We start from the raw sequence: 72,089 nt of genomic DNA on the forward strand, positions 1-72,089 counted from the left end.
AATAGGAAATTGTGAATATAGACCAGTGGTTGTCAGCCTCTTCTCTGCCATGATCCCATACTTCAAGAGAGAAAAATTTGGGACCTTATCCATGTAGCCATCAAGAAAGATGTCTGGTTGCCTGTTCCCTGGGGATGGAGAATCACAGATCCCACACAGAAGATAAAGAAGCAGAACCCCTTGGAAAGGCAGATGTAGTTGCACAGCATTTTGGAGGACTTACCTAGGTAATTTCTTAATTATTAAAAATAATCTATCATCCAAGCTACAACTATTGTTACTTAAAAATGTTAATACCAGATAATAGGCCCCTAAGTTATTTAGATATCTTGGGAAATGTTAATCTCAGATCTCAAGACCTATTTTCAAAAGAGGGCTGGAAATCAGGACTGCCTTGCTGACAAGATGATCAGCAGCTGAGAACAGCCCAACTCTTTGTGCCGTGGCTCAGATTTCAAAGTCCGTGAGAACCAGGCTGTGCCACTCCAAATCATCTCATCAGGCACCTAAAGCAATTAGGACCCTACATGCCAGTTATCACCAAAGCAACCTCATCATCCAAGTTTTGTCTCAGCAGCATCTCTTATTTCCTTGCCTTGGTGTCACCCTGCCTCAGCTGCAGAGGCAGCTGTTGACCTGCACCCTCTGGGGAACCCTCTCCTTCTATTCTGGAAGGTGGCTCTGAAAACATCTCAGGTTGGCTGTTCCTCTGTTGTTATTGGTTTGCTGATAGAGAAGGAGGCTGACTTAGCCACCTGCATAATTAAAAATACATTTATTGGAACTCATATCCTCAGTCAAGAGGAAGATGACCATGCAACCCTTCTGTAACTTAGTTCAGATTTCACTTCTGTCCTTCCCCTCTTGTTTCCTTCAGTCAGCATCAAGGAGTCCCAGTTAGAAAGTTAGAAGATGCCACAGGCTTGTTAATTTCAAAGGATTTTATGGCAGTATCTTCACCTAAAATACCAGCCAGGTTCTCCTCAGTGGTCTTACCCAACTAACTGAAGTGTCCAGTGAATATAAAAAAAACCCTGGGAAGGCACTCTTCATTCAGAGAAAGTGGATTTGCATTTTGATTTTCATGACCCAGAACTGGCAACACGGTTATCACTCAAATGTCAGAGCTGTCCTCCCGCATGGGGAATGACCATGAATATGAAATGCACCTTCTTCCCCTGTGGAGCTCTGTGATCCAGTGCCACCTTTGCTCTCTCTTTTGGTGGAAGAGCTGTTGGTGTTAGTTGTTTTAGCCAGAATGGGAATCAAATCTCAGATCCCTTGCGACCAAGAGATCTTCTGCAAAGACTTCCCTTGTGCCTTGCCATGCTGCAGGAAGTGAATGGGACTGACTCCATATGAGGCTTCTCAGAAGTGTCCCCAGCCTTTCAACAGAGCAGGGCACAGAGATGAGAACTTCAGCAAGGAAACAGAAAAGATCACCAAAATGCTGGTAGGGTCCCCCACCCCCACACACAAGACAGAAAGGACTTTCATGCACACAACGATTTTTTTTCTTGTCCCTTACTCAGATGGTCAAACACAAAGCAAATTTTCACTGTCTGGCCAAACTTGGGTGGGCTCTGTCTCCTCCCAAAGAGGGAAACGTTTATTGAGGAACAGACCTTAATGGTGTCTCTAAGTGGTGTTTGAGTGAACATGACTTAGGGACAGCTGGGGAGAGATTCAACAGCTTACCAGGTAGTGCTGGAGAGAGCCAGGGCTGCTTCTTTCTCCATAAACTGTTTCAGGGAGATGGCTTAAAAACAGGTGTTTCCACTCCTTTGCTCATCGCTGCTCCGAGGAACATTCCTGGCATTTCTGTTTCCTCTGGCAGGCTGGGTATGCAGGGAGCACCAGAGCACCCTGTCCAAACACCTGCCTGGGACGAGGCTTTCCTCCACCATTGCTCGTGACAGGTCTTCTCGGACTGTCTGTGCTCTGCCAGCAGAGGATTTGGGCCTTGACCTCTAGACCTAAAGCACCCAAGGAGCTGCCATGACTGAGATTAGCTCAGTTGGTTAGAGCATGGTGCTATTAACACCACTTAAGAGTTGGACTCCATGATCCTTGTGGGTCCCATCCAACTCAGAATATTCCGTGAAATGTGAGGGTCTTCTCCTCACTGTCTTTTCTTCCTCACTCCACTGCTCCACCATGTCCAAACCATATACGGAAGACCAAGGTGATGAAAGAGGCCACTGGAGGCTTGGGGACTACTTGACCTTGAGTGTTATCTTCTGCTACCAGGGAGGTGGTGACATCTTACACTACTTGGATGCAATTCACCAAAAGATGTCTGTTACCCTCCTGAAGGCTGTGAGGATTGCTGAAAACAAGGCACTTCTGCCATCAGTTTTTAAGGTGCACTTGTCCCTGAGATCATGATATGGTTGAACAGGTTTTCTAATTTATGTCTAGTCAGAATCAGAAGAGAAACCTAAGCAAATACGAATAAATTATGGTCAGCACACTTAGCTGGCCTGTGGACTGTTAATGATTTTCTCTTGTTCTGTTATATTCATTCATCCATGAGGTGCTTTTTGTGGTTTTACAATAGAGCCTCCCTGTTCTGCAGCCTCTCCAACGGATTTATATAATTCGTATCAGTGAAATTTTTATGTGTGCTAATACATGAGACAGCCAGAGATAAGAAAGAAAGTTTGCTCAGGGGGAGGAAAAAATACCATCGGCACCAGACTTAGATGTTTCACTTAATAGCTTTCCTGGAATATACCCATCGTGCCAACAGGAGATAGTAGCTCCAGTAAAGCCATCTCCTTCACACAACATATGGGAGCACAGAGTGTGGGGAAGATGAATTCTTAGGGCTACCTTTTGAAATGTAATAGGATCGCCTGGCTCGCTCAGCCGTGCTGCCTGTTACCGATTTAAGAGTAGAAGAATGAAATGCATCTGTGTGTATCCTTTTCCACTGTGGTAAATACTTTTTTCTGCAGCCACCACTCTAATCACACCATACACTGTGCTCTGCTCCCCACTGAGAGCTCCCAGCCACCCCATTGCTGATCCGCCACGGGGGCAAAAGCCCTGGGATCAACACTGTCCCAGCAGCAGGGTGACCCAGGGAAGGGTGAGAAGTCATAAAATCACAGAATGGTTTGGGTTGGAAGGGATCATAAAGATTATCTAGTTTTAACCCCACTGCCATGAGCAAGGACACCTTCCACTAGACCAGGTTGCTCAGAATCCTGTCCAAGTCGGCCATGAGCACTTCCAGGGATGGGGCAGTCACAGCTTCTCTGGGCAGCCTGTGCCAGGGCCTCACCACCCTCACAGGGAAGAATTTCTTCCTAACATTTAATCTAAATCTGCCCTCTGACAGTTTAAAGCCATTACCCCTTGTACAGGCTTCTAGTTCCCACCTTCCTCTCCTAGAGGACCCTGGCCAGGACACAGAACTGGGTGACCCACACACAGAAGAGCAGCAGCCATGGGGAGAGGCATCACTCTGGGCCCCTGCCACCTCCTCAGCTCTGAGACTCCAGGCTTTGCTCTCCTCACCTGCAGTGACCCTGGTTGTGGGATCCCCTCTGTCCTGCTCCTTCCTATCTGTTCAGGTCCCCCACCAACCACCACTGTCCTCTATTGTGGGGTTTTTTTCCCCCTTTTCTGATCTCTTCCCTCTCTATATAATTTTTCTCCCACTTCACACATTCCTTCTCTCCTTTCCACTATTATTTTTCCATCATTCTTCCCTCCTACCTCACTCGTAACATCCTCTTCCAAATTTCACCCCAAGGCATATGGTCTCACTGGAACTCTTAGGAAGGAAAGAATGACTGGGCTTGTAAAATACAGTTAAATCTCTGCTCAGGCACATCTTTCCTCTTTCTCTTTCCTCTCCCTCTCTTCCCTGAACACTGCAAGCTGTGGGGGCAGAGACATGATTTTCCTGCATATCTGCTGGCACACACTGCACACTGTTGTTCTACTGAGCTGTGAACCTCCCCAGTGCTGTAGTAAAATCAAGTGGCTTAGACAAGGGATACAGTGGATATATTTGCCTTGTTTCTTGGAAACCTGAAAGCCAAAAACCTGTTTAGTAGAAAATGGTTGGACATTTTTGCACTGGGAACTGGAGGAGGGAAGAACTTTCAGCCAAAAAAATATCAGTTTTCTGCTTGAAAATGGACATGTAACTAAAGCAAATACTAATAAAAATGTTCAACTGACAATACAGTTTCCATCTTGATGGAAAAATTTCCAGCAGCCTTAGCACAGTATTTTGTATAACTGAAAATCAGTTTATAGTATCATGCCTATTCTCTGTGGGTTATTTATGTACAGAAACCAAATCTTTTGTGGCTTTCTCTTGGTATGAAATGCTTTTCCAAGATTAGTCACCATAGCCAGCCTTCATGATTGAAAATATTTACCAGAAATCGGTTTAAGATCAAAACATGAAATGTGAGGTCCTAACAGTTCACTAGATTTCTAATACTGAATTCTTCCAGAATGTATGATTTTCAGTAAGTAATGAAGCTTCATATAATTGTTTTAAATTCTTTAGGTCCCACCCTCAACCCCCCAAAAATCTTGAGAAAATCTCATTTCACAGTTTCCCATAAAACCAGGTGCAAAACAGCTGCTTTGGGCATGGAAGGATTCCTGAAGCCCTTCATTGGTATCAGTAGCCAGTGAAAAACCATGAAATTGGAGGGATTTTGATAGGTACATTCCCAATCCTTCAGGAAGGTGCAATGGAGGATAGTATGGCAGAGCTAGTGTTTCCCACATTTGCAGGAAGGATGTTCACGCAGTCTAGTTTTCCAGACTCTGTGAAATGTTGCAGTAATGGCTTCACTTGCCCCTGTGTTATTGTTGAAAACACCCTCAGTTTGCTCTGCAGGGCTGATATGGGTTACTGCACTGACATCCCAAAGCTCACTGAGACCATCCACTGGAGAAAGGAACTTACCAGTCTTCCTTAATGACTGTCACTAAGATAAATGGCTTTGGCTATTTTGTGTAGCATTTATGAGTTGCTGCTGCCTTCCCCATCCACCTTCCACTGAATCCCTTGTTCATATATGTCAAGTAAGACCTTAGGTAAGGGGGGAGGGTTTTACCTATAACTGTATCCAAAGCCAATTAAAGACAAAGTCCCTCCATAATTCATCTTCTTCAGCACTACTTTGATTGATCACCAGGTTTCCTTCCACTGATTACCTGTCTTACTATAAGCCTTGCTTTAAAATTGTTCTCCCCAGACAGGTTCCATAGGAACCATAATTTAATTTAGGTGATTCAGTCCTAGAAACATTTACCACCTATGCCCCATTCTTCCTCCACCAAACTGAGTTCAGCGGTTTCATGGGAATATAATTTCAATGACCATGTTTTCATCCACCTGGAGAAAGAAAAGGGTGAGATCATGTAATGTAATAAAGCCTGTAAAATTAATCTTAAGTCACTGAGGAGGCAAAAGAAGCAGCTGTAGGTTGCAGGTTGTTAGCTTTTGGGGGTTTGGGTTGGTTTCTCTTTATTAGAACTCCATAGAACTACCTAGTCTTCAGTATTGATTTAAAAATATGCTGTTCTTAACCACAGGTTAGGCATTTCACTCACTATGTATGGCATTTGAGGAAGACATAATGATAAGTGTTTAAAGGAGTCAAAACAGTGAATCAAACATTGATACTCAGAGAATGACAGTTCTTTTTTCAAGCCCTTCTTTAGATGAATATTTTAAAGAAGAACACAGTGCAAATTACAACAGCCTTAGCAAGACAAGTCACCTACTGAGACAAACCCTGACTCCACTGTACTATAAAGGATGTTTTCCAGGGCCAGGGGGGAGATGATCATTCTGGCTACAAGACTGATACCAGTGATATTCCTACTGTGAAGAAAGTATTCAGTTTTCATCATTTGCTTAAAAAAGTACCGTTTTGTTTTAACAAATGGGAACATAAATGAAAGATATTTCTGTGCGCTCTGCTTACATGAATATTTCCCAGTGTTTTTATATCTCAGTTCTCTGAGGAATAATGTTTTCAATTTCCTTCAGAAATGTAAAATAAGACCTCTGGGCTTAAGGACTCCAGAAATGATAGTTCTTACTTGCCTTCTATTTAATTAGCATGAAACAGATCATGTAATCATTCAGGGATAAATCCTGACCTCTCTGGAGGGAGAGGAGAGAAAAGAAAAAAGGAATTTTCTTCCTTTGTCAATAGCAAACAAACAAGTGCGGAAAGTGTAAGGGGATGAACTGGTATTTACTGTACTATTGAAATGTCAACCTCTACTCAGAGAGGCAGGCTGGTGAAAGAACCTGACCAGCAGTTGGAGAAGGCATTTAAAATGCTGCTCGACCTGCTTTATACCATTAAAAACCATAGAATCATTGAATGGTTTGGGTTGGAAGGGACCTTAAAGTTCAATCTTACTCCGAGTAAACAAAAGCATTCAGCTGCTAAACAAGAGGCATTTACCTTCCACTGCCTGCATTACCTCCATATTCCAGATCAATTTTTGGTTAAGAAAAGTCCACAGACGATGAAGAACCATTATATAACTGTGTCCATAGGCAAGGCAAAACCTTGGCCCGGTGCTCTCAAAACTGTCAGTATCTATTGACACTTCTCACATTTTTCCAGTGAGAAGCCTGCCTCTGGAAAAGCAAGCTGCAATGCTAACACAGCCCATAATTGGTTAGAGACGCACAGCTGAGCTTTCAGGCTCACAGACTCTGGAGACCAGAGCACAGGGACTAAACCCCGGACGTTTTCCATGAGCAATTCTCACAGCCAAAGCCGTGCCCCCTCCTTTTCCAAGGGGACAACAGAACTGACGACACACGAGGCTTTCTTCACAGCTTGGGTTAGCTCTGAGCAGGGGAGGTTGGAAAGCAGCTTTGAGATGCTGTTGTGTGTGGAAAGGATTACTTTAAATACCACTATTACACCGCTGGGGTATCGTTTGCTTTAACATTGGGTAGCGAGACCTCTCCGGATACGGAACAGGTTTAGCGCTGACCGCAAAGAGGAGCCTGCTCCTCAGTCTGCCTTTGCAAGAGCTGCATACTGTTTCTGGCCCAGGGATTTTTTGGATGTTGTAACCCCGACCTGCTGTTCTCCTGACTCCAAATAGCTGTTTGTGCCCATGAAGTGCAAGGCAGGTACAGAGCCAGCCAGCCCGGCCTGCAGCAGGCTGCGTTTATTTTTCCCAGGAGAGGCTACCACAGACTATAGATGCAGCAATAAACATCTGAAATGCCAGGAGAGATGCTCTACTAAAATGCACGAGGGTAAGGACATAAATGAGTGGAACAAGCAGGTACTGGAGGAGCAAATTAGACACTTGGCTTCCTGTAGCTAATTTAAATGGGAAATGGGAGTTGTTCCAGGTATTCAGTAAACAGGCTTGCAAATTAGCTTCCCACAGTTTCCTTATGCTGCTGTACATGCATAAAAAAACATGTACTGCGGTTCATTGCTTTAACTCACTTCGTCTCCAAAATCAGTGAATTTTCCCATTATTTTAATTTTTTTTGGCAGAAATGTTTTCATACCTGGTTGTTAGCAAATAGGGTAGGAGATAACTGGAAGCGAGCACTGAGCTGTTAATAACCAGGTAGCCAGATTCTTTATTTGTGAAATGTTTCTTGAGCCTGGTGTTACCAGGGGATACAAAACCGCTTTTCAGTAGCTGATATCTCCCTGTATGAGAGAGAGAGAGGCTCAGAACAGCTTCATACCTTCATCCCCTTCTTTAATTCCATATGAATTAAGTGGAGGCCAGTGCAGGCTCCAGAGGAGAAGCACAGGGGGAAGGGAACTGCTTCCCAGAACCAAATCAGCTCCTGTTCATGGGGGAAAGGGGGTCTGGAAGGACACCTACTATTTAATAAGGGGGGAAAAAATGGTGTAAACCAACCAGTTACTTCAGATGCAATTTTAGCCCTAGATTAGCTTCAGTTCTTACCTCAGGAGTAATCTATATGACAACAGATCTAACTGTCTGTACTTGCCCTCAAAATATCAGTTCTCTGGCTAAAGACAGCAATGAAGTTGATGTTACTGAGCTCATGACAGTCTTTGGCAAGTACATACATGTCCCAATAGCTGTTACAAAGAGTCCCTTCCTATGTGTTCCCTGCCCTTACATGGGATGTAACACAAGAGCAGGAGAATGCTGTTTCCCTTGCTTTCAAATTGGTCAGAGACCAACATGTTTCAGGAATATAATGTCAAACTTCTGGTTCTTGGCTGTTGAAACATCAGCAAATGGGCCAACTAAGCTGGAACAGGACACAAGAACACCAGAACTACCCATAAACCATTTTTGCTGGGAATATCCAGTTTGCCACATTGTCCATTTAATTTGAATGCTAAAGGCAAAAAAGAAATCAGCATTTCCAGTTCTGCTCATTCCTTATATGGTGAAATGTTAGATAACTTGTGTTATTTATAACCTGCACATTTGGTATTTTTTTTAAAACGGGGGGAGGAGGAGGACACAGTGGGCAAAAAGACTCTGGATCTTTTCCTGTCTAACTGGAGAATTAAACTGTGTCATAAGAGCAGTCAGCTTTATACCTGTTCCTTGTAGAAGGGCAAAGCTTGAGCTGGGCAATTAAAATTGATGTAGAAAAAGGGCTTTACACACATACTGCATACAGCATGGTAAGAAGTGATAAATATCAATCCCAAAGCTTTGAGCTATAAGGTAGCTTCCAAATGTTTGCATTTCAAGACCTCCACACTTCCTAACTCAGTAACACTTCTAACAATAAGACCCTGGAAATAGCATTTTGGACATAGAGAGACAGAAGATGTCTTATATAAGTTTCTGGCCTTCTCCCTGCCACAACTGTGTTGCACTTACAGTCATGACAAGCTGCCTGACACGGCTGTGCCACTGCTCATTCCCAGGTAAAGTGCTCTCCATCCCTCTTGTCGCTGCCATCCAGCTGTGTTGTCTCATCTGGTCATTTTATTTTTCCTCAGCATCATAGTCCTGATGCTGAATCCTGCCAAACCTGACTAAAATGATGGGTTTCCCCCCCATGGTGCTTATGTCATGCACAGAGTGGAGCCTTCCCATAGCCCAGCCCCAGGTTTCACAGACATCACTCACCGACCCTTCTTCCACACCCCGAGAGGCTTTTATTTCAGATGTGAAGCGAAGGTCACACCATTACCCTGCCACTTACCCCACATAATGACACTTCTCTGCCATATCCACAAACTAGACCTTTCCTTAAAAGTGGGAAACAGGCGATTTTACTTCATGGGAATCACTTTTGGACAAATGACCTTTACCTGGATGTGTGTGGCACAGGGCTCTGTCAGGCACTGCTGCAGGGCTACGGCAGGGAGAACTCAGAGGCATATAATGCTATCTTCCCAAAATGTCAGTTATTTTCTGCCTAATGGCATTTAACTTGGGGGAAACCACTCTGCATGCAACAGTCTTTGTCCTAACTCTTCACTCAGCCACAGCAACGATATAAAGATCACAGGTTATTTCCAAACTAAGCCTAAAGCAAAGGTAAGTAAGCCACGACATATGTGAATTTAAAGGCAGCCTTTAGCTGTGGTCAAAGATTGCTTGCAGATGCTGACTGCTGACTACTGATTTCTTTTTTTTTTTTTTTTGCCTTGCTCTGCCTCTTAAAATATTGTTTTCAATGTCCTCATTGTCTTATTAGCTTTCCCTTCCCCCTGGATCCAGCGACATGCAAAAGGAATGACGGTAGATGTTACTTTTTCCTGCTCCATGGCAGAGGGGAGTGTAGGGTTTCAGAGACTGTAAACTATTCCTTCTGCACTGAGAGATTGACTGCATGGGTAGAGCCCATTAAATATAGCCATGCTGACAGTATCGCTTCGGAGAGTTCTGTGGGAAAAAATCTGTCTGCACTATGTTGGTACCTCCAGCCAGGCAGAGAGCTGTCTTGATAACTCGTTCAGATAATGAATAAAATGTGGAATGAATTCCATGCAGGATCAGCACTCTGTTGATGTGAGAACCGGTTGCAAAACGTACGACAGGATCCTCCTGTGGCTGTTGTTTTAAGCTTGGCAAAGACCGTGGATTGTATATGCTAAAGTCAGGATATTATTAAAATAAACCTCTCAAAGCTCCAGAGAGTTGAGATATGATGCGGCTTCCTTTGAGCTCAGGTCCCCTTATCACTGAGATATGTTGTGTGTGAATGCAATTTATATGAAGTTCTTTAAGGCTAGAACAGCCTGTTACTTCTGCCATGCCCAGGAAAATGAGGAAAGGTATGTAGCAGTAATAAATCAATTATTTCTTGCAAATTAGACTAAGATAGCATTGCCTAACAGCAGTCTTCCAGATGGTTGGGATGAAAGGTGGACTGGGCTGGAGGGAAAGGGAGGATTTCTAGATAACCAGAATAAATGGGATACAGTTTAGCAGTAGAACTGGAAAGACCCAGAGAAATGACACCTGTGTGCGAGGAAACAGATATCTGAGAGCTTGGGTTATGTCACTGGGTTGGCAGAGCAGGTTTAAACACAGACTTTTCCCTGACATCATCAAGGAGGCAAATCCTTCATGGTGTTGAATTAGGAGTAACTATGGGGAAAGGAAATGACAGATTTAAATAAATGTGGCGTGTTTGTACTCACCCAGTAACCTTCCTTGGAATGACACAGGACACCTTCCAGCTATGGCTAGGAGAAATCAGTCCAGTACTCTTCAGACTGGGATGTTGAAAACAATAGTAATTACAATTTAAAAAGAAAGTTTTGATCCTGCAAGACTGTATCAAACCTAACTTCCAGAAGCAGTACACTCGTCCACTGAGCAAAGAAACCTGATGCTAATTATCTAGAAATTATCATTAACTCATTAATACTTGTATCTTGATATACTAACATATTACATATATTAATACTAATATCTTAATACTAATTATTTTAAGATTCATCAGTTCCTAAGCATAGAGGTAAACTCATTAATGTTACTGAAGAATATCTATGCATTGGTTCCCAAAAAGCAGCAGGTTTTTGGGCAGTTCTGATTGTCAGCAAAATGGGCAATTACAGGAGTTCCCCAAACAGACAGAGGCTCAAACTCCAAAAAAGTCCCTGATTACCCACCCACAGATGGTCAAGTGGGAGTCCAAGTAACAGAATCCAGCCTCTGGGGCTGTTTTGTGTGGACTTGTGACAAGTCAAACAGATAAAAAGTATTTTTGCAGGTATTTGTCAGCGAAAACTCAGAGGACCTGGTGAAGCACTGCCCAGATGCTGGGCCCACCTCTGAACATCTGGCTGGGAATAAGACTGGCTCTGGGGTGTAGGAAAGCTGATGGTGATAAACCAAATAATCCCTGCTAACTCCATGTAACAGACCAACGTGTCTCTCCCTGTTAACTCCAAGAGGGAATTAGTCACTCGGATGATTTGGGATGAACCTAAAGGAACAGCTTTGCACTTTGTGGGAAGCAAGAAACACTCAACATCATTTTGTTCCTACGCCAAAAATACTGGTGAAGAAGTACATGTTTTACCAGAGGCATTTTTTCCAGTGTCTCTCAAATCACTGCCATTTTCACAGCACTCCTAAGACAATTCTTCAGCATAATTCTTCCCTCCCTCACTGAGTTTGCTCAGATCTAACTGCACTGGGGCAGCTGATGAGCGCACTGAGAGCACTTGGTCCAAAGGCTGCATAGCTCATGGGTGACGCACTCTCAAGAACAGGCCAAAGATAGACCTGTGTCCCTCCTACCTTGTGAAGATTCTGGACTGAACTTGATCCTATGGCAATGTGGAATGGCCCCATGTTCTGCTATGAATTAGTTACAGACTCCCCACAGCTGACCCCAGGACGATGTGAAGATCAAAATCAGCTGAGGGCTCTCACCAGGCGCTCAGGTCTCAGTCTGCACTTTGCATCAGTCCCACTATCTTCAGCAAAATGACTATTTTTCTCTTTTCAAAGACAGAAAACATCCACATCTGCTATATTTGGATGCTGGACATCTGAAAAAAGAATCACCCATGAAAACAACCTGAATGAACCTGGTGAATGGCAAACCACTGCCAATGAGACCAAATGATTTTTCTAGCAGAGATGTTTTTGCTGTTTTTTCCTCTGAAAAAAATAGAAAAGGATGGGGGAAGTGCTGGTTTCTTTTCTCATGCATGCACCCATCATCAACAGCTTTGTTAAGGCAGGAAAAATATTTCTGAGTTGCTTTTATTGTTCTTAAACATAGTTGTAAATTCAACAAAAGTATTTCAGATGTTATTGCAAGGTAATAAACACAAAACCTCTCTACGTCAGAGCCCAGAAATTTCAGGGACAGAAGTATTTAACCCAGACATAGTGAAAGAGAAACATGGATCTCTCTGAGAATGAGGCAAGGGAAAACCAGAGAGCAAGGGAAGAGGATGAGGGTTTGTTCTGAGGTCTCCTTTGTAAGTGAAGAGGGTGGGTGGTGCGAGATAAAATCAGGAATTTGACTTCTCAGGACAGATGGATTTGAAAAAGGGGGAAAAAAAAATACATCTACAGGCCAAACTAAAAATGGGTATCATGGTGAAGTTATGGATTGTTTCAGGCTGCCAAAACAAATAGCTTGCATCCCAAAGCAGTAAAGGTTACATGCATGGAAAATGGAGCTATCCCTGAGGACTAACTAATATACTGCAATTATTATTATAAGTTTTTCAAAGAGTTTTAAGAAAACCAGGGCATGCTGAGCTACCTAGTCTGACTGCATCTACAAGAGCCTTAAGAAGAGATGTTCCAGCCTAGGACTTATTTTCATATTCTGATCTTGGCTAAAATCAGCTAACACTGTTTGAGAAGTTACCCAAGCATTGTTACCCCAGCCATTAACCAGAACTGTTTGAGGTTACTGATACACTGAAAATGCTTTGAATTTCAATAAGTTTTAAGTTATTTCCTAATACGCCTCATGCCACTTTTGTAGGAGATACACTTGAGTAAAATGCAATCACCTCTGGAATTTCAGCTAAGTGCAGGTATTACAGGGGGAAAAAAATCCACACTTCTGACAAGCTTGCATCAATCTCCACTTATCAGCTGTTTTGGCAAAACTGCCAAGGTATTCTTAAAGGCATGGTGTCCAGCCTGGTACTTATACTGATGCAATTATACATGACTGTGTAATAATTATAGATTTCTATTAGTTATTATATAAGAATATTGCTTCTTTTTGGAGCAACCTTCATGGTTGCAAGAGAGTATAAATCCCCCCATGTCCCATATTTCTCCAAAAAGTGTAGTCTAATGGTTAGAGGAAAGGATGGGACACTGGGATGTCCCAGGCCTCTTTCCTGGCCGTGCCAACTATTAGGGTCAGCTCCTTTTCTACACAAATCAAAGAAACTCTGTACAGAACTTTCCTGGGAACATGACAAAATCCTTAATCTCTCACTGCCTTTCTACCCTATCCTGCAAGATATCAAGCACACCAGCCCAGCAAAGCCCTTCAGCAAATGCCTGAACCACTGTGGCCAAATCCAGTGCTTGCGGTGAGCTCCGGGTGTGCTGCTGCTTCCAGAGCCAGGAACGAGTGGGGGATGATTATATTCATCTACCTCCAAAGGATGTTTCAAACATTAAGTAACAGGATTCTTGGAGACTGGGCACAGGATGCAACAGAGGGAGATTATAACTTCTATCCCTATTCTTAATAGCTATTAATGGAAATGGATGATAAAGTATCTGTATCTACACATACGCAACATCTCTCTCATCCCGTCAAGGCAGAGCATTATCCTGTGAAGAAATAGGGTTTCAGGCTTGGGGAGGGGGGAAAAGAAAAAGGAAAAACTGTTTATAACATTGTAAGCACACTGTTTGGATGTTTGTACTCTAATTCTCCCCTGAGAAGCCAGAACCTACCTACAGGGTGTGTTGAGTTAGTTCCTCATTCCTTCTTTGTTGTTTTTTTTTTCAAACATCTTTTGAAATCCTGGCTGTGGAGCATACCTTGCCCTGGGGGAACATATTGCAGAGCAGTTACTCATACTATAAAAGGGTGCTAATTCTCATCCTCCCTTTCTTTGAGGCCCTGTTTTGAGGTGAGGAAAGGGCTGACTGGCCAAACCACCAGAGCCCAGGGTTAACCAGCCCTGGAGCACACAGCAGGGTGGCTTTGGGGTGCTTAGGCTTGGTCCCTGGCTCTGGGGAGCTCGTGCAGGCTGGAAGTGGGCTCACAGTGGGCTTCAAGAGTAGAGTCTGGAGGTTTGGTGTATCCCCCAAAATTGTTCTAGCCTGGAAGCTGTGATTGGCTTAAGAGTGAGCTTTCTTTGTGGGGAATAGTTTCCTATGAAAGACTAGTTTCTCTCTCCTGAATGACTGGGGATTAGGTGGGGGGGGGGGTGTGGAAAAGGGTGTCCTCTGAAATTTGAAGGTAAAATCCCTCACTCCCTGTTTCAGTGGACTCTGCCCCTTTTCTGTTTGCTTTTCCCTGGGCATGTGCCGGCAGTTGGCCCACAGCTCAGGCTGATGAGGGGTCACATCGATGTCCAAGTCTCAGCAAGCTCTGGCACTTTCCCCTTCCCCTCAGCACAGCACACAGCCAAGGCTCCTCACAGGCCTCTGGGCTGCAAGAAAAAAAGGAGAAATTCTCTGTGGTTTATAAACTTCGTTGAGTTCATACATCCCCGTGAACCTACAGCCTTCCAGCTCCCGAACGCACCACAACCCAAACTACGTGAATGAGGAGAAAATCATCAATGTAGTTAGCAATGTACCATGAAAATCACTGATTAAATTACTGGATAAATATTTGAGTGGATCTAGCTGACAGGTATGTCATGCATGCAGTCTTAAAATAGGAAGGTAAAGGGAAATGAGGGAGAAATGAGCCAAGGAATGTGATTTCTGGTAAGACAGCTCATGTTCACCAGTGCCTTTTTGGCAATACAGAGGACATGTGTGGTGAAACTGAGAGCAAGGCACCACGTTAAAATAAACTGAGAGAAATTGCAGCTATGAAGAAACAGAGCGTTAAGCAGCAGTTCCCCGGGAAATAAGGCTGGTGAATGAATTTATGGGGATTTACATCGGCTGAACCCAGCAGGTAGTTTTTAACATGCTTGCAAGAAGCAGAGGTAGCTATTTCCAGTAAAATCTTGGGAAGCTGGAGCAGGTGTGGCTCGCTGGAGAGGCATGATGCTCGCACCACTGATGGTGCTGGGCTGCGGCTCTGCGCTGGCTTCTCCACCTGCCACCTCCACAAGGGTCTGTTCCTTCTGCAGCCCGAGGATCTTGTGTTTCATTTAAAAAGATGAAAGGGAAAGGTTGTCCTGTTGTAAAAACGCATCAGGGCAGCGTGTGGCAGCCAGCAAGACTCTGCTGATGAGCTGTTGAGACACGCACAACGCGCCTCCAGGCAGCATCAGCAGGGCAGGATTAGGCATCACCACATCCATCAGGTCAGGACTGAGAAAGTCTCTAAGGACAGGCCAACCATATTTGTGTAATTCAGAGTAAACAGTCTGGAAAATAATTGCTTTAAAACACATCTAATTCATTTTTGACCGATTTTGCAAATGTTTCCCCTTTCCTCAGTGTGGCATTGATTGGCCCTGTAAATCATTTGGCAGTGGCCCGGGTGGTGTGTGCAGTCGCTTTGCTCCTTGATGTTACCTCATCAAAGAGCAGCTGAAAATGATATTTCCAGCCAGACTGTTTTCAAGAGTGGCCGGTGAACTCGCTCTGCCCTGTGCCCTCCAACTGGCGAATAGAGAGGCTTCCTGTATGCCAATTCAGCTACAGATCAATGATAAATTTAAGATTGTGACATGCTGACCAAAAAAAAAAAAAAAGTAAAATCATGACAGGCTATTTTTGGTTTCAAAAGAAACTCCTCTTGCTAGGTCTTTTTGAGCCCTCACCTCCACATACAGCTGCAGAGGAGAAGGAAAACAGGATGCAGGGTTGTAGAGCTGGAGGAATGGAGCGTAAATCAGAGGAGACAAGCTGGTCCCTGTGTGGTGCCTGGGTTAGACCCCAACCTTTGAGCAAGGTGAGCATCTGTCACTTGCTGGGGACTCTCCCAGTAACAGCATTGTCCAGCTGCCTGCGAGTTTATACTGGGCCACAGCCGCATCTCACTTTTTTCCTCCCACTGTGTCACCTCCTTCCCTTGTGCTGACAAGTGATTTAGACAGCCTGCCCTCCTGGCCCTGCATTTGAAATGTAAATCAAACACATGGGACATAAAGCTGGGTTTCAAAGTTGGCTATTAACTAGGGCGGAAGGGGTGGCGTAGCAAAAACAAACAGTTCCAAGTTCAAGTCTGAACCATAAGAACAGGCTGAAAAACCTTCCTCCTCTTCCATCACCAGCCAGTGTGAGGGTGAGTGCTCTCCCTAGGGCAGAACACACTTAGTGGTTGCCTGAGTTTCTATCCCAGGTGCCCAGGCTCCAAATCAATTCTGACAAGTGACCTCAAAGGGAGGAGGACACTGGGATGCTACAGCTGGCATTGCACATTAGCATGCAGAGACTTCAGTCATAGAATCACAGAATGATTTGGGTTGGAAGGGACCTTTAAAGGTCATCTAGTCCAGGGTTTGTTGCAGTTCTTGATGTCCTGAAAGCTTTTGATGTTGAGCTCTGTGGTGTGCTTGGTCCAATATCTAATGCCCCAGAACACTAACTTCCCCAGTCTCTGGCATGGAAAACCTGGTGTTTAAAAGCAGCATCTCCTCAGCTTCCACCAAGAGAGTTAATGACCAGCTGTACCTTGCAAGATGTGAGGGCCCCCTAAAACTGGAGGCCACATCTCCTGTTCTAATGTTTTCAAAACCAGTGAAAGTTTTGCCACAAAACTACTGTAGGCCCAAAGTAAACCAGTCTTTTATCAAGTAGGGCGTACCTCTACCATAACAGAATGTAGTTTAATGTTTCTTTACCTGTCACACCAAATAATTCCGGGGAAAAGAAACCCAGCAGTAAAACCTATTTTCTTTTAAATAATTTCTACCATGACCTGGAAATCTGTCTCTGATAATTCTAAAGTGATACCCTCACCACTAAGTGTAACTTGGAACTCAGAGACATGAGTAACTGATAATACAGAGAGGTGTGAATAAGTGCTGCTAAGTCCACCCATTCTGGTACATAGCAGTTCCCTGGGCTTAGGCTCGTCGGCATCAACTCCTGCCTGGATATGAAGCAAGATTTCCTTGCTCTCAAGGGCAATCTAACAGGAAAGAAAATCCTCACCTTTTTCTGAATTCCCTAAAGCAGTATTTTTAGCGCAAATTTTCTGCCAGTGAGAGATGGTGAGAAGAGCAGCTGTGAGAAGTGCTGTCCTCCAGTGAGTGGTGATGATCCCAGTGGTGCTGGGGATCAAGCTGGCTGAGCAGAGGACAGCTCGAGCTTTCAAACACCCTACTCTGATAGATGGATCATGGCCCCTGGTAGACAGGATGGTGTCCTGGGACTCCAGGGAACACCTGTGAGTGTCAGCCGGGGCAAACTGGGGCACATCATTGCATCTTTCTGCCCCTTAGCATCCCTATTTGTGGAGTGACAATGCTTAACCACTGTTGAAAATTGATCTGGGGGAGGGAAGCAACGCTGTGGCACTGCCAAATGATGCTTCCCCATAGACTCAGCTCTGTGTTTCTGTTCACAGCACTGGGCAGGGCTGTGCTGGCATCTGTGTGTGCACAGGCAGCTGTTCAGTCTCGGGGACCAGCTCCACCCCAGTGCTCTCTGAAGGCAGAAAGCACTGAGTGCAGCTTCACATGAGCCGCTCACCAGCATATCTGCTAATAACATTCCTTTGTTGATAGCTTGGGCTGTTTTCAAACAGGCTTTGTCATCTCCTCCAATATGGGAAAGCACTGTCTGAAACCATATAGGATCATAACTATGTCCTAGTCTTCCTGTAAATAATGTGTCATTCCAGTGAAGGGAACTGCTCTGCTCCTCATTAGGCAGCAGTGCAGAGCACGTTGAAGCCAATTTACTGGAGCAGCAGTGAGGATATCATCGCACGATCTTCATTTCCATTAAACAACTGGATCTAACTCTCTTTTATTTTTAGGCTAACCACGCTGAGCTTTCAAATTGCCTTGATGATAATGTAGCTTTTAAATGATTTGTCGTGGCTGGTCGTTTTGCACATGAAAGTTGCTACTAGCTGATTAGGAAAAAAAAAAATCCACCATTGCTTCTTCTATTGCTCAGGAAATTGCAATCCTCAATCTGCAGCTTGAAAAGCATGTTGCCATGGAAATGATGCTTATGCTGTCGTAAATAAAAGTATTCCAGGGTCACCAGGGTCTGCGGCATAAGCAGGGGCACAAATACTGCCTGGAAAAGTGCCAGAGTGGTTTAAACATATAGGAAGATAATTTTAATGGTACTTTGCTTTCACTGTTATCGTCGAAAGGACTGATGAAGGTTAACACATAACTATAACCTTGTCACGAAAGCAAAGCAGAAAAAGTCTTAGCTATTAGTAGTACTAACAGAGTAGAGAAAACCATATCATAGCCCTTCTGACCAGTATTTTCCAGCTCAGTCAGAGCAGTGTTCCTTTCCCATTGTATCTCTCTCACACATTCAGCAGTGAAATCTAATTGTATATTCATTCTGGGGCAGCTTTATTGAATTCACGAGCAGAGCACACGAGAGCTCAGGAAAACCAGTTGATGTTGTAAAATGCTGTGTCATGGGCTACCTGATGATGCAGTGAATATTCCCTGATTCTCCAGATACATTCCACCCACAGCCCAGGAGCAATCAAGGGAAATTGGCCTTTTCCTTGGAGAGGAGACACCTTTGAACAAGAGGGTGAGGGAAGGAGCCTGTGTGCCCTTCGCTGCTTCTGTCCGAGGGTGATGGAAAACAACTCCATGCAGGACCAAGAGCCAGCACAGACACTGTTTCAAAGGAGAAATCCAGAGGCCAGCAACAGAGAGGGTTTGGGATGTGTCAGTTCATGTGAGTTTTCAGGAGCAAAGCAGGCAGTTACTGTTTCTGGTGGGTTCTTAACTGTTCAATGGACTGCTCAATGGCATTAAATGGGCCATGCCGTGAAGCTGCCTTGGGCAGTATCAGATCAAGGATACACGCTTTTCTCTTTGTATTTTTAATACCCACACAAGCATTTAGAGCACAGGCAGTCACTTTAAATAAAACTACAGCGATTGTAAATGCCACAGCTTGCTTATTTACTTACTGTCTCTTAGTCTGCCCAAAATGTGGAAATAATGTTTCCAGAGATGCTGGAATTCATGTGCCTGTTGAGAATCCTGGCTCCTGTCCTGGATGATATTGCATATTCAAGGGATGATTCACTCACTCCTGAGAGGGAGGATGGACTGTACCAGCTGTACCACCTCTCCATGGCTGACTGACAGCCTGGTGATGTTTCCACAAGGAAGCCTCATGCCTCCAGGTTAAGCCAGCAATTATGGAGCAAACAAAAGAGAAGTGAAATGGAGAGATGAATCACAGAGAGACCAAACAAAAGAGAATTGGAAAGGTGATGCCAAGCCAGACTGACAACAAAATTTTCATTTTTTTCAGCCCAAAATATATAGACAGGATTCTGCATTTCTTTTTTGTGTAGATTAACAATGTCCTTTGCCATCTGCAAGGGAGGATTTGGGAGGGACCAGCTCAGCTTTCAGGGTTTTGCCACCCCACTCCTGTGAAAGGGTGGTAAAACCTACAGCCAGCAGCCCTTGGTTGAACATGAGTAAGACCCAACCCTAACACCCTTGACTGCTCCATAAAATGACTTAAAACTTCAAGAAATAGGTTTACCCCTTTTGTACTCTAATTTTTTAAAAATTTCATCACTGTTGGGATAGGAACTGTGTGGGATAGGAGGCTGATACCACACCTTGCCATAAATTTATCACAGAAGGGCTGCCCAAGGCTGTGAAGGCAGCTGACGGCTCCCAGCTGGCCAAGAACTCACTCGTGTGGCCTCTGCCGCTTCCTAATGGGAACAGGGTGGAAAAGCTGGGCTCAAAGGTTGCCCAGAATGACTAAGAGAAAAAAAATTCCTCCTGCCACTCCTGTGCTAATCAAAGGGGTGTGGAGAAGAAGTTTCGATTCCTCGTGTCCTGCACTGCCAAACAGGAAAAAAGATAAATATATATATATACATATAAATTACACAGCCAATTTCTATATTAAGGAGGAAGGCTTCATGCCATCAAAATCAGCCTTGAAATTTATCTTGCTTGTGGTATATGGAAACTGAGCCAGATAGTCCAAGCTCCCTTAAAGCGTTTTTCAAACACACCTAATCTGTTTACTCCGAGCTTTTACTGCTGGTGGTACCTGGGACTTCGCCTCTGAGATTTCCTACAGTTTGTGATCTTAGCAGGTCAAAGTTTCCAAAGGTGGGGAGAAGAGGCAATCCCTTTCCCTGCCTGTACAAAAGGTATGTGCCTCTGAGCTACTAATTTAGAACCAATGAATCAGAAATAAGTAACATAAAAACTGTCTAACGCTGGTGTTTACAGAGCACCTCCTCTGAGCAGACAAAAGCGTGTGTCAACAGGGAAACTGCCATGTAGAGCTTGCATGGCAAGCGGTTCAGTGTATTTAAACAGCTTTTGCAGAGATGTTAACACGTTGCTAGGGAAGCAGGAGCCCTCATGGATAAAGGTGCCCTCCTGCTCCAAGACCTGCCATCCGCACAATGGGAAAATGGAGCTGCCCCGGCACTCGCTGCATTCTGTTTTCATCTTTGCAGCTTAAAAAAAGGCAGAAAAGGCAATTCTTCCAGCGACTGATTAATGGTCCTTCTGCAGAAACTGCATTTTGCACATATTTAGAAATCTTGAGCTAGATAACACTTTGACCTAAAATATAAAAGGTTCATTTTTTCTTTTCTGATAGTGTCTGACATTTGTACGTTTTAATACCTTATTTTTGAAAAAGGTCTTTTCTAACTTGAAGAACAAAGTGGCCAGGCTGTGGCTCTGGATGCATGTGCACCCCCTGCACGTGTGTGGCTGGTGGGTGCTCCGAGCACGTCGCTAGACCAGCTCTGGGACACACTGACACATCTCAGACCACCAGGAGAGACGTCCCTGGGCACCAAGAGGCCCAGGAAACGTGCCCAGCACAACTCCCATTCCCATGGTGTGTGGTCCCTGGGGTAATCAATGTCATCCCCTGCCTGTGAACCGCTCCCCAAATTTTATCTTCCCCAGAATGCTCCATGTGTGTGTGATATGAGACCGGGTTATATTAAGCCCACTGCTCAAAGGACCAGAGACGATGGGTCCCATGGGCACATAGCAACTACGTTACAGAGAGAGTGAAAAATTCAGGGAACAAGTGACACTGTAATCTATCTTACCCACCCGGAATAGATCTATCCATGTACTGATCTCTATAAACACACCCTTTTCTCCATATGGGTGGGTATATATTTATATGTACCAGCCTCAAAATACCAGTAAGTTTTTATTAGCCCCCTTTGCAGACGGGGTGATGATGACAGACAAAGTGCTCTGATCCCTCTGGGCTGCTCCTCCTCAGGAGGGCAGAGTTGGGGTCTTCTCTCTCTAGGTGAGGGAAGAGAGGGAGGTGAGTTTTCCCAAATAGCTCCTTGGTGCGGCGATCTTGCTCAGCTCTCACTTTGAATCATGCTGGCAAATAAACATGAAAGTGAAAACGGTATTGTGAGATGGTTATGCAAGAGCGGGCGGATCCCGGGACTGAACCATTGTTCCAAACGTTTAATTAACATTATGAAAGCTGATTAAAGGAAAATCTTTAACCTCCAGGGAAATCCCATTTTCCCTCACTTCCCATACCGCTGTAATTTTCACAATGTAAGAAGGAAAGTGCTATTGCAAGGCATGATTCATATCAGCTACAACCTGATCTTTGCCACAGCCATGTCCTGCAGCTTAAATAATTGCCAGCGGTGACACCAGACAGGGACACTTCTGAGACAGCATTTTTCCCCCGTTATCCCATGACCTGAATTGCCATCATAATTTCTAGACTTTGTGTCATCCTGGCATGATGACAAGTGTTCACCCACGCTCCAGAACTAAGAGTTAGTTCACGAGGACAGTGATACCTACCCAGACACAGCATCTCAGATACAAAGTGCGACTGACACGCCACAGTCCGGCGTGGTAACAGCAGGGACTGTTTGCTTTGGTCACTGCAGCAAATTCCTTGGAAGGCAGGAAACTGGAGCACCATCTCCAGCGACTCCCCATCTAACCTTGAGCGAACCACTTACCCTTTCTCCTCTTTTGGAAGTGGGGATAAAGGCAGTGTTACCTCTCTCTCTGCAAACAATAACGAACATAAGCAGGCACTGGAGATGTTTAGGTGGAAATTGCTATTGTAAATTATGGTAGTGGAGAGATTTGTTTTCAGCTGTGGTGGGTCTGTGAGGAAGCACAGCCCCTAGTACTCAGCTATGTATGGGTGGCACATTGCCTCTTTGCTCTTCTAGGACTATTTTAATTATATGTCATGACCAGCCCATCAGAGACCTAATCCCAGGATCTAATCTTGGAGGCAACAGACAGCTGACTGTCTGCACAATGTACTCGGAGAAGCACCCTTGGGGCTGTGGTGGGGGCGATGCACCCACCCCACATGCGGAGCGGGCACCTGCCCAGGGACAGCCCTGATCATCCACCTGGCCAGGGCACCACAAGATCCTCTCGGACAGGGATGGCCTGTGACTGTCATCAGGGACACACCATGGCCCTGGGTCCTCCCCTGGTTAACAACAACCTGGGTGGAGGCTGCCGTCTACAGACACCCAAATCTAATTCTTGAGAAAACACATGGCTGAAGTCCTTTCCAAGCATCAGGCTTATATAAATACATACACATATAAATACATGATAAAAATACAGCCTCTGGCAGCAGGAACAGTCTCATATGCAGATCTTCAATAGTTATTCCCATCTGTAGATCCTGCAGGATAAAGACATTGTAGAACTTCAGGGGCCATTCTGAAAATGGAAACGATTGGTTTTTTTCCACTGTGTACCTGATGCAAAAACTATTTTAATTATGATACAACAAGATCATACTCACTACTCTGACTATGAAGAATAGGCATCACTTTTGTGCAAATAGAGACATTAGTAAAGTAGAAGCTTTACTTACAGCATGAAATTCCTCCTTCAAAAAGCACTAGAGGTAAACCAAATTCACACAGTGAATACCAAATGTATGAAATTCTGACTCAATGAAAGGCAGACAACTGGGTATTCTGATAAAAATGGGCCTTTATTTTTTAAATTCTTCTTTTCATTACCTGGATTCTTGTGTTTGTCAGAGCAACAAAATATAGTTTCTTTGATACGCGGCAAATCTGAAAACAATCCTGCAAACAGCACAACACAAAAACTCCCACAAAAAGGGAAAGCTATAAAATTTGAGAGGCGATGAGGCTTTCAGAAGTGCCAGTTTCCCAGTGCAATGGCTGGAAGGGTGGCCTGGCCTGGCGGCAGTTCAATCATTTTGTAACGAAGGACAAATACTTTCAACATCCTGAGAAAGAGGGCGGGGGGACGGGGGCACGGCTGCCTTGCTTTCCCTCCTCCTGCTATTCTTTCTCCTCCCTCCCCCTACCCCTTGGATTTTCAATAGCTCTTTAGTGTTTCCATCAAAGGCTTTTACCATTCATCCTCCCTTCTGGTGCCTGCCTTCCACCTGTCTATCCATCACAGCCCTAACCCAGGTCCTTTTTTTCCCCCGGCTTTGCTATTTTTCACGCGGGGGGATTTGTTTATAAGCTTCTGTATTACCTAAACTGGAGGGGAAGAGGCTGCTGGGAGAAAAGTGAGAAAGCAGGATTAAGGAGGAATAATTCAGCTCCGTTGCATTTCCATCTGAACGGTCATAAAATGTGCAAATCCTGTTCCTGGGAATTTCATGTCAGAGGCCTTCTCTGCCACTGCCCTTCCCGTGCCCCTTCTCTCTTTCCCTCTCACGCAAAAACAAGTGTGGGGAAAGATGCCTAGAACTCCACGGACACCAAGAAGCCACAATGTGTGTGCTGGCAGGGTGGAGGTTCCTACCAGCACGTGTGCAGGGAGACACCCCAGATGTGGCCATAAACCACAGACAAGGGGGTGGGAGGCTGCAGGGATTGAATCGGGCAGGACAACAGGGGCAAGCAGGGAAAGGCAGCTCCCAACACCCCCAGCTATAATTAATGAGCCTGGGTAAAACACAAAAATGACCTTTCAGGCTTGTTCGCTCTGTAAGAAAATCATACAGAAATGCATGATTCAGACCCCTGCAACCTAAAGAGTTTCTACTATCTCCTTTTTAGCTCGTCACCATCACAAGGCACCAAAATAGACACAGGCCAGCTTTCTAGACCCCAAAGATCCACAAAAATTCCACCTGTCATTAAACTGTGAGACAGAAGAAGCACCACTGCTGTACACAGGTCAATGCAGATTTGTCATTGATTCAAGCAGAGGTCAGCGTGGCTGGATGTGGCCTCTGTGCACACCTGCTACCTGAGCAAACACTCTCAGAACAGCAAGTAGTGCTAAAAAAGGAGATGGCCCTTAACCTGTCCCCAACTCTAGTGAGCCCACAAACCTTTTCATGGTGGAAATCCATGTAATATCTGCTGGACCTGGCAACAGCTGGCAGTTTTTCTTCCATTTATGGACACATCCCAGACACACTGAGGATCACCCAACAGGTAGCACATGTCAAAATAAGTTCTTTTGATTGATAGTTATTTATTATTTTTAAATAAAATGAGAATAGATTGAGTGGGTTGCCCATCAGCAGCTCAGTTCTTTGTTTGGCAACTTCTTGGACAGTTTGACCATACATATGACAACACAAAATAAATTTCACTCACTTGCAGTAGCAGTTGGCTATAAATTCAGTCCATTGATGATTTATAGTTCTAGCAGCAGTGGGATATATGAAATGAGAAGCCCTTTCATCCTTAAAGTGCTCTGCAGTCTGGTGGGGATGATGAAAGCCATTGTTCCTAAGGTCAGAGGAGAGCAGGAGTTCATTCAGTCGGTCCGGCTGTGGCTGGAGGAGATGTGCAAACCGGGTCCAAGGACGAGAGGAGGCCTAGAGAAACAGCAGCCCTTGGTTTTGCAGAACAGCCAGAAAGAAATCCTTAATGATGCTATCCTTGCTTTGCAGGCTGGAGGGGAGCAGTATTTCCATCAACTAAATGATCTCAACTCTTTGGCTTCCCTGAGGGCACTACAACGGGACAGACTGTGATCGCTCACCAGAGTCGCTCTCAGATGTTTGTGTTCTTCCCACCCACCAGCAGCCTCGAACCTGAGCATGTCTTTGGCACAGCAGGTGGTATCCTTAATCCTGTGGAGGGCCAGCCCCAAGCGAAGATTAGCAGAAGAATTTGTTTTCATTACAATCCAACCTACCATTACCATCCTCTCTGAGGGTTTGGGTTTAAAATGCGCATGTCCAGCTATTCTAGCAGCTCTGTTTCTGCAGGGAAAGGGCAGTTCAGTAACCTGCCTCTTCACTTTCTACTGTCTTTCTTTTAATCATAAGTAAATAAGGCAGACACAGTGAGGAATATTAAATGCACCTCCTCCTGGAGAATTCTGTCAGCAAGATCAATGGAATTGGGACTTTGCCTTCATTATGTTTCTTTTGTCTGTGGAACTGGTCTGATTTTCCTCCCAATGAAATTTTTATGGAAAAAAAAAAACCAGAAACAACAAAAGAGAAAGAGACATACAAATAAACACTAATAAGTGCAGGAAAAAATATAAAACTTAGCACCACACACTCCCCTCATTATTAGACAAAGGTTGGGAAGGGTTCAGAAGTGTAAAACACTCATGTGAATTATGAGATTACTGCTCAGTTTTCTTTCAAGTCGTGGGCTGGAAACAGATGGTGGCTGTAGCATTTATGACGGCACAACATGTTACTGCAAGCCTAGCCATCTCTCTCTCTCCTCTCAAAAATGCAGCTGCAAGGAAAGTTGTGGAAAATCACATTAATAGTCCCTTCCACCACACAGTTTTCCAGCCCTTCATCCCTGGCCAGCGCATGGACAGAGCCATCTTGTATCCTAGCAAGAATACTCTTCTAATCCCTGTCCTGAATAGTTACCACTGACTGGCTTATTTAACAGCTAGTTAAAATGTGAGGTTTGTCAGCATCATAAAAAAGCCTCCAGAAAGCAGGTCCTTAAGGTCAGAGCAGATGCCATGTGACCCCAAGTGCTCCCCATGGGAAAGGCTCAGAAAGAAGTGATCAGACTGTCCTTCAGCTGTTTATTATTTAAACATTCAGTTCAGGCCAAGCAAGCTGATTTATAGAAAAGCAGAAAGACAGATACAACACTTGCAAAAGCATCTTTGAGACTCAGGAGTCCAAATCTCACTTTCAAGCAAAAGCAGAAATTTTCACAAGGGCAAAAGCCTCTGGATTTTCAGCAAGACAGCCTTCCAGTGACCACAGGTTTAGAAGTATCCGGGCCCCTGAAGATACAAAGAGCAACTAATCCCATATTTAAATATCTTGCCTGTACACAGGGAAAAAATGTTCAAGTTTCAGTCCTGATGGAAATGCTTTGCCACCTAAAATATGTTCACACATAAAGCAAAGCTATCCTCACAATCTGAGTGAAATACAGGAGCTGGCAGGTGGACATATCCCCCGTGGTGGAGAACACAAGGTAACCAGCATGTGTGCAATAACTGCATGTGACAGAGGTGCACCCAGCTCCAGGTGCTGCCGACTTGGGGACAGCACGTCTGGACTTGAAACCATGAGCTGAGCCTGGGGCACAACCCCTCAGCTCTTGAGGCACCATCGAGGGGCCTCCTTACACCAGGGAGCTCTTCAGACAGTAGAAAACTGTTACCTGTTATCCTTAGGACTTCTGTGTGCTTTACAGATGTGAAATATTCCTGTACCACACCACCTCTGACAGCATTAACTCACTAACAGTAAATACAGTAGTTTGGGATTCCAAAATCAGGATTTTAGAATTACTTGTTCATTTCAGTTAATTAAGACTCTGCCAAATAATAATTTCCCAGACAAGTGTCACTGGAAAAATCTGAGTATCCATTTTGCTGTTTCCATTTTGCTGGCCTCACTACCTGACTGGGAACATCAGCATCAACTTTACATGTTCATCCTCAGTCACCCAAATTTGTGTTCCTGCCACCCTGCTCACAGCCAGCTGTACACAGGGCAGCACTTCTGCTCTCTGGGGTGTAGAACAGAGCAACTGAAAACAAGATAGACTTTTACCATTCCCTTTATCACTTTTAACAGCTAGACCAGGAAGTTGCTGCAGAAATTCAATAGTGTACACACTTGAAACTCTAAATAGCCTTTTCCCAAAGATAGACTCTATCCAGGTGATATGACCATACATATCCACTGCATATCTGTCATAATTGCAAAAGCCCTCAGACCTTTCCTCTAAAGATAGAGAAGGTGCCATTTTATTTTTCTTTTGGAAACCTCATCCTGCAGAATTCATTAGTATCCTATGTAACAATGTACTTCCTGTAAGTAATGAGCTATAAAGTGTATTAGAAGTTTCCACTTCTGGTTTTATCTTTTCCTGATCTAGCCTGAAAATTCTTTGAAGTTCCTCAAAGTGTTCTTCATGTATGCTTGTTTTAGGAAATACCAGATCACTATGGGCAAACTTCTCCTTAATTAAGTGAGATAAAGGAATCAAGATGATATGATCTACCTAATTTCCCACCTTTTTACAGTACCATTTTAAGATAGTTTTCTCACTTAAAAAAGAAACATGCTAAAGAAAATAAGGAAGGAAAATACCTTAAGAGGCCCAGAGAGGGCAAGCATTGCTATGGGCTCTCTAGTGTAGCTGAGCTTGCTGGTAGAAAGTCACTGAATAGTTCAAGTTTTTCCTTGTTACTATGGAATGGTTTTCTGAAAGGTTTCAAACCCTCCTGAAACAGCATCACTTTGGCCAATGCACAGGAGGAAAAGACTAAACTGCACTGTGTTAGCACAGTGGGCTCGTTAGGGGCTCAGCTTAGGAAGCCAGCTCAGATCATGCCTAACTTTAAGCACAAGTAACTTCAAAGAAACATCTCATGTCTCAAGTTCAGCCTTCCACTGTCTCTCTTGATGAATCACAACTTAGGGTATGCAGGGAACTAATGGGAAACATTTGCACGTGCTAACCCCAGCTGCAAGGTCCCAAAACCCCTATTAGCCACGGAGGCATAGGCTGACCATTTTGGATGGGCCAGCAGGCTCTTCACAACAAATGGATACAAGCTGTTAGGCAAGCTCTTCTGAAGCACATCTATGAGAAACATCTCCCAGAAAAAAAACAGTTCAAATTTGATTTAAAAGGGGTATTTGGGGCAATCAGTACAGTACATAAGCTGACTCCTACATGGCCTGTTGAAGAAACCACTCTATTTGGGACAAATTGCTTCTCTCATTTTTGCTGTGGAAACCCATTGCAGCCAAGAGGAATTCAGATCTTGAACAAGTTTTTGAGTAGCTTCCTGACTCCAAGGAGACCTCTGAGCAGATTATTTTACTGTGGGTGAGTCCGGACCAAGAAATGCCTTCACCTCCAAGAGTGTGAGCATAGGGCCCTCAGCCCACTTTCTCCAAGTGCTGCAGCATCTCTCCCTCCTTCTCTGGCCCCACACAGCTGACACAGCTGGGCAAGAGACTCAGCAGCAGCAGAACAGGGCCCATAGCACAAAATCTGACCACTTGAAACTTCCCTGGTCTTCAGGTTAAACCAGCACCACCTTTGTACAGAAAACACATGTAAAGCCCAAGTGCTAAGGAAAAGGTGATGCGTGGCTGGAGTGGGGAGAACTTCCCACCTGAACTGTCAGGCTGCTCCAGCAGTGAATGGGGCACTTGAAAAGTCACTGCTGGGAAATACACCAAAGAAAAAACAAACCTAAGGTTTGAGTTCTGCTACCTAGAGATGCAAGGCATGGTCACATCATTGGGTTGAAATTAGTCTCTTTTCAGAACAGAGACATTCTGAAGGCAACAAAGGTTTCTTGAAAGTCGTATAAAAAATGAATTAAAACTGGATGCCAAACCCCTTACACTGCTGAAAAAAATCACAGCTAGGGATGCCCAGTAAGTCTGGAAGGGCTTTTCATACTTCACTGAGGTCTAAAAATTTGAGTTCATCCCCAAAGGGAGCTGAAGCCACTCAGCACTTCACCCACAGGCCCTCTGTGAACAGTCTTTTTTCTTGTGGTCAAACGGGGGCTATCTTGAATTTATGTCTTACTTTTCCCCTTGTGAGCAAACAAAACAATTTCTATGAGTAATTCTACCCACTAATTGCCAAGGAAAAGTCTGGTTAGAAATGCTCTGCATTTTTGACAGGTCAGAGGCTTCCCTAAACAAAGTTGCTGTTTTGTTTTCTAACAGCACATGTTCACATCCGGGGACTTCGGTGAATTCCAGTGCGGATGAGTCTCTGTGGGAAATTGCTTTTCCCTATTTTCTTGTTTTAACTGCTCCAGGAAATGAGTCTATTTTTACAACACTAAACAGCAAAATATGAAACTATTATCTGCTTTGTGGCAGGAGTTTCGGGTCAATTCTCAGGTAACTGTCACCTCCAGTGAAGTCAACGGAGTTATATCTATTTATGCAAGTTAGTGATCTGACCAATTATGTAATGGGTTGATCAGTTACTAGAACACAGAGCTACCACGAGCCTAAGGAGTGTCTCATTTTCATGCGTCTCAAAGTTCATCCAAGCCCTGAAGTATTGATGATAAGTGAAGTATTCCAGTATTATGGTCTGTAAAGATGATAATTAACTGCTGAAAGATTTAAGCATGAGCATTCTCCATGAGTATCTACTTTGTCACTGAATGATCATTATAAGTAGTCTCTTTTTTGGATTCTTTTTTCACCTGCCAAATAATCCAGGGTGGGATTTTCAGCAGTGTTTAAAATGCTTTTCTTCTATTTATTTGGGATTGTTTTCCAGAATCAGGAAGTTTTTCAAAATCCCCAGGGGATTTCAAGCACTAAGAGCTCAACTGCATCACTGGGTGCTTCTGCTTTTTGGCACCCCTGATCTTATCAGCTACCCTCAGTTTCAAAGATGGACAGTAAAACCACTTGCCTTCATTATGCAAGATCAAAGATAGTACATAGAGGCCAAAACACCAAGTCTGATCTGCAGATAAGTATGTAACACTTCTTATAAAACCTGGCTCCTTATTTCCTGGTTTGAGGGACCACCCCAGCCTTCATATGTGAATTTCTTTTCTTTTGAAGCACACAAGTGAGCCTTTCTTTGTGTATTTTTATCTCAGTTCCTGGAAGACAACCAGTATATACAGGTATCAGTCCAAATGGAAATTCTGAGTTACTCAAAACTCAGTTTTGAGATACCCAAGTCAGATTTGATGGCCTACTAATGAGTCAGATATAATAGTGATTGCATTCCCCTCTAAAGAAAGAAGTCAACACTGGAAAAATGTGACACTGAAACTTTTAGTGACAGAAATTCTACCACCAAGAAGTTGCCAGAATTTCACCCATTGATTGTGAACAAGACCAAGAGTTGGCACTTCCTTACTTTCAGGTTGGGAAATTAGGTATTCGTGACTTTACACCTATTTGGAAAGCTCACCAAACGTCACTCGAGACTAACATACAGAAAACAAACTTAGAGACAATATCTAAGGAAAACAGAACCTAACCTATGACTTGTTCTTTGATTTACAACTGTGATTGCAGGCCCCACCTCACAGTCATATGCCACGATAATAGGCAGCAGTTCAACGAGAACCAGCCATAACTTTTTACATGTTGTAGTGATTCTGAGCTACTTCAGCACATACTTTAGCCTGATGCAGCAAATATTTAGAATGACTGAAGGGACAGGTGACATGCCACAACTGTGAAAAGAATGATCGAGCTTTTGATCTTGTTTGTTCTACCTTGTCATTAATTTTTTCCCCTAAACTAAAAGTTGCCAAATTTCACATGAAATTTGCTCTCATTAATTTTTTCCCATCTCAGAGTTGCCTGTTATCAGTACAACTGTGAGTTTTCAAATTGTATTCTCTGAGGTACCCAAACAGATAATCTTAAATGGGCTCACTGGCATTAGTGACTGCACTCCTGAATCCACCCATGCCAAGAAAGTATTTCCCCCCAAAACAACAAATATGTAGCTCAAAATGGCAGCCTCCATGGGAGCAAAAGAGAGTGGAACTCTCCCAGCTGTCTTCCTAGTTGCATATACTAGTCTGGATACTTCATCTTTAAGGTTGTTTAAAACATACTTCAACCCTCTACGAGCATGAAGACCCCCATCCCACAACTGGGATCCTGTGTCAGGAAGGCACACCCTGCTTAAAAAAAATAGAAAGCATCAACTCTGCTCCATTTGCTTGAGATCAGTGGGATGTTTGTCCAAAGATAGGAGTATGCTTAGTTTGAAGAGCAAACAGAGGCATCTCCTAAAGTGCTTTTCCACGTTAGGGTCTGGGAAAAAAAATTTAAGATTGGGCCCATGACAAAAACAGTTCCCTTAGGAAATGCTACCCACACCATAAAAGGAAGGAATGAAAATTGTCTACTGAATTTTTGTAAATTCCCATAAAATCTGAGTCTTGTTCTATGTGCATAATTTTCACTCTAAGTCACAAAAGGCTGACTCCTTTGAGAAGAAGGAAATGACCAGCTCATGATAGGATAAAAGGCTGCTAATTGCATGGGCAGAAAGATGGATTTTCATCAGTCACTACGTTCTCTGATGATACAGCAGTGGCTTTTGATCATGTATCCAATGCACAGTAATTAGGCAAAATGACTTACCCTCAATCTTTTCAGTATTTAGCTCTAAGGGTGCAAGGATTCATTCTTGGAAAGGGAAGATGGTCGTGTGATTTAGGGCACTGGATGAGCACTCAGATCTGAGTCCTATCCCTGGTTCTGCCACAGCCTTGCTGTATGACCTTGCACAGTCTTTTCTCCATGCCTCGGTCTCGCCTAAAATGGGACAACAATAGTTCTTTATTTCAGAGATATGAATACAAACCAGTTCAAGGCTGTGCCGCAGAGATGCTACAGCAAAGAGCAGCATAGAAAAGCTCAGACATGGAATAATGCCTTGCTATTAAAATGTGGGAACACAGACAGTAATTAAACTGAATAATAAATACAAAACATAGGCTGATTTTTGAGGAATGCAGCACCGATAGGCTTTTCTTTGTTATTTGAAATTAACGGAAATTTAAGTGGGATTCTTACGAGTTCACCTGAGATCTGCTAGTACCAGAAGCTGTGTATTAGAAACACCAAGAAAATGACTTCATTGAAAACCTCACATGGTGTCTGTTTTAAAACAACTGTGATTTCCAGCCCAAGACAGGGTCAGATAACCATTCTCAGTAAGATTTTCAAAGCTATGGAAGGGGCCTACAAACATGATTTCTTTCAATTTACAGTAAAATGTGAGCATGCAAATCTGAGGTAGCTTTGAAACTTCAAAATAAAATTTGAAACTTTCAAATTAAATCATAAATGAGGCCACTGATCTTAATTAAACTGTCAGATCTCTGGCATAGCTTCATTGTCATTCTTTCAGAGTCACAATGTTGCTGGGATTGGACAGAGCTTTAGCAAAGAGTCTTCAGTAATGGGTATTTTTCCAAATGCAAAGCTGAATCTTTTTCTCTCCACAAACACACATCTATACCACAGCATTTGTTTTTCATGTTGGGGGGGGTGGGTCAGTTATGGGCCTGTAGGTTTGGGATGCAGGATCTCGGGCCACACAGATAAAGCAGCTGAACTAGAGACAAACAGATCAAAGGCTGTTCTGTGAGGCAGGAGATAAGAGAGACACATCTTAGGAAGGCAAAATAATTTCTGAGAGACAGAAACAGAGGGATGGGAAAGTCAGGCAGAGAATATCTGGAAAAGAGACCACAGAAAAACAACATGGACCTGAGAAGGACAGGCAAGAGAACCTCACAGCTGGAATGCTGAAGCCCATTGGAGGGAGGAGACCCACAGATGCTGTTCCAAGCAGATTAAAAAGCCTAAGCCCAAAGACAAAGCGGTGGAGCTGCCTAGGAACCTCCAAGGCTGGAGAGGAGCAACTGCCTGTAGTTACTGTGCACTGCCCAATAAAACAGATGCCAAGGAGGGCAGAGGAGAGGAAAAAAGGAAAGCAAACTGGCACAGAATTAAACATAATGAATTGACTGAAGAATCAGTGATCGTGCACCATATTTTAACAACTGCGGTTGGTTTGGGGCAGTCCTCTCTCTATGTATTTTCTGTTCAGACAAGACCTCAAAAACCCAATATAATCGGATCAACAAGTTCTGAATCCCTGGAAAGAGGAAGTGGCTGCAGAATGTGAAACAGAAAAACATTTTACCCCCAGAACACTACCTACAATGTGGAAGGACAAAACCAACAAGGCGTTACAGCATCGCATGGAAGCACAACTTATGACAACTATCATCCTCAGCTCCCTTAAGCCCCCTACTAGCCCCCCACCCCACAAATAACAGAGCTGTCAGTCAGATACCTTGTGGCTCCAACTGCTCACACCCTTCCCTGTAACACTCCAAATGCAGCACATTACAAGTCCAGAGGGAGTCCACCTCCAGCAGACAGCAGAAGAAGATAGGACACGGCATTCACAAATGCACAGAGAACTGTTTAATTTACAGCCACAATGGTGAAACAAACCATTTCAGAGCTTGGACATTCAAAGTTAAGTCTGACACTCATTCTTATATTCACTTATTGTGCTTAAGTATTAGAGAACACAGGATTACACTGACCGTACACGACAACCCGGGATCCCTGCGGGACCGAGGAGTGGAAGGGATGAGCAAGAATGAGGGACCAGCCCCTCAAGTGGTGTAAGCTGGTACAGCTCCATTGCAGGCAATGGAGTGATGGTGATTTACACCAGCTGAGGACATGGCCCTTGAAATGTCCAACTTAACTTTGAATTAATGTCTCCCGTGTCACCACCTTTAACGTCACTCTTCCTTCTGGTTGTATCTGCCCCTCTGAAGGACTAACCCCACAGCCTGCAACGCTGGATAGGGTGGTGGGTAAGATCTCAGCTGGACTATAGGAAGTGATGCTCATGTCATGACACTACTCCTCGTAATTTAAAAAGCATGGACTGGATCCTCATCTGATGTAAATTAGCTTGGGGGCAGCTGAAGTCAGAAAGGTTTTGCCAATTTATAGTAGCTGAGAATGTAGCCCTGAGAATTCTGTGTTTTCTGCCGCATGCCACATGAACACTGTGCTTGAGAACAAAGACTCGTGTGCGTTTCATTCCCCGTAACAAAATTAACTCGAGACCACAAGTCTCAAACAAATGACTACTGGAAAGGACTCCATTCAGTCTTCATTCTCCCCTGGTTTGCTGAATTTGGCATAACACGTTTATTTGCTGACACCAACAAAACACGTGCCCCTCGGTTGGCTTTGTTTTCAAGACTTTACTCTAAGGCCAGACTCCCTCGTGATGTAAATCAGCAGAGCTGCAGGATGCTCCATGGAGTCATTCCAGGGGAGCTGGCCCACAGATCCCAACACAACCTTCTTATGCCAGTGCAGGACTCTCAAAGAGTTGTTTTTCAAATTATTCCACTTAAGTGACTTTGACATCCTTTCATCACCTGCACAGTGTCTGAGTGGGTCACATAATGCTTTTCATTTACATGATTTTAATGGATATATGTTTGGTTTTTTTTTTTCATTAGATATCTTTTAGACAAAAAAAGGAACGGAGCAACATTACTGGCATCCCACTGAAACATAAATATATAAATTACATTTTATACACTTTTTTAAACGCAGACACATACATTCATGTGCATAACATTGTGAACAGTACACTTAGTGGAAAACAAGCACAGACAATCTTAGTTAAATGTATTTCCAGTTTTGGTGCTCAACAAATACACTGGGAAAATGATCACAAAATAGAACGGTGACTAACTCTATCTCTGCATTAGCATCTGAAGCCAATAATGCCTGTTAGCTAACATTGCTTTGTTTGGTTGAAATTCGACATAGCTACAGGAACAGGAGGGGAATGTTTGAACTATATTTAGAGAAGTGGAAAGGTTAAAAATCTTGCTCTCTTTTGTTGTTTTAAGGTTCTGCAGTTCATTCACATTTGAAGATATTTTTGAGTGGAAAAACTGTCTTCAAGACAAACTTTTTTGTTGTTCCAAACTAAGAAAACTCTTTCATCTCTTTGTAGATGTTTCACAATAAAAGAATCCAGTAGTTCATTTTACATATCCAGTGTGATAATCCAAATAAAACAAAGGGTACATAATCCAAACTACTGGGGTGGGGCAGTGATTTTGGCCAAGTGAGTAGCCATGTCATATCTGGCACAGCCCTAAATTTCCAAAGCAATACAGAAGGATTTAGCCATGTGGCTCCCACCACAATCCGAGGGGAACTGAACATTTAATCCTTTGGCACTTTGAAAAAACAGGAGCTGCTGCCAGAGTATTTTATCTGCCCTGCTATAATTAAAATAGATTTTGATGTTATTTGGGCTATTCTACTACAAAAATATGACCACAAAATGCTTTTTTTTTTCTTTTTTCTTTTTTTTTTTTTTTTTTGGTTCAAGAAAACATAGCAGGCTTTCTCAGGTATATAAAACTGTTAATTTTTAGATAAAAATACAAACTTCACCTTTACAAAAACACATATTTCTGTTGAATACACATAAAGCATAACATTTTACCAAAAATAAAGAATTTTAGGTTTTGTTCAAATATTTGCAGCAAGGTAGTTCCCATGCCACCATGACATTATACAATGCAGATACAAGAATTTGTACATTTCACACAGCTCCAACATGTGAAATAAAAGTATCTGTATACTGATAAGAATGACAATTGCTAACACAATATCACTAGTAGGCAACTGGCATAAGTCTTAAAGGAAAAAAAAAAAAGAAGATTTTTGCATGGATAGCCTATGATTTGTTTACGCACATCTCTCTTTTTTTTTCTCTTTTTTTTTTTTCTTTTATGTAATGCTTTAAATTACGGGGGAGGTTGGGGAACATAAACCAAGAAACGTCTAGAAAATTATGCATAGGTATACCATTTTTATTTTAATACATCTCATTAGTTTGCATCCCACTAGGAGAAATACCATAATGTTTTGTGTTCTGCTTATTGTTATACCAGTCTTTTATATGTGTTATTGGCAAATGTAGTCCGAGAGATAATAAAAAGCTAGGCAAAGAGTAAAAAGAAAACTTAATAATCACTTTATGGTGTAAAAAAAAAAATCCACTTAAGGCTCCCCAGAAGGTTTTTTTGTATAGACTTTTAAAACACCACCAAGCAAGGATGTATTGTTCTATAGTGTTTGCGTGGCATTTGATCATTTCGTACATTCCTGCTTTTTTTGTGCCTGAAGTCCACCAGTGTCCATCCATCTTCATCAAGAACGCAGGCACATTTCTTGACGTAAAGCACCGTTGACTGCTCTGACAGAAATCCACTATTCACTTAGATTTTTGTCATGTTTTTGAGTACTTTTGGTATCCTCCGTTCATTCAACTGTCTTTTTTCTTTTCTGTTTTTCTTTCTTTCATTTTTTTTTTCTTTTTTTGGACAGGGAAGCTTCCTATTGTTTCACAGAGTGCTACAATACTTGCTTTGATGTCACATTAAACAAATGTACATTGTCTCTTTGTTCTCATTAAGTGTTCTTTTGAGCCAGTTTTTTCACACAGGAGAACAAATAAAGTATACAGTCAATAAGCACCATACATAGTAGGTTCAGGAATGTAACAAACCATGTACATCCATGTCCCAGAGAGAAGTTTTTTTTCTAGCTTATTTTCACCTTACATCTGTAGGAGAGAAAAAAGATACAATAACTCTATGATTAGAATCAAAGGTCCTGTCCTCGAAGTAGATGACTTAAAAAAAAACTGTTCTGCATGAAGAGTCACTAACCTGGGACAAGAAGTTCTAAATGCTGTTCTGATTGAGTTTACATGCTCACTTTTAAAGTTGAATTTTAGAAAATCTTTGCTTCTATCATACTACTCCCAATAAATACCTGTTAATCTGAAACAGGATATCAAGTTTAGCATTCTTCAGAAACGGTACATCAGTATAAATGAAAACTGCCATTGGGAGTTTATGTGCAAAAACAGGGGCTTGAAAATAATTCACCATCATCCAGGCGTTAGGCACATACACTGCAAAATCCAAATCATTCCCACTCCAAATACTAGAATCAGTTGCAAGTGCTGCAGTTTACATACTTTCAAGTCATTTAGAAATGGAAATTCCATATTTAATTTGGAATGTGTATCGCCATCATCATGCACTGCTAATATGTTGGCCAAAGGATTTCAGTCAGTTTTGCACTGAGAGGGTGTTAGTTTTTCACTACACTGAAAACCTCATGAATTTTGATGACTGACTGTCATCATCCTACTGAGACTGAACAGACCAAAAAAATAAAAAAAAATCTTAATTTTCTGGTGTAAATAACACAGGGCCCTGCAACACAAAAAGTGGTATTTCTAAGCACCTTCCTTGCCAGGTAGGCAGATTATCAGATGCATGAACAATCAATCCCAGTTCATGTCAGAACATGGGTTTGATGGCCACACATATAACAGTATTTGCTGTATGTACACTCAATGTTTTACAGCCAAGGACTGGGAACACAACAATCTGTAATCTGGTAATCCATTCATGCATTATTATGTGATGCTTTGACCTCAGAAATCAATAATAATGAAACACAAGCAGAGGCAATGGAACTTGAGATTTCAGAAGCTGAAGTATTAGCACCCTCCAATAAAAAAGAAACGAAAAAGGCAAGAAAAGGAAGTAGCTAAAGAATGTAAGATGCTGATGGTGATGTGGAGCTTAAAGGGAAAATACCAGCAGGTAGAATTATCAAAGCCAATCAAATCTAATCTCTTCGCAGCCTTGAGGTAGAGCAAGTGTCAAGATTTTGAACAGTGATTAAGTTGAAGTGATGGCATTTGATTAAGTTTTCCAGTACTTGTGCTATTAGGGTGTTCAGCATATAGGTCCTACCTGAATATCAAATAGTTCCAGTAGGTTTTATGTTGGTTTTAACTTTTTTCGTTTCCGTTTTTTACCTGATTCCCTAGGCCTTCCTGTTAACATAAGGGCAGGGCTGGTAAAAAGCCCCAAGGTAACGCATTTCGTTGAACACTGAAGTAATAAATACTCAAACCGTTTACATTTCAAAGAAATCTCATTATCCTTTGCATTAAAGTAATAACTTCACAACGTCTGATTTGACATTCGGTTTACAAAGTAATTATACAAAAGTAAAGAAATAATAAACGAAGTTGGCATTGCATACGTCATTTCCAAGATCCAGCTATAATTACTGTTACCATGCAGTACTCAACATTTGCTTTCAGCTCTGGAGTTAAGCTATTTTCAGCTCACCATCCACGTGCTGGTGCAAGTTTTGTTCCTATCAGTAATTAAATCCTAGAAATCTATATTTTTCCACGACGATTCTACCCCATTTTTTACACGTATCAGAAAGAAAAATTTTCATCTTAAAATCTTAACTGCTTTAGTCTTTGGTAGTTAAAGACAATTTGGAAAAGTGAAACTGATCAAATGAAACTTTTTTTTTTCTAAATAGAAGACATAGAAAAATATATCAAACCATACAGACATCAAAAAGAACCACTTTGTGTGGTTTTATCTACTCATAACGTCACATAGTTTCAGCTAAACACTCAGCTCAGATTATAAATTGATGTCCAATGAAATCACAGCAGAGGTCTAACTTTGCTTTTATACAAATTCTAATTCTTCTGCTCTGTTCATAGCAACTGAAGTTTACATTTGCTTGGACCAGGTTTATGTCTCCATGCTGGAAGGAGACAGTACAGAAAGCCCTTCCTTACCCAGCCACCTACAAAATCCACCTTTGGGCAGCTTTCCTCCTATATTTACCTGCTCCTCACTGACTCTTAATTTTGGGCTGGATCTACTGCACCCTTAAATTTCCTGCAGAGGTGCAAAACAAACTTTTGAGTTGGCCTTCAACCAGTATTAGAAGAAAGGGAGATGTCCTTTCCACTGTAGTGGGGTTCCTTAATATGTGTGTCAAGCTCTGCATTGATTGCACCCTAGTAAGAAGATCTGAGCTAAGATTTTCGATTATGATTTTAGATCAATTTAGAATGATTTTATGAAAGCCAGATTGAAAAAGCGTTTTCCCCATTAATCTTTCCCCATTGTAACTTAAATGTTGTCTTGATGAGGCAAATTTAGGTTTAATGTGAAAGCTGACAAATTCTTGACCACACATACATAAGAAAACAAAAGGAATGGGCAATGTTGTTACAAAACTAACTCCTTACCCTTGAACACTGAATTTATTCTGAAGTGCTTTACATTTATTTCATTAATATTTTCCCCAAGGTCAAGTAAATCTCAGACTTAGCCCTGTCTCCACAAAGTCTAAAGAAATTAGGCAACAGAGCTCACCAATAAGCTGCAACATGACAACCTTTAACTTAGTGAAGCAAGACCTGAATACTACTGGGCATTTACATTTATTTGAAGTCTAACCTAAAGAGAACTGATACACTTTAAACTTGAAATCCAAACTCCTTATATAGCACAAACTGTCCCTAATTTTGCATCCTCAACACACAGAGAAGTAGCTGGGAGCTTCTCTACTGAGTTCACTGGAAGCAACATTTGCTTTGCATTCTTTACTAATAAAAATATAAGGTCCATATGAAATCAGCATTAATGCAAAAATAAAAGGAAAACATACCAGTTTCTTCTTCTCTATAATCTGAATTAGTATTTGATGATGTACAGGTGCATTCCATATGCTCTTCTAATCTCACCAGAACTTCTTTTAATTTTGGCTTTTTTCTAACATATTCCACTTTTGCCACCTATAAAATACGATGAGGTATGTACTGAGACACATTAACATGGTTATTATAGTTCAGAACTGAAGACAGATAACTATATACCTCTGTTTTTAACGTAGCCAAACCCATACAAAATGTTAGCATACTAATCATCCTTTATCTTAATTGTGCATCGTGTAGCTATTTATTGCACAGACTATTTGTTTACTCAAGTTCAGCAGTTTGAAACCATTTGCTTTTCCCCCAAGAGATAAAACAATTTCCCATTCATTTTGGTTTGAAGTTTTAAGCAACTCAGTTTTCACACATATCACAATAAACTTCCACATGGATTCAAATCAGTGGTTGTTCTTGTAAAGTGCCACTTTTAGCACAATCTTCTGTACGTGTTGTTAAAGGCTGACAGTGAAGGCATTAGACTGGTTTGTAATTCATTTTATTATTTACAAATTGGTGTCTCCGAGCCTTCTGAATGTGAAGTGCTCAACTCTACATCGCCAGGACCTGAGCATCACCTCAGAAAGCAACAATCCCATTCCTTCTTACTTCCTTAACAACCTAGGACTTGTTTACAAGAGCCCCCATGAATAGTTTTTAGGTCTAAGGGAACTACCACTTGCAAACTGGATACAGCCTCTGGCCTTCCTGTGGATTGCTGGCAGGCACACTATTCCTCTCCAAGTCCTTCCAACTGCTTCCAAGTGCACTGCTCCATTTATGGGATCCTTACAACAAAAAAGCCTGGAGGGCAAGGTGAGGTTGGAGGAAGGAGCGTGCTGCTGGAGCAGCTCTGGCTACACGCAGGTCTCTCATCTGAAGGGAGCCAATGCAGAACAGAAGGACACTGGTTGGGGGGGATGCCAAACATGAGGACATCCTGACCAACAGGTTGGAAGCCAGAAGAGGAGGAATGGCACAGAGGGCAGGAACACTCATGTTCTGGGGTGCTGAAATGGCTTGTGGGATGCTGGGCGCTGACTTGTGCTAAGTGTAATGGGTGTGATGGTCATGGCTGTGCAAGGGAATATGGCATTATGTGGGCAAAGAGAGTCCTAGAGAGTTTGTCAGGGGTCCAATGTGTAGTTGTGTGTTGAACACTGCAGATTAAGTGATAATTGCTTGAAATGGAAATCACTGAAACGAAATCATGGCTTCTCAGTCCTATTCATCCTTTGACAAAAGGGCACTGCAATGTGGCTGTCCCAGCAAACAAGATGACTACATATCACATGGATGCATAAATAAGAGAGATGAGGGAGAAGAAGGACAGGAGAGGCTGGTTGTCTCTACAAAAGTTACATGACAAAGCCATAAAGGCTGTTCCAGCCAAAAGCTCCTGTTGCTACCAAATAAAGCATCCACAATTAACCTAGACTCTCCCAGTCGTGGTTTACTTGTGCATTTGACAGGGATTTAATGCTCCAAATCAACCTTCACACTATGAAAATCATTCCCTTGCCCTTCCAAAATTGGAACAGTGTCACAAAATGGGAGCGGTGGCTGGAAAAACCCATCACATTCCCAGCTTCCAGAAACACTCTTCTTGCTCTCTGGACAAAACTATCAAGGACCTCTGAATGACAGTGACAGAAGCTAGAGCAAAATCCTGGCCTTCTTAAAGCCAGTGGGAGATCTGCCTTCTCCTTCATGGAACAAGGAATTCAGATCCACGTTCTAGTCACTGCCCCTTGTGTCAACAGGATCTGGAGATGATTTTCATTTACCCAGCAAACAAAAGTTACAGAGACAGATGCAATAAAAAAGTATCCACATTAAAAGGTACATTCCAAAACTGTCAGATCTCCATATAAACAGATCAGGAGCTAGCCATGACATACAACACTTCAGGTGAAAGACTAGCTATGGGTTGAAACAGTATGTTTCAAAATCTCCTGTCAGAACCCAACTACATCCAGCCTTTGAACACAAAGATTTGAAAATGTATGGTACAACTGAGTCATGCGGCATCAAAGGATGACTAATCCTTAAAATTTATGAAAACAAACAGTAATTAAGACACCTCCATCATCAGAGACAAAGAAGGAGACCCAGCAATCATGAAACAGCTTTCAGATCTGCCATGCTTATTACAGCTGTTAGAATAAACCAGTCTCATTGAAAATTACACGCAACAAAAATAAACTGTAATCAAGCTTTTAAAAGTCTGCCCTTGTTTTGCTTGGTTTTCCAAACTGAAAGATACATGGAGTTCCTGTGGCTATTTGGTATTAAACAACAGTTAAAAATAAAAGATAATACTTTGAAGAGGATCATGATTAATTTATGCAGCAATTTAAAGCTGTTTTTTACCACTGCAGTTAAAATACAATCCAGCACACGTTCCACTGCCCTCCTTCATGCTACACAAGTTAAAGCAATGTCAGTTTGTAAGACGCTGCAAATATTCAAACTGAAACAGCACAAACCAAACAAGCTGCAGTGTTTGTGTCACCTGTTAACACACACAGTGCTGCTGCCACACACAGCACTGATCTACAATGATGAAGGCTGCAGGTCAGATATTCAGTGGGTATAAACAGGGATAGCTGTGAACAGCATGAGAGCTGGCCCTGTGTACAGATCCTTTTTCTTCTTTGTATTTTTCTCCCCAGTGTTTATCTTGTACAGTTAGTCTCAAGTGTATTACCCAATGCCTTGAGGTGGTCAGTCCTCCACAAAATCAACAAGCTTCTTTGACTTGTCTCTAATGCAACAAAAATAAAAATCCTCAGATCCTCCAGACCCACAAATGTCACTATGTAAAAACTTTTCAAGAGAAAGGCAGTGAAATGACTGACTAATTTAAATGGTGTATAATCAGTGGCACCATCCTTGCATCAGTGTAGACTCTAGGTCTACATCCTGCAATACAGCATGGTGGCTAAGTAAAAATGAAAATAAAATCTGATAAAAATACATGGCCTAATGGAAACATCATGGGAACACATTTTTTAAAGTTGCTCTGGGAGAGCTGAAACTAGGGACTAATAGCAGCAAAAAAACTAGACTGCAAGCAGAAATGTCCAAAACACCTCTAGCACAAAGCCAAACCTTATTGTGGGCAGGAACTTGCAAGGCACAGAAAGTTCCTCATAACAGCAGAACTCATGTGGTTGACAGCTAAATACTGGTTGAGAAATAAACCCTAAAAGCAACTGAGTGAGGATACCTTTTGGAATATATTGCCTCCGTATTATGCACGCTGATATGATGGAGGGAAAACCTGTCTACAAGGAAGACATAAGTCAACAGGGAATAAAGTACTGGGGAGGCATCAGGGCTGCTGTGGGGCCTGGCAAGTCACTGCTCCTGGGACAGGAGGGCAGGACCGGAATGGTGCCTTCCAGGGCACACTGTGCCAGCTGTGCCTGCCCAGCGCCTCAGAGTCTGGCACCCACCCATCCTAAAAACACATTTACAGGCCACTAACTCTGCCAAAATCCTTGCCTCAGAAAAGCCTCAAGGTCCAGGGGCAGCTGAAGCAAACTCGTCACCCCCTTGCCAGAGGGAATGGCTGATGTGGGGTCCCTGTGTGCCGTGTCTGAGCAGAGCAGCCAGACCCTGCCCTCTGCCAGGGCTCCTCACGCTCTGAGGGCTCATCGCTGCCTTTCCCGCCTTCACCTGTATCAGGGTTTCCTTTGTTTCTCCCATTCCTAAACTGACCTTTGATACCAAGTCCTGCCTGCAGGTCCCACCGAGTGCTGGCTGTAATCGCCAGTTAAGCCACAGCTAAATCAAACTGCTGTTTATCCTACTGACAGAAAGTCACTGAAGAAAAATGTTCTTAAACCTGCAAACATGACATACAGCCATTTTACCCACATGTCCCATTTGTTCTGCAAGGCCTTTTTAACCTCCTCAGAGGCTGGGCAACTCTGCTGAACAACTCACTCTGAATTCCTGCATTTTTTTCCATCTCTCTTCAAACCTCTGAACAACTCCCCAGTGACAGCTGAGGAGCTGCTCCTGCATTCCCTCCCTTACAGGTCCTTTCTCTGCATCTTTCTCTCCTATTACTGTACTGTAAGAATATAATAGGTTAAATTTCCTCAGATTAGCTCAACACTGAATATGCAGAAATGGCTGAAGCTGGTGGGGCTATGGTTGAAGGCCAACCTGAGGCAAAGCTGAGGTAGATGGAGTCATTTAGCTCTTGTTTCTTAGTTTGAAAAGGAGCAAACAAGCATAATGTTCAGCTTGGCTATTTAAAATTAGCAATATAGTCAAGATTTGCTCTGTAAGATTAACTATTTTATGCTGCTGTGACCAAAACCACCAAGAACACCACCATGCTCAACACTACAAAAAGCCTCTTCAAAAGACTGTTCAGAACCCCTCCAAAAAAAAGCAAGTCTGGTACTTGGTAAGTACTTGATCTCACTGGGCAGAAGCAACTAATCTGCAGATGTTACTGAAATGCTTTTGCAGATAGAGGAGGAAATCTCTCTGTAACTAACACCAACACCCCTAACTCACCCATTCTTGTCATCATTACTCTACCAGGAGAGAAATGCAATGCCTTCCCTCCTATCAAAGAGCAACTCCCAACCAGCCTCTTCATTTCAGTCTGATTTCTGCAGTGCTGTGCAGGTGCAGCTTGCTATATAGAGATGTCTTTAGGGCCAGGAGGCTGTGCTCTCATGGGTTCACTCTGTTACGGTGCAAGGCAAACCTACCCTTCACTAACCCACCCCATGAAAGGGAAATCTTAGAAGACTCGTTTCAGGGAAGCTCTTCCACCCACACCCCTGGCTTGGAGCCTCCCTACAGCTCCAATTCCACAAGCCCATTAATGGTGCTTCACTGACCAGAGCTCAGTTAAGGCAAAGTAAGGACATCCTCAAACCCTCCAGCCCTCGACTCATGTCCCAAGAACAGAATGCCCAACACAAGCACCTCCACTGCTCCTCCCACACTGCCACAACCGTCTCTTAACCTTGACTACAGTGGCCCTCAGTAAGACAAAGAAAACACCCTCTGCTTTCGCCTGTTGGATGATGCAAACCTACTTGCTGACCTTTCTGGATGAACATTTTTCTAGTGTGAATGGGCCAGCTATGATCTCACTACCTTGTCAATGAGGAGGAAGCGGGGAAAGCCTTTTCAATGTTCAATCAAAAGAGAGCTTTTATGCAGTCTGACATCAGGGGAAAACACAAGCCGGCTTTCCAACTGCACCGCAGAACAGCTGAGAAGGCTCTCCAAAACCGCTCCCCCTACCTTTCCAGCGACCCTCACTCTGGGCCAGCTACTTAATGGCATGAGCAGACATTCAGCTCTAAACACAGGATTGGCAAAAGGCTCAGAAAACCATCAATTACATCAAAGCTACAAGAGGATCTGACTCTGGAGGGCATAAATATGGATTGTGTTCTGAGAGTTCTGGTGTGACAGTGGGGTCAGCCTACAACCTTTACAATGAACATCCTGTTCCTGCTTGACCTCTTGTCCTTTTTTTCCCCTGCTACTTAATGACCGTTTGGAGCAGTCTTGGAGCTTGGAAAAAAAAATGTCCTCCAAAGCTGGCTGACGTATATTGATATTGCTGGTGGCAATATATTTACACAGCCACGAAAAGCAGCTGCTCAGCTGAGCCTACTTTTAGCTTGTGCCCTACTAAAATGAATGCAAATCTAAAAGCCCTACAACCATATCAGCAAAGTGAATGAGGGAAGCAGCCCCAGCAATGACATCCTGCAAAGCTGCTGCCAGCTGGGGAGTTTGCAGCTTCTAGGGGATGCTTGGTGTCCCCAGCAGTGGGGGACTTTGGCAGCCAAACCTCTCTCTCTCATATGTTGTCTCCCCCATCACTGCAAGGGTAGGAAAAGAAGCACAAGGTTGCAGTACCACACACAGGTATCAACAGCAAGTTTGTAATACACATCTCAACCCTTTGCTGGGCACTTCCAGCTGCTTTGTATGTGTTAGTTGCTACACAAAACTAACTGGAAGCTGCATCAAACCCAAAGGCAACAGCACTAAACCCTGAGGCACTTTGCTCTTTAGCTCCTGTTTGGAAAGGCTTACAATTGCAGTCATTCAACTTCCCCAGTTTGTTCTCAGCCCTCAAATAATTACTGATCCCAATTTTTAACTCATTTTTAATTGTTTCTGCAAAGCATATCCCACAAAGGAAAGGCAGCAAGCAAGTGTAAAGTATGATTATTTTTGGAAACACTGAGGGAATCTGCTCAGATGTTTCTCTGGTTTATTTGGATGTGAAAACATTTTTCAGATATTCAGAAAGAGAAAAGAAAAAGGAATCCTGCTCAAAGTCATGTCTGCACGTATGAAAAACAATGAAATGGCTTCGGTGCCTAAATTTTTTGTCTAGGACATACAGCACTAAGTGAATAGCACTTTTCTAAATAAGAAATCCATTGCAAGTACAGTGATCAGTGTGTTGTGCTGGGCAATTTTATGTTCAAGAGTGTGGTGGTTTCTTTTTTTTTTTTAAATTCTGCTCTTAAAATACTCAGGGCAACAAGAACAAGAAGAACTTAGAGTCTTCACAATATAAATGCTAAGTGTAAGTCTAATCTCCTACACACAGATGTAGATCAACAGTACTTGTTTAAATACTGATAAAAACTAGAACACAGTGAAGCCAAATGAACATAAATATTTCACGTAATATTTACTGGAAAGTTGCAATAGGGATTTTGTCTAATGAGTAAATACAGCATGAAGCTGTTGAGTCTTCTATCCCTGGGGTAAGATAATTTGAAACACATTTTTTCAGATCAAAAGTGTTATGTTGTCAAATATAAAAGCCCAATTTAGGCTGCATAATATTTAATTAAGAAAACAGCATTCCATACTGTGATTTATTTATTTTTTTAAGTCCAATGCCCCTTGAGTCATTTTATCTTCTTAACTTTAAGATCTGTACTGCGCGAGATCATGGGAAAGACACAATCAACTTTATTTTCGTTACAAAAGAAGAAAACCTAAAGGGAATCCTGCGAAAATCAAATCCAAACCCAAGATTTTCCAACCGCCACGTAACTTGAAAAGGCCATCTGCTCACTCAAAACGGAGAGGAGCATTCTATCTCATCCTGCGGCTGGGAGGATGGGTAATGAAGATCCGGGTCATACGGCACAGCCATGAGAATATACATGGAGTTTTCGGACCGAAGAGGACCCTCTGAGGGCTCTGCAGCCAGGATTTGCTCACCTTGACACTTCTGTGGTGTATCCGGGACGGCTGGCATTTCACACTGCTGGTGTTGCAGCAGCCAGTGCAGCGCTTCACCTCCACGCAGGGCGGCCATATCAGGAAGTTGGCCGAGGTGGGATCGATCTGACTCCGAGGTATCTCGTAGATGACCGTCCGGGTCTTGCAGACAGCCGGGATGGCCTCCTCTGCGGGCACAAGAAATTCACACTTCCAGGTGAGCAGCTGCTCTCACCTCACAGCACGCAGATGTTTTACACCCTCCCTAAGTGGCACCCCTGAGCCGTGAGTTGAGACGGTGTTCTGAGCTCCCCCCCCGGTTACTGACAAGTCAGTGCTGAGTATTGTTTGCCTGCCACTAAACTGTGTGTGTGCTACCCGAGGGAGAAGCTTGACTCACTCCCAAAAACCCAGCCCAGAAACGAGGGTTTACAATGGCCTGGCTCCCGACATAGCTCGGAGCACATCCCATTAGATAAGACAATCCTGGCCCTTTAGAAGTGACAGCAAGCCAGGGGCTCCTCCAGATTTGATGACCCTCTAATACAGCCTCATAGCGACTGCGTAACAGCAGCTGTTGTTTTCCAGCACTGTGGCAATCACTGCACACACATGGTATCACACAAACATGCAATATCTGGCAAATACCACCTCAGCGGTTCCACTGATGTTACCTGAGTCATACCCAAACTGGTTCAGCTGGGAGAAAACCTGCACCAGCCTGAACCTTTCAAGATTTGGGTTTCCACTTCCAAAACCTTAACATCCCCACATCAGGGAGTCTGGTCCATCCACCATTCCAAAGGGCAGTTGCAATTTTTACTGAAGTTATCAAAGCTTTGTACATGGTGGGTTTTATTTAATTTATTATTTCTTGAATGAGGCAAAGCCATAAGAGTAGCATGACCAAAAAATCTGCAGCTGAACCAAATCCTGGTGGGCCTCAGGTGAGGTGAGCCTGTAAATCACAGCTTCAGCCACATATTATATAGTTCTGTACTACTGTGTAATGCAGTCACGATCCAAACCATGTTATCATTCTCATCCTAGGGACTGCCTAAGAAGTCAAGCTGATATTTCAAAATGGTCCAGCAAAAAATAGCAATCGCAGGGACAAGTTGTTTGACGATAAGTTCTCCAAAGACAGCTTGGATTTTTTTTTTTGCCTTACAGTGGAAGCAGTGATAGCTTTGGGTTAGATGTGTCAAGGAACTGGAACACTGCCTGCACTTCTTCAGTTACTTCTGAAGCACAAGAAGTTCAGGCCTGGCCTGTGCCTGTAACATGAAAATCTAGGCTCAGTTTTGAAAGAGATGCATTTCAATGGACTAAATAGAGTGAAAATTCTTTTTCTCAATCCCCAGCGCCGTGAACTCAAGAAAATTAACGGATCCAATACTACAAGATAGCTGGCAACTCCCACAAGTTATTGAGCATATCCAGTTCCCACTGACTTTTACGGGGAGGCATTCAACACCTTGCAGGGTAAGGTGCCAAGTGTAGCAGACTGTTTCAGAACCGCTGTTCTCTGGAGGCATTCAATGCGACGAGCACGCTTGCCAATTCACACTGCAGTGCACGCTGACAGCACGCTGAGCTATCGCTGCGTCCCACCACAGCTGAGAGCACAAATAGACTGACTCCGAGCTACCCATCCCAGATAAGATCATGGACGTTTTCCACAGTCAAACGGGAACGGCAGAACACCCAGGCCTAACCAGATGAACAAGCATTGCACACAAACCCTGTGCTAGGATCCCTTTAAATTTATATTCGGGTGTTGTCGGGTCACCGTCATCGTCGCTTAATAAGAATAAAATCCCCTGTAAACATGGCCGGTGCCCTACACAATGATGGAAATCAATGTCCCGGCGTTTCCATCAATGGCTTTTAATTTTTAGGATAAACTGTATTTTTCTTGTGAATAAAGAGTCAAGCTGTTTCCTTTTGTGGAGCTTCTGTACTGAAAACTCTACCAACTGTTGATGTTTTTTAAGGCACACTGCTGTAGTTGTTCCCCACACTATGAATTATACATTGAATATCACAGCATTTTCTAACCGAGGTCTAGCTTTCGAACATGCTGCAACAAGAAAGTGAATGTAAAGAATTTGTGCTTGTCTGTCTCCTATGGACATCCTCCAGAAGACAGCTTCTCAGGCAACGGCTCGTTTCGTGCAAAAAGAAAGGCAGAAACCAGAAATGCCCTTTTTTCCCTTTGTGCATGTCACATTTTTGCAGTGAAATGTCCTGCTTGGCTGACCAAAAGCACCCCCTCTGCTTTCACTCCCAAAGTACAAACAGCTTGTTTCTTACCAATGCTTCTTTTTCTGCGAATGGGCACAGGACGATTCTCTTGCACATGTTTAGCAGAATGCACACTATAGGATCTCAAGTTTGTTTCTGAAACATCATCATATCCTAGGACAGGAAACAAAATATTAAATCTCAGGTATGTTATTTGCATCAATGTCTCTACAGTGCTGTGCCGTTCATATGCACAAGACCAAATCCTGCTGCAATTAGTCTAATATACTCCCTTGTTAATGCAATTACATGGGCAAAAGGCAGGAAAGACACAGGCATAGTTAAATGTCATGTATAAGCATGCACAATTTAATTCTAATATCCATTTTACCCTGAAACAGTGCACACACTGTGGCAGAGAACCATATCTAAAGTAAAACAGTTGCATTTTTATGTGAAAGGCATAATACAGCTTTTCTTACTGGAAAGGTGTAGAAATAGGAACAATAATACCGCATGTGAAATGTTTCTAACAAGCATTTTGAAGTTCTTGTATGAGGCTACAGTAGAAAACATGGTATTACAGACCCAACAGCAACAATGCTGCCTCTGTAAATTTTCTCTTGCTTGGTTTTCAGGGCAGCACTAGGACAGAATCAAAAGCAAAAAGTAACTAGCATGGGTTTCCTTTTAGCCTCTCTGTTGCAGAACAAATCCCCTGTGAAGTATCCTAACCTTTGGAGGGGCATCTGAAGCTACTGCAGACTCTGGGACTGCATCCAGGCTTGTCTTGTTCCCTAAATAAGCCTACCACATGGGTTAAAGGGCCATGAGAAAAAGCAAAGATGGAAAACTTGGCATTTCATTTATCATAAAAAACAACAAAATAACTGCTCCAACTATTTGGTTTTGTTAAGTGAAGCAGTTCAGGTCATGTCCCATGCAGTGGGGTTCTGAAAACGACGAGCACAATCTGCAAACAGAGGACTGCACACAGATTCTTGTACACCAAAACTAAGGATTTTAGCACTCTGCTGCTTGGAGTGTCCTCTGTAACATCACTGGAGAGTTTCAAGGTTTCACTGCTGGCTCCAAAGAAAACTGTGATGTGCACTAAAAAATGTAAATGGATATTACACAGGACTCAACTACCCTCTCTGCAAGCTACCAAAATCCTATACTCCCATCTTCTGCACTGTCACACTCCCTGCTTCCAGTTCCTTTTCTATACTCAGTTGACTGTGAGTCTGGAACTTGTTTTACTCTCAGCTTTACTAGGAACACACATCATAAGGCTCTGGTCTACAAACCAACCAACTCCTTTTCTCCTCCCTCCAAGAAACCGTGCCCTAAGGAACATGGAGCTTGTGAAATCACCTGCAGAGCCAGGTAAGATGTGAAGACAGTAGTATCTTCAGCACCTTAGAAAGAGCTCTGTGCCTCAGGGTTTATCATCACTTCTTGTAAAATACTATTTTAGGTAGCTAAGATATGATGGGAGGTCCAAGACACAGTGCCAGGATCACCCACCGCTCCTGCCTATTCTCCTTATCAGCTGAACAGATCCTTGTATGAAATAAGTCATTGTGAAATCCAGTCTTAAACTGGCTCCTACTTCCTATGTAGGGTGCCTGTTTCCCATAGATTTCGATGGGAAATTTTGGAATCTGACCAATTATCTGGTATTGGGCCTTATTTGCAGACCCAGTCCTGTAATGTAACACAGCAATGACTAATGGATTTTATTTCTGCTTTTATTGTACCCCATACTCCAGAAAATTCATCAGTGGGATAAATAAAATGGCTTGCCAGAGATCCCACAGGAAGTTTGCAACTGAGCTGGGGAGTGAAGCCAGGTCTCCCACATCCCATTCCAATGGCACCAGGCCATCCACCTGATCCCAAATGGTGTTATGCAAAATGAGGATCCGTTCTGATGTGTCTCCAGCCCTCTTCTGTTTCCTAGCACTCAGCCACCCAACACCTTCATACTGACCTCCTTTTTGGCAGCTTCGAGTTGTCATAACCTCTCCCTCAATCTGAGGCAATGAAGTGATACTCAAAAGAAAGCAGCACGAATTCTGCTCAGCCTAAGATCCGAGCTAGGCTCAGAGCAAGAAGCATCTCTGTCCACAAGCAAACAGTGTTTAAAAAAGAGATTAAACACAAAACTAACACCTCTAATCCCAACTGCTTGGTGGGCACACTCATCCTTGCTGAAAAGAGAAACTGTGGATGCTGCCAGCTGTATGGCAGGTCTGGGCCACAGGTCCTAATCCCACACTCAACACGCTGGCATAGCTCCCTTCTACCACGATGGATTTCTTGCTGTCTTGTTTAAAGACACTGGTTAGACTAAAGGACTAGTATGATCAGCTAACCAATATGTTAAACCATGTGCTTATATATAACTGCTCGACTCAGCTGCAATTTGCCACATTCCATCGTCATGTTTACAAAGCAAAATGACACGTCGAGGACCATGTGTTGCTTATAAGATGATTTTTAAGGTGAAGAAGGCCCCTGGCTCATACTGCATCTCACTGTCTCACTACATATCTTAAACATGTATATCATTTCCTAAGTTCATGTCTCTTCTGTGAGGGTTAAAAAAAGAGATCTACAAAGCCAGCATAGCAGACTGCAAAACAAGTTCCAGTCAAACCTCAGTGCATTATGCAACACAAATTGTATTTCTATCGACACAGCATCCATGTTGGGTTTTTCTTAATAAACAGAATTACAGAGCACATGGCTGGAGCCAGAAGACACTAAAATGCTAAAGGCATTTGGCATCCCCCTGATCCCCACAGGCATTTGGAAGAAATTCCATTTCCCAGTGAAGCCAATGGGAAAATCACTGCACTTCAAGCAATCTCTAAGTCAACAGGAGTCTTGCCCAAGCAGGACTGAAAAATCACCCAGTCAGCTTTGAAACTCACACTACTGGACCCTGGATGTATGGCCAGAAGACTTACTTTTATTTCACCTAAACCACAACGCTACAAATAGCACTCTCCAGTTTGACTTAAGGAAGGCTGATACCTAATTTGCATCAGTTTTTCCCCCTAATGTCCTGATTTAGTTGCAGGATAAGGATGAGCTCTTAGCAAAGGAAATGGGAGTTTATGGGTGCTTAGCGCCTCACAAAATGAGGCTCAGAGCAGAAAGCCTAGAAACGGGTGGTTCTTAGTTTAGAAATCGAACACTGCTTGTCACCAAGTGAAGATGGAGGATGCTGCACAGAGCCAGATTAATGCAGCTCTCTTTTAACGTTTTAATAATAAAAAAATGTTTTCGTGGCAGCCGATCAAGAAATTTCTCTGTAATCTTTTATGTACTGACAACATATCAATGATGGGCATAAAAACTCTTGCAATTAGCCTTGGTCAATCCATTAGTGTAGCTGAAATTGTTCTTTTTTGTCAGATTGGCAATTTTCCACTGGGTCATGGAGTATAAATCACAGAGTTTCTGTGACGCTGCCAATACGTGATTACTCTTCTCCCTGAAGAAGCATGTGGAAAGCATCCTAAGATTACTGCTATTTTATATTTATCAATTTATACTTCTGCATTACCATCTTCCTTCCAAACTACTTTATGTGAGGTACAACCCCCAATACATGCAGTCTCAACACAAACCCTCCTAGACATCACTTTGATGTGCATCCAGAAACTAGAGATCCAAGACTTCTAGTACCAACAGCAGCAGTTTAGGAAATTCTCATTATCTCTTTTTTTTTCAGGAATTCAATGCAAGGTACAATAAACAGAAATGGTCTGTCTTACAAATCGGTCCTAGAGCCAGAAAGCCCAAGGCAACATCAGACTGTTTGTTTGATCTTTTTGGCTGATTCAAAATACGCCCTTCTGACATCCAACTGCAGAGATAGATGTCATTAAGTTTTCAACTTTGATCTATTGAAGGAAATATAAGTAACAGCCTGCAAGATCCTGTTTTGTTTAGTTTTGTTTTTTTTCTTTTACCTAGATGTGATCAACCATCTGTAAAGGAGGAGGAGTATTCCCTCATCTGTCTCAGGAAAAACACAGGACATACATGGCAGATGCCCTCCTCTCATCATGCCTAAAAGGTGCAAGGAAAGCCAACACGCTGCACTGTAACATCCTCCATCTGAGCACCACACCAAAAGCCACAAAGTCAACAGCAGATTTTCCAATAGATTGAGCTCTGCAGCAATCTAAACGCTTCTCCATGAAAGTATTACTGCTAATTTAGAACATTTCTCCACTTAACAAAAGCTGCTCTGCTGGTTCTTAATCACAGGCCGTTAAATTCACATGGCCTAAGGGGACCCTGCGGTGGATGCCCTTAAACCATGCAAAGAAGCACACTCAGCCCTGCCTTTCCCCACGCAGGGAGATGACTGGGGGAAAAAAAAATCTGTTCCCAGCGGGAGGCAAACATAATAGGTGATGAAATGAACTCTACCTCCCACAGGACAGACGGGGAGAGGTGAAGCGAGAGGAGAAAAACCACCCTGCTAAGCCGAAGAGAACTTCACAGGCAGAATATGGGAAATGCCCCCGTCTCGGTGGTTTAGTCTGCTCGTAGTAAAACTGTACTCTGCACACTAGAGCTGCCTACTTCCTGGGGCTGGGCACGCTTTCTCCTTCAAACGGGGTCAGATTCTGCTCTCCCTCATGCCAAGGCAATTCTGCCACTGCCAGTGGGTCCCAACCACAGCAAATTAATACAAGACCCCTATTTTCTGATGTAAAGAGAGAATTTTCACGTTGCCTTTTCGGACATGCAGCACTGGGCTCTGACAAACTGGCCTGGATTTTCGTTTTTTGAATACAATGTTGGGTAGTGTTTTTCTTTAAGTAATATGCCAGATGGTCTGGGGGTGTGGTTTCTAATTTTATGAAGGGGGTTATCAGTCATCTCTGCGCTACAATATAGAGACCAAATCTGTCAGAATAGAAGAAAAACCTGCCCACTCTGACTTACAGAACTTACTTTTCCAATTAAAAATATGTGTTTTGCACTGCAGGAGAGAAAATGACTGTTCTTCCTTCATTTTCCACAGATTCCGCCTTGTTACTCAGGAATATCAGACATTTTCTGCATGCATGCCTGATCCTGCAAACTCTTAGCCTACAAGATCATTCTTAATTCTCAAGTCCACCCACAGAGTTTAAACAGGGCTACTCACATGCAGAAGGACTGGCAATACCATACGCTAAAATGAGGGAGAGAACAGTCACTGGAGTGATTTTGCTCTGAGCCTCAGTTTAAAATGAGTATATGCTATAAAAGAGAAATATACCTACTGTAGAAGCCCTCGCTGAAGGCAAGTGTAGCCCTAAGGAAATGCATTTCATAAATATCAATTTATCAGAGGCAACCAGAAAGCATTTGATTTGCTAATTGAAGCTAATACTAAATATAGTAAACAGGCCTGATCCTGTTTACTGAAGAAAGCATGGCAATTTCAATGTTTGATTAGTCACTCTGATAAGCCCTTAGTAAGAATTACTCATGACAGTAAAGCCCGTGGGACTGTGCCCAGAAAATGCAAATGCTGGTAGTAAAGACAGGTTACTCTGAGAGGACCCAATCGTGCCTGTGCAGCTCAGAGTACAGCTCAGCACACGGGCAAAGGGAGCACTCACATAAGCAAGAACCGGGTGAAAGGCTGAATATTTTGGTTTTATTTTTTAATATTGTTTGAGTTCATGTCTTAAGGAATTACTGTTTCATGTTGAAATAGTAAAATATTTATGTGTCCTGTTTCTCTAATGGTTTCTAAACTGACAAATTGCAAGAAAACAGCAAAATGAAATGGTAAACTCGTGGTTGACCTCTTCCATTTTTGGTCTTGCATCCCCTGGTTAATATTCGCCACGAGGTAAATAATTATGTTCCGAAATAAATTTCTCTGCTCCATCTACCAGTTTGTTCAGCTCCTGCCATTGCTCCACTTGTCTGCTTGATTCTCTTGCAATGGAGCCACGTGAACTTTTGCTCTCCTTCTAAGTGGTATTTAAAAATGAAGCATGTGCTTCTTACACTGAGGTATTTGAAAAAATAACGTCTTCTGGTAGCTACAGAACCCTGACTCAAAGGCAGAAGCAGCATGCATTATTTTAAAATGTGAGCACTCAGATCCAGCCCTTCTGCAACAGCAGCCAACTCTACTGAGTTCACTGGGAAAAAGATTTTAGCGGTAGTGCACTTGTCTGTCCAAAACAGCCTTCACTGGGGAAATACTGCATGCCCTTTCCCTGTTGTGAAAGTTTCTTTAATTGCAGCGATAAACAACAATGATGAAGCACCACTCTCCAAAAATACTAAACTGATGCCAATCTGGTAAGCAGTAATTAGACTCTATGGTAAAGTGTCCGTGCTTCTAGAGAAATATTCCCATTTTCAGTGTAATGGGAAACCGTTTGCTCCCTAATCACATGAAAATTGAAAGCTATGCCTGCAAAATAATGCATTCCTGCTCATTAATAGAGCACCGTACAAAAAGCAGTGAGTTAAAACTCTAGAAGGATCCTGCAACACTGAATGAAGGTGATTGAACCTGGCACAGACTTTACAAAAATACACAGCATATGGTTTAAAGGGAGATGGCCCAGTACCAATGCAAGCAAGAACTCATTCATTTTTCTCCATGTTTGTGCTTCAGCAAGATGCAGGTTTCCCTTGGGCATATCAAAGGTGCCGGGTTTCTCTCTCAACTGAGGGAAGAAATCATCAGGAACAAAGTGCATCAAGTGAAACCAAATGATAAGAAGCCCAGCAATACAGTGCTTCTAGACCTGATTTACTGCTGTAACGATCTGTTTAACTGCACGTTCTCACTACACCCATTTGCATGCCTAATGATGCAGAAAATAACCCTGCACTATTTTCTTTTGGAGGAAAAAAAAAAAGTGTATTTTTCAGGGTAAGCTTCATATGCAGGTTCCTGTTTAAAATCAGCACGGAGGGTTTATTTTCCTTTTAATAAAGCCCAGCGCTTGAAGAGACATTACTTCATTCATAAATATTGTTTCAAATATTTTAAATACCTCTAGGACAGTAGTTTAAAGATAACAGAGCATTGCAAGACCCAACAACAAACCTCAGGGAAATTCCTCTCTCCGCTTGAGAGACGGAGAGGTCTGAAAACACGGGGGGTCACCGGGTCCCTCTCCGCCCTGAACCCCCCGAAGTTTTAATTCCCGATCGGCCCCTTGGCCGCCGCCTCCCTTCTGACAAGGAGCCCAGCACCGAGGCCGGGTCCCCGCACGGGTCTCGCCCCCGAGGCGCGGGGGCCGGAGCGGGGCTGCCCGCGGTGCCTCCCCCCGGGGCGGCGGCGGCCGACGGCGCGGAAGGAAGGAGGACGGGACTAATTTACCTACGGAGTCAATCTCCAGGAGGCGCTGCAAGTCGCGGATGCTGTGGATCTCGCTGTGCGCCAGCCGCTCGATGAGCTCCTGCGGGATCTCGGCCTCCTTCAAAGACACACACACACCGCGGGTCACCGCGCAGTCCCCGCCAGGCGCGCCCGCAGCGCGGGGCGCTCTGCGCGGCGGGGCTCTGGGGGTTCAGGGAGGCCGCGGGGCGTTCGCGGGACGCGTTTGGACTAAGCAGGAGAAAAACCCACGCACATACACGCACCCACCCCGGCTCCACGGAGCGCTCCCGCCGCCCCCGCCTGCGCGCCCGACTGCGCCACGGCTCGATCCCGCACGGCCCGGCCGGGGCAGCGTGTGCCCGGCAGGGATGCGCCCCCGCGCCCCGCTCGGCGGCTGGAGCCCACCCCGGGCAGCGGCTGCCGAAGTTCGCCCGAGCGGGTGCCAAGTCCCCCGCGGGCGCGGGCTCCCCCGACCCGGGGAGGAGGAGGAGGAGGAGGACCGCGTCCCACGGGGCGGCCGCCATCCTACCAGCGCCCACGTCGCGGCTCCCAGTGCCAAGCAGACGCGGTCCCGGGAAAAGTTACAGCCGCCGTGCAGCGCCGAGCACCGCGCTCGCCCCGACCGCGGCCACCTGTAGCAGCCCCAGGACGCGGCTCCGCGCCCCCTCTGTCCCCAGCGGGCGGGCGGGCTGGCTCTCGGCTGCTCCGGGGGAGCTTCACAAACCGGGGAGGGGCGTTTTGGGGCGCGGCGGGGGGGGATTCGCCCAACTTCTGCCCGCGGCACTCGCGGTGCCCGCGGTGCAGCGCCGGGCGCCGCGGGGGCGGCCGCGCCGGGCCGGGCGGCTCCGCGCACCCTCGGCTCCCACACAGCCGCAGCCCGCTGGCACCCGCGGGGCGTGGATATTTTACCACGCATTTATAATACATGTAATATATGTATTATATACATATATATAAATTTTTAAGGGCAGCCAGCAGCCTGGGAGCGGAATGCACGGTCATTCCCCTTCGCCTCTGCCATGCGTGAAATGGCAACTTGCTCCCAAGCCTCGGCCGCGCAGGGCCCGGGGCAGGGCAGCGCTGCCGGCGGGGCCGGGGCGCGGGGATGCCCGCGGAGCCCAGGTGGGCAGCCCGCTCCCTCCCCGCTGCCCTCCGCCCCGGCTCGCCCCGACCCCTGGCTGCGGCCGTGCCCCGGGGACCGGGAGCGCAGGGAGCCGCTCTCACCTACCTCGGAGAAGGTAAAGGACAGGTAGCCAAAACCTATCAGCAAAACGCAAGCCCAGGTCCTCATCGCGGTCTAGTGCACTTTAGACACGGAGGGAAGGCAACGCTGATGGAGAGGAGCTGCAGGCCGGCTCCTGCCGCGCAGAAATTCAGTACCATCCCTCAGGGGAAAGGCAGCGGGGTGGCTCGGGGGTCCTCCGCATCCAGGGGTGGGTCGGGGCTGCCCGGGGCGGCGGTAGCTTAATGACGGCGCGGCCGCTGTTTGTACGTTCCCCTCGCTACGGGAGCGTGGCTGCTCTCCCTTCTGCCGCTCTCGCTCGCTCCTCTTGGCTCTTAGGACTAGACCAGCCGGTACTTCTGCATATTTGCTTAGATCAGACCAAAGTGAAACCCAAGGAGTCGATCCGGAGCGCAGCCGAAACGCCCATCACCTGTCTGGGGCGGCTGCCCCCCTCTCGCGGGCGGCGCTGGGGCCGCCTCCCCCCGCCGCCGCGGCCGCGCTCCGCGCCGGGACCGCGGGGCTGCGCTCTCCACCGAGGGCCGGCCCCCCCCTGCCGTGCCTGCCCTCCACCCGGCCCCTCCTCGGAAAGGGGAAAAATCAAAAATCTTTATTATAGATACGGAGCGAAATGTTTCTCTTGCCGAGAATGGTCCCGCTTCCCTCCCCGGCGGGGGGGGGGGGAGGGAGGGCGAGGTCAAAAATAATAATTAATTAGGAATAATAGCAGGGAATTAAATCGGAGCAGTGTTGCAGGATCTCGCGGGCTGCCTTGGTGCAGTTCCTGCTCCACTTTGCACGGGAGAAAAAGAGAGGAGGAGGAGGAGGAAGGGGGGAAAAAAAATATATATATATATATGCAAGAAGGTTTAAATCCCAAGGGGATCGGAGACGAACTGCAACTCCAGGCGGAGAGAAGCTCCAGGCTCGCTCCGGAGCAGTGGCCGGTCTGGAGGGTGGCCCCGGCGAGGAGCAGCATATACCGCTCCCGCCCCGCCGTGCGCCGCCCCCGCCCCTCCTCCCGGGTGCTCCGGCACCAGACCCACCAACAACAAGTCGTGGGGGTGCCGGCAGCTGCGGCGCCTGCTCGAGGGCGAGGGGGCTCTGCCCACTGCTTGGGGAAAATAAGGAGCCGGCGGCGGGCAGGGGCCGGGGGGAGCAGGGCAGCCCCCGCCGCCGGCCCTCTGCGGCACCGGGCGGGGAGGCGGGCGCTGCTGCGCAGCAGCCGGCGTGTAACCTGGCGGGATCGGCCGTGTGCCCTGCCTTTACATAAGGCACAGCGGATCGCCATGGCCACGGAGCGATCGTGTGTGTGTGCGCGCTTTCTTACCGTTGTTATGATTTTTTAGCGGGGGGGGGTGTGAGGGGGCTTTCCTTTTGCAGAAGGGGAGGGGCAGCAGAGCGGCGGAGGGTTGTGGTGGGGGGGTTTTAACGTTGCTGTTGCAGCGCAGCCTTCACTGCGAAGGAGAACGCGCACACGCGGAGACACACACACCCCTTAAGGAACACAAAATCACCCCCCAAAAAGAACGAAGGCGGGGTGCGGGAGGGAGCGGGGGGCAGCGGCGCCCTCCGCCCTGCGGCACCCGGCTGCGGCAAGCGCGGGCGCGGGGCTCCCCGCCGCGGCCGCGGGGACGCGGCGCCCCGGGGCTCCGCCGCAGCCGGACCCACCCCCCGCAACCGCACCGGCACCCCGCTCCCTCACCGAGCTGTCTCCGAACCCCGCTGCCGGCCCCGGTCCGGCCCCGCTGCTCCGTTGGCGTTCCCTTCGCATCCTGCCTCCCCGCTGCCCCGGCGAGAAAACTGCCCCCTGCTCCCCGGCGCAGATTGGCACAAGGTGCCTGCTGCACCCTGACATCTCCCTGAACTCATTGTGATTTAAATAACAGGCCTTTCTCATCTAAACAAAGCTTCTTAATAGCAGATGCAAAGAATTCAGCTCATCTGAAAATCCAATAGCATTTAAGTGGATTAACTGCAATAACACAACTGAGGAGTGATACTATCCTTCATGGAAGACAATAGACTGTAAATGCACAGCCAGGGAGACTTATCCTTTCATCTCTGAATTTCCTTCAGCATTTCAAAAGCGAATGCTTTCTAGAAGCCCTGAAGGGGTTTGCACGCTACTGGCTTGGACATGCTTCTAGGAAACAACCTGTGCTTTAATGGGCACTTTGCAATTGCATAGAAGTTCCCACCAAAACAGAAGTGGCCTTTCAAGTACATTTAATTCTCTCTCATGATGTCATGTAGGCTTACAGGGTGGTCTCCAGGACCACAAGGGGGGAAAAAAAGGTGGGGGTTGAAAAGAGAGAAAAGGAAAAGAGATGTAAAAGATTTGGAAGCACTTTAAAAAGCAGAATGCTGCTACTTTTTTTTTTTTTTTCGAGACAGAAAATGCTAAGCCAGTGTGGAGCCATTCTCAAATGCCTCCTGATATAAAAAAAATGACCCGAGTGCCACACTGACACTGCAGCAGAGCCACCCATGCAGGGCAGGAGGAGACAGAGCAGAGCAGGGCAGGGCAGGGCACTCTCATAGTGCCACCACTTTTTTACATGGCAGAAGTAAAAAGTGATGACTTCAGTTAAAAAAAAGTCTCATCTGCACTTATCATTTGCTGGGGTTAAAGAAACAGTTCTTATGCTCTGTGTTGTCATAGTAATAAAAAAAAATAATTACCAAACAGTGAAATAGATTCTGACAGTACCGGCTGGCTGAGCATTTACTCCTCTCCTTTCTTCCTTGGTTGGCTAGAGTGTTTGGGATCAGAAGTACTGGGTATTTGTAGCTCTTGCAAGTGGTATTCCACTGTGAAAACCAACAAAGATAACTCCTGCTTTATCTATTGATGAAAAAAAAATCTATTCAGTTTTGATTTTTCTTACCTTCCTCTCATTTTACAAGAGACTACTGCATCAGCATCTTTTTTAAATCTGTCATTGTGGAGCTCAGATAAGCATCTTTCCTCTGGGTCAAGTTACACTTGGAGTAGCTTTTAACATTAGACTGTTTATGGGGATCATTGCAAATATTTGATAATAATGCAAAATATGTAAGATCCCAGGAGAGAGCAGAGACCAGGGAACGTAAATAAAATTCACACAGATTCTGCAAACAACTTTATACTTGGGTTGTGTGTTTGCTTACAAAACACATTTTGTCCTTGTCTGTTGTTTGATCTAAAAATGTGTTTGTGCCCTGTAAGTCCCTACAAGCACGCAAAGGTAGAGCTGAGTGAAAAACATCACACCAGTGCATGTTTGCTTCAGCGTGGCACCTTCCTGCAGTCTGCACATCTATCACACACGTGTGCACCAGACACGAAACAGCATCTTTTATGTAACACCTACAAGCCACACATGAGGAAAGAGTGACAGGATGGTAGTTACAGGTTTAAAAGAAAATCAGTATGAAGAACAGAGCACCGGAATATTAGGTTTTGCACTCTTTTATTTATCTGAGAGCAGCGAGCAAGATATTGCCTTGTCTAATTTAAAGCATGTACTGTTAGAAGTCCCTCAAATGTGAGGAATTATAATAGAATTACACCATGACAGAGCGTTTAGAGGAAGGATTCCCAGGGTTTGCAAAGCCCTTGGCATGGGGGAAGGGATGCAGAAGCTCTTTGACACAAAATGAAACCATTTCAGTGTCACCAGTGCTTTCTGCGAAAGGTGTCACCTGAAGCCAGGGTGCCCCCAATCAGACTTCCAGCACCCACTACAGAGCTCATTTAAATCTCTGCTGGCTAAGTTGTTAGAAACACAGGTCAAACCATGTAGCAGGACCAACTCATGTTTCACAGATGTGTGCCAGGCTGCCATGCACAGGGGCACTTGGAGTCAAGTACCATGGGGGGCACTGGGCTGGCTCCAAAATGGTACCTTCAGCCTTTGGCTTCTATTTCAGATGTCAGGCTGAAACCACACTTGCTTGGCCCTCCTGACAAGTCTCAAGGTTGCAAGAGGAATCATTTCATTGCATTTCATGACATTCCTGCTGAGGGAGTCTTGGGAAACCTGCCTGAGTGTTTTTCAGACTTGATTTTAGTGGGGATTTTGCCTCATAGATAGTCCAGTTAAAATTAACAGAACAATGAGTATGGGTAAGGGGTTTTGTTGGAAGGGTGGCCTGTTTTTATTGTAGTGTGTGTTTGGGGCTGGCCAAAGCAGCTCGGTGTGTTCTACAGGATATATCCCACCACAAGAGCTGAAAAAGGACCAGGAGCCAAGAGTGTCCTGGCTCTGGAAAGGGACCAGGTCTCAGGTCTCAGATTTGGACCTGCACTGTTCTGTGTCAGTGCCACACAGTGTATAATGAAGGATAAAAGTTCAGAACATAAAATCCAGAAAGCTGGACAGGAATCTGACCCACTTTGGGTAGGTCCTCTCTGGTTTTGAACATTTCTTTGGCCTGTAGCTTCAGAGGGGCATGTGGCCATGGTGGGGGGAGGTTGTTTTCCCCCCACAGTTTCTGCAGCTCAGTTCCTGCCTACCTGCATTAACAGGCACGAGGCTGGCACAGGTGCAGGTGATGTACAGGCAAGGAATTACAAATGCAGAAAGCACTGATGGCAGACACGCCATTCCCTTTCCTGAATCTTAGCCCATAAAGAGCAACAAGGAAAGCTGCAAGAAGAACAAGCAAGGCAGTTACTATTCCAGCTGGTACACCTACAAACATGATTTCCTTCTTTCTCAGCTCTTCCTTGCCTTGCACTGGCTCTGTCCTTCTGGCTGAGCTTTGTTGTCTTTGAAACTTTTGTTGGTGCAGCTTTCCAGATGCTTTCACTGTTGATAATTTTCTTAAATAGTCATGAGATGCAAATCTGCTACAAGGTTCCAGCTAAATGGAGTGATCAGAAGTGGTGTGGAAAAGATTTATGATGTCCTTTCCCTGAACACAGAGGGTGGCTATGGCCAACATCCACCTACGTGGGTTTACTCTTAAAGCCACAATATTTCTGAAGATGTTTTGCCCTACAGTGAATGGGGCAGGGTCCCTCTAGAGCTGATCCTCCCAAAACTGCCCTTTTGACTTCAGAGGGGGTTAGACCCAACTCTTCCTGGAGAAATAGTTTGGTCTAATAACTGAGAAAGACAGTTAGTAATGCTCCTATTAATGTGCTCTTCTCTCCCCCCTCCCCAGCTGCTTCTTACCCAGGAGGTTCAGCAGCACAGCCGAAAGCAAGGGGCCGTTTGACCTTCCCTGCTGCTGGAGCCACTGCTGAGTGACACAGTTCACCTTCAGGGCTGGAGCACAAACTGGCAGCCCTGCCAGCCTGGGTAGCAAGATACCATGTTTAGGCATTAAACTAGGGCACTTGCATACCAGCACTGGCCGCTATTTTGGTGGGTGTATGAAGTTGATCCCTGCTCCCCACCCCTGTGGGACAACGGAGCTGCTGTGAGTGTGGGATATCCTCTGCCTGGTGGATAAAGCTAATGAAAATGGGCTGTGTTTTGTCAGGAATACGTAGTTCATCCAGCTGAGTGACTGTAAAAGTACCAACCCAGTTTAAGGTATGCTGATACACATTGTAAATGAGAGCAATACACACAGGGCTCAGCCCCTGGGGTCCCATGTGTGGTGTGCTCATGTCTCCTTGGCAATGTGGGTGTAAAGCTCTTCTGACTCAAATCAAAGCCAGTTGCAGTGATTCTGTGGAGACCATCCAGGATGTAACTCAGCCATGCTAAGTACCATAAAATTGTGATATTATTCTTCATTGTTTGTAGCTTGGAGGCCTGTAGAGGCCTAGCTTGGAGCAGTCAGTTTTATTAAGCTCCATCCAAACACAGTGAGATAGTTGTTCTTCCTGAAGAATTCATATTCTTTCTCAAAGTGCAAGCCGCCCCGTTTGTGTTCTTGTATCTATGCAACCTCGTTGCTCTTACAACATTACACATTTGTCCTGTGAGATTCCCTCCCTTACAATAAAAACTCACGAGAATGATACACGCATTTTCAACTCTGTGCACACCAGAGACTGCAGGATCCAGCAGTACCGAAAGGACACAGGAGATATGGAGGCTGCTGTAGTGGAACTGCTAATTTATTTAAAACTGCAGATGTTTGCAATGGCTGTGACGTTTCCTAATTGAATTTCTGACCCTTTTTGTCACAGAAACCCAGTTAATATAGGGGAAGGAGAAGAGCAAATAGAAGGATTGGTGATTGCTTTGCCTTTTTTTTTTTTTTTTTTTTAACAGAAACTCTGGTGTAATGTACCTTTTTCTTTTCATTTTCCTGCAACACAGCACCCTAGTCCTCACATGGTCTCAGTGGCTACACATTATTCAAAGGATCATGCCTGAAGTCCCCAGCCAGTGCAGTACCTTTCCAGAAGGGTCTCATGGGGCCCATGCTCAGTCTCCAAAGCTGATCCTCCTGAGCACTTCCATTCTTTTGAGGCACACTGTTACCCACAGACCCACGAACAGTGTGGTTGCCAGACCAGAGCAGGCAACCCATGTTGTGGCATCTGTTTCTCAGCAGAAATTACGAGGGAATTCAGTCCTTTCCAGCTGTTTATTCTCAACACTTTGTACTTAAGCAATTTCTTACAGAAAGCTAACAAAGATGCTCTATAGCCACAAGGTGCATCAGTGACCAGAAATGCAGAGAGAACACAATGAACCTGCCATGGGGCTGTGGCCAAGCTGCAGATGAGAAGCTGGGAGCAACCACTGCCAGAGTCCTTTTCTCACAGACACCCAGCACCTCAGGACAGGTTTTGTCATTGCTCTGCTACGTTCCAGGTCCAACAGACCTCTGAGAAGCACACAGTGGTCACATCATTTGGCTGCATCACATGGAGATGTCTTAGCTTGATCTGGCACCCACTAGACACCATTGCATGGTCACTAAGAGTGTGTTCTTGATATGCTGCTGGGCCAGAAAGGGAACACGTAACCACATTTACACCAGAATTGAATTTTTTGGTTCTTGCAAAAAGGTGCAGAACCAGAGAATCGTAGAATCATTTAAGTTGGAAAAGACCTCTAAAATCATCAAGTCCAATCATCTTCTCCATCCTATTGAACATAGCATTTCTTTACCTTTCAGTGGTGGTTTGAGATGCTGTACCCATCAGTCAGGATGCAGAACTCCTTCTTTCTTGGAAAGTGAGGAGCACAGGGTAAAAACCGAGCAGGCAATGGCCCTTTAAGCATTGTCTGTTTAACTGTAGCACGATCTCTCCTGCACTCGAGTGCTTTCCATAAACAGCAAGTCATCCTGGAAGGGGAGGGAGAGGATGATAAATAATCCTGTTATTCATGCGACTGCGTTCTTTCATGAAAAGGCAAAATAAAGTGGTGACTGCGAGGCTGAAAATGAAATGCAAGGCAGTGGGTTCTGTTGCTGCAGTTGTCTTGGGCTGGAAGAAAATCTGAAAAGAGCAAGGTGAGCAGAAAAGGTTTAAAACACCAAGAAGAAAGCCAAAAGCCAGGACATGAAAGAACAGCTTTCCCTGCATCCCTGCTTTGTGTCTCAGCTCACTGCTGAGGCTGGCTGTGGTGCTGGCTGTCCACCACCAGCTCCCATGGTGTGACTACCAGTGCCAGAGGCTTTCTCCTGTGCGTGCACCTTGCAGAGAGGTGGGAAGTTGGACATGCCAGAGCTCCAGTAAGGATAGCTGGGCAACGAGAGAGGCAACAGTGAGCAAAGCCTGGGAAAGAAATCCCATGGAGCAATGAAGAAGCAGAGAATAAACCTGTTTGCTGAGGGTCCTAGCAAATGAGCTCTGATTAGTTTTCCCCACGCTTTGCACCAGTGCCAGTGGTGCCCCCCAGTTTGTGTTGGAGCCATCGGTGCCCACCCTGCAGCAGCTCCAGTTCTCCATTTACCCTCTCTATGCCTCCCCTGGGCCCTGAGCTGGGACAGCTGAGACCCAGGCATCCCTGCCATTTGGTCACCCCTGCTCATGGGCAGCCTCCCACCAAGAGCCCAGCCAGACAGCTGTGGGGTAACATCTTAAACTACTGCAGCTGTCTGCTCTTTGCTATTTGCCTGTGAGCCAGAGCCCTCCATCCCTGGGATGCTCCTGGAGGCAGCCTGGCTCACTACTGCTGCCTAATTGCCCAGTACCAGCCCAGTCTTCAGTTTGCAAGAGAATCTTATACTGGGAGAATGTGCCAGCCCCTCTAAGACTTCGATAATGGCACACATCCACTTCAATGGTGTGGCATCTGGAATTAGGATAATGCAGCCACAATCTTCTAAAAGTGCCTCTTCCCCTTGTAACTTCATGGCATCAGTGCAATTCCTTCAGGCTTATAAAAGCTTAAGCCATTTGTAAACACAGCAGCCTTGGAGCCTAGGTATTGTAGGAGAGAATTCCTTTCCATGTCCTAGATATTTTGGATGGAAAAAAAAAAAAAAGGAAAAAAAAAAGGAAAATAAGAAGAACATTTAAGACGTCAGCTTCCCTGCTGGTGTAAATGGGACCAGATCCATCCAGCTTCAGTCCAGTGTCTCTGTTACACAGTCACTGTGTGAAGGTCCCGTTAAGGCAAATGGGAATTACACATGGTGTGATGGGAAAGCAGCAGATACCTTTGTAAATACTACACCCTCACACGAGCCACATGTATCTTTCCTGAGACACCCTGCCAAAGTAGCAGGTGTTTTTTACATCAGGCCTTATATTAACACACTCCTACGTTTGTCTGGCTGCATCTGCTGCATTAACGATCCCCCGGTGCATAATGGCTGGGTTAGTTTGTGAAGTTAAATACCACGGGCAACAGCCCAGCCACAATGCATACAAACCTTAAACTGCTTCTGTTTGTATCACAGGGGTTGCTACTGTGGTTCCTTTGCTGTGACTTTTTCTTTCTTTCTTTCTCTTCCTGCATTTTTCCCTTGTTGCTGCCCATCCTTTCCCTAGTTTGTGATTTCCAGATTGCCTCCACCTCTTTATTTTCTCCATCTTCTGCCGTATCTTTCCTGTGTCGTTTCAGTTTCTGTGGATGCCAGGGAGGATGAAAGCTGCAGCCAGCCAGCCCACCTGCTCCAGCACGCTCCGACAGCCCCAGAGCAGTCAAATGCTCCTCCAACCAGTGCATGTCTGCAGTCTGGGGGCAGTGCCATGAGGGCTGCTGGATGGGAATGCCATCATTTCAACTCTGGATGCTCGTAGTGGCTGCTGTGGAAGTGAGAAAGGCCAGATCAGAGTCTGATGCTATTTGAGTGCCTGCTCCACTTCTACTCTGAATGTGGACAGCAAGTCCAAGTCCAAAGCCACTGGGGAAAAATATGTGCCCTTAGCAACACCAAGTGTAAAAGCCTGTTTTTACAGAAGCCAGTGGTAGAAGTTTTTGGGGATTAGTCTTCTATTGTAATTATCAATTACTTTAAATGGTGCTGTGGCCAGGCATGAAAGCTGTTCAGAAACAAGGAAGGGCTGAATCTGAAGCCAGCTATGATAGACTAATACAAAAAAAAACCCCAAAAAAACAACAAACCCAGCTGTCTTTGTAGGGCTGATACTAAAGTTAGGTCAAAATTTCCAAGGGCATCAAAGATTTGTACATGTTCAACTCCCGCTGAAATGGGAGCTGGGGGCATTACTTAATGAGAAGGATTTGAAAAATACTCTTCTATCCTCCTTTGTTTAAAATTAAGACGCCAAATTCAAACATCCACGCTAGCATGGTGTCTGTTTCCATTGCTCATGCTTTTAGTCGTGTAGCTATTGTCATGGTCCTTCATGGAGGTCTCACCTTTGGTCCCAGGCTCTCTTGGCCCTAGGCTTAGCTTTTTGCAGTAGTTCCATGGTGTATGCACACACACAAAGCACAACAGCTGGTGGATCTCTTATTCATGGCTTAATCACTTCCCTCCGGAGGTGTGCTGGTGATGTGTGGTCTTGCTCAATCCTGGCTTCCTGAGGGATGGAGCGGCAGGGTCAAACACAGCCCAGATTCAACCCAGCACTAAGGAGCATGACTAACCCAGGGCACAGAGTACTCTCTTGACGTCATCATTAGGATGGACCTACTTCTTTTCTTGGCATTAAGCAAGTATTTAGTCTTTTGGAGTTTGCCTTACCACACCCTTCCCATCTCTTGCTTATCTCGGCATCACACTGGGAGCAGCCCACTGGCTTTCCACACATCTCTACTGACTTTCCCCAGGCCGTCCATCTGATCTCATAACCACAGCTCCTTTGGTGGTTCACCATGTGCCCACGGTCTCACCCTCTGTAGGGGTTTGCTGTATCACTGCTACTTTCCCATCCATCGGGAATTTCCCCTGAAGGCCCTGGGCCACCTACTCCCATAAGTGTCATCAGACACCTTGTGCTGGGAGGGACTTTTGTTTCTTTGTTTCATGGTTGCATAACCCGAATTGGCCGACAATTTATTTCAAAATACCATCACACCAGAGCAGGGCCTTTGCACTGATAGCACTTGAGAAAGATAAAATACTGACAGGGAGCCAGATGGCTCAAGAGATTGGGAATCAGCAGTGGAGTCTGTAACCTCGACATCACTGCTCCAAAATGCAGCTCTGATCCACAGTGAACTTCGTGGGCTCAGTCCAATTCCTAGTGTATGTATGCCAGAAAAACTTCCCCTATAAACACCCCCTGCTTTGGCTGGGAGGTCTGAAGAGGTATATGGGGGTCCCTCAAACCAGAGGGAAGTGTCCCCTGCTGCACAGGGTGACGCAATCTCTAGCAGTACTCATGCACTGTCTGTGGCAAGGGAAATTCTAATTGCAGCACTGCCCACCTGGCCGGTTTCCACAGGGAAAACATTTCCTTCTCTTCCAAATTACCTTTCAAGCCATTTTTAAAATTGCCTCGTTGCTAAGTCTCATGAAAACTCTAACTCTGCAGTCCTAGAGGTCTGACTGATCCCACGTGTACCTGGTGAGAGATTCCTTGCAGGTGAGAGACACTTTGCCAAAGCGTCAGAAGAAAGAGTAAAAAGCAAGTAAGGAGTTTGTGTCTGGAGTGTCCCTAAGATTAAAACAGTGTGAGAACAAAGTCTGGTCATGCACACAGGATCCAAAAACCTTACTAAACTAAGCTACAATTTCTTGCAGTACAGCCTTCCTTCCTGCTGATGGTTATTTTCTAACCTTACTGTGCAGGAATTGGAAAGAAGCAGATGCCAGAGAAGAGGTGAGTGTGAAATGGCAGTAAGGTCATTACACACAGAGCAAGAGAAAAGCAATCCAGCCTTCCAGGTTTCATTTACTAAAGCCATAATAGTCTGATAGAGCATCAGACCCCTTACTAGTAAAGTCTTCAACTGTATGTGAAGCCAACAGAGCAAACAACTGGTTTTTTTCCTGCAAGGCTTCTTGGCGTGAATGTTGTCTTTCCTCAGCCCATGTTCACTCAGCTGCTCTCTCCCAGATTCCCCTTGCCCCCGCTGGAGAGTTGCCCAGGAACTCCCTCCACAGCTTAAGGGCCAAGACCAAATCAGCCCAGTCAGGCTTGTTAGAATCGTTGAATCATTAAGGTTGGAAAAGACCTCTAAGACCATCAAGTCTAACTATTAACCCAACACTGCCAAGGTCACTAAACCATGTCCCACTTGTTGTAAATCCCTCCAGGGACGGTGACTCTACCACTTCCCTGGGCAGCCTATTCCAGTGCTTGACAACCCTTTTGGTGAAGAAATGTTTACTAATATTCAATCTAAAACCCCCCTGGCACAACCTGAGGCCATTTTCTCTTGTCCTATCACTTGTTACCCTGGAGAAGAAGAGACCGACTCCCACCTGGCTACACCCTCCTTCTAGGGAGTTGTAGGGAGCAAGATGAGAAGGTCCCAAATGAACCTTCTTTTTCTCTAGGCTGAACACCCCCAGCTCCCTCAGCAGCTCCTCATCAGACTTGTGCTTCAAGTGTGCAGGTTCCTGCCATGCCTTGTCACCCTGTGCAGGTCCTTCTTGTGCCATGGTCCTTGTTTTCCCACACATCCCCCAGTGCTCCTGGCTGTGGGATGCCCGTGGTCAGCCAGCACACTGCTCTCCACAGCCCCCAGAGCCAGTCCTACAGTTTGTGTCCACAGCCCTGCTTTGGCCCTGGGGAGCTGCTTCGTACCATCCACAACTGTTTGGTTTACATTCGCATATCAGGCCGTGACCCTGAACTGGCTTCTCCCTTTAAATTCCTTCCACTTGGATCTGCCCACACTGTCCACAAAGCCTCTCAAAGAAATGCAGCTTGGAAAAAAAAAAAATCTTAAGAAGAAAAACCCCTTCACAACAAAATGTCCTTCTCTCTCCAGCAGCTCCGCTTGGGTGAGGTTTTCCCGACACTCCCCCACAACTGAGGCACAGAGTCTGTTCTGCTCTGATCCCGCCGGCACTGCTGGTGACAGGGTCACCCCACTGCTGGGCTCAAAGCACCCTCACTGCAGGGAGGGGTCACCCCATGGCTGGGCACAAAGCACCACAAACCATCCCCATCCATAGGGGCCGGGCACCTTCCTGGAGTCTCCACATTGCTGCAAAACAGTGTTTTTACCCAGCTTTCATGCCAAGACCCTCATTGCCCTTTAGCATCTGCTGTTGCACAGCACTGGGATTGTGCAGCAGGGCCACGAGCCTTCTCCTCTGGGTGAGGAGCCCTTGGCAGCCCCTCTCCAGTTCATTCGCTGCCTTACACATACAGACACATGTACACATATGCATATATATAGGACTGTCCCCATAAAGTGGTAGCTCCACACATGTGCTGGTGGGCGGATAGCTCTGCATTTGCCCTCATGATTTCATGCCAAAAACATTTGCAAGTTCAGCTCGCTGCTCGGTTTCCCCTCTCTCTCCTTCTCCCTTTCACAGTTACTCCCCTAGTCCAGGAAGGCATCCCTCGTTCTCCCTGGCAGGCTGTGGGCTCCTGCCTGCATCCCTGCAGCTTCATCATTCCCTTGTCCTGCCCTGAGCTCTCAAAGATTTTCTCAAAGACTTTCAGTAAGATGAAAATAAATTATGCCATATGCATTGCTGTTATCGAACCTTCCCTTTTGCTTCTTTTTTCAGCAGCTATTTTGGGATGATTAATAATTCATAGCGAGGCTTGGCACAGCAATGGTTAAAGGGATGAAGCTGAGCTGACGCAGGAGCCTTCTGGACAGAAGCAGTTTTATAAAGTCTTATAAGTGCTATTTTTTCTTTAGGAAAGAAGTGGATTTTTTTTTAAGTGTTGTGAGAACAGGAATGTTTCTTTTTTAGCCAATTCCACATACTTTTTGTTATAGGAGAAGATGTGGTCTGAGGGTTTTAGCGGAGGCTAAAACAGGGGAGAACTGGATCTCTTTTGGTGGCGTATCAAGTGAATAGGAAATAATCGAAAATACTGCATTAAAAACTGAGTGCAGCAGCAGCAGCTCCAGGCGAACCCTGTTCCACAGAGAACTCTCCCTCCCCTCACCTGCCCAGCACCCAGCAGATCTGCTCTGGGCAGATGTGCTGGTTTGATCCATTTCCACCCTTTGGCCAAAAGACATTCCTTCAGTCATTCCCTCCTGGGAACTGAGGTTGCGAGTGTTTCTCTGTTGGTAAAATGAAGCACGTTGGCTCCCAGAGGCTGTTGCAAGGCTGTGTTCAGGGGTGTGTGTTGCATGGTGGACAGACAGGTCTCTCCCGGGATTCCATTGTGATGCTCTCACATCCTGGGTGATTGGCAACCTGTGGCTTTGCTTGGACTGAGCACAGTCCTTGCTGGGTGTGGTGCTGCAGCAGCCTCCTACCTTGTATTGACTATTTCTCTTTCCCCACCTGCTGCCTGGGCTGAAATCAGAGCTCAGGCCATCCGCTGTCATCCCAGCACCCTGTCTCCATCACACCCTGCTCAGTGGAAGGGTGATGGAGTTTTTCCAGGACCCCATGTGACACGCACAGCCCCTACTGAGGACATTCACTGGTCCCATCCCCTCAGACACACGTTCAGGTCTGCCAACAGCCTTGTCTGTAATGATGGGTGGGCTGCTACATAAGGCAAGCTCTCATCAGTTTATATTTCTGCTTTTCTTCCCTTTAACAATCTAATTTTGTACATCACTGTGTGGAATCCAGATACAGATAATCCTCCCCCAGTTATCGCCACCCTGGTTGTGCCCTATGGAAATCTGTGTGCTGCCTGTGGGAGCCGGAGAGATGGGGGTGCT

General features: G+C 44.8%; 1 protein-coding gene across 7 annotated transcripts; it reads right to left on the bottom strand.

Annotated features, from left to right (window-relative positions):
* Nucleotides 1–22,719: 22,719 nt before the first annotated feature.
* PDGFA (platelet derived growth factor subunit A) lies at nucleotides 22,720–58,911 on the bottom strand. 7 transcript variants are annotated; one of them, XR_004359894.1, is made up of 8 exons: nucleotides 57,955–58,911; nucleotides 56,727–56,823; nucleotides 49,421–49,525; nucleotides 47,105–47,292; nucleotides 39,820–39,946; nucleotides 31,813–31,986; nucleotides 24,848–25,071; nucleotides 22,720–22,929 (listed from the first exon to the last, which is right to left on the bottom strand). XR_004359894.1 is itself a non-coding variant. In XM_032704001.1 (7 exons), exons 1-6 carry the CDS (start codon nucleotides 58,015–58,017, stop codon nucleotides 31,853–31,855), a joined length of 714 nt encoding a protein of 237 aa, XP_032559892.1. In that variant the 5' UTR covers nucleotides 58,018–58,911; the 3' UTR covers nucleotides 23,229–25,071; nucleotides 31,813–31,852. The 7 variants fall into 7 exon arrangements, 4 of the variants coding, with proteins under 4 accessions (XP_032559892.1, XP_032559893.1, XP_032559894.1 ...); XR_004359895.1 differs by lacking the exons at nucleotides 22,720–22,929; nucleotides 24,848–25,071; nucleotides 31,813–31,986 and adding exons at nucleotides 33,650–36,871; nucleotides 36,978–37,091; nucleotides 38,082–38,164 and having other exon boundaries at nucleotides 57,955–58,910; XM_032704001.1 differs by lacking the exon at nucleotides 22,720–22,929 and having other exon boundaries at nucleotides 23,229–25,071.
* Nucleotides 58,912–72,089: the final 13,178 nt, after the last annotated feature.

Source organism: Chiroxiphia lanceolata, chromosome 16 (genome assembly GCF_009829145.1).
Source record: "Chiroxiphia lanceolata isolate bChiLan1 chromosome 16, bChiLan1.pri, whole genome shotgun sequence".
NCBI lineage: Eukaryota > Metazoa > Chordata > Aves > Passeriformes > Pipridae > Chiroxiphia > Chiroxiphia lanceolata.

What these genes read in the sequence shown, in the direction of transcription:
- PDGFA (XM_032704001.1), bottom strand. Translation starts at nt 58,017, where the DNA reads ATGAGGACCTGGGCTTGCGTTTTGCTGATAGGTTTTGGCTACCTGTCC. An exon ending in CCTGGAGATTGACTCCGTAG is followed by an intron (nt 49,526 to 56,726) that starts GTAAATTAGTCC and finishes TTCCTGTCCTAG; the next exon opens with GATATGATGATGTTTCAGAA. An exon ending in TTATAGAGAAGAAGAAACTG is followed by an intron (nt 31,987 to 39,819) that starts GTATGTTTTCCT and finishes GTCCCATTTTAG; the next exon opens with GCGAGACCGAGGCATGGAGA.